The sequence below is a fragment of the Squalius cephalus genome (genome assembly GCF_949319135.1).
Source record: "Squalius cephalus genome assembly, chromosome: 17".
Classification (NCBI taxonomy): Eukaryota; Metazoa; Chordata; class Actinopteri; order Cypriniformes; family Leuciscidae; genus Squalius; species Squalius cephalus.
This window is the reverse complement of record NC_137138.1, coordinates 25,780,118-25,852,206: the sequence shown is the minus strand read 5'-3', so window position 1 is coordinate 25,852,206 and position 72,089 is coordinate 25,780,118. Positions and strand designations below refer to the sequence as shown.

The 72,089-nt window shown below is 38.2% G+C and overlaps 2 protein-coding genes across 2 annotated transcripts in view; one reads left to right on the top strand and one right to left on the bottom strand.

Moving 5' to 3' along the window:
- The first annotated feature begins 17,985 nt into the window (after positions 1-17,985).
- Positions 17,986-61,607, top strand: klf8 (Kruppel like factor 8). The gene is made up of 6 exons (XM_079846846.1): positions 17,986-18,430; positions 36,461-36,565; positions 50,284-50,740; positions 55,929-56,040; positions 58,109-58,251; positions 59,343-61,607. Exons 1-6 carry the CDS (start codon positions 18,404-18,406, stop codon positions 59,522-59,524), a joined length of 1,026 nt encoding a protein of 341 aa, XP_079702972.1. The 5' UTR covers positions 17,986-18,403; the 3' UTR covers positions 59,525-61,607.
- Positions 61,608-70,714: 9,107 nt separating this feature from the next.
- klf5l (Kruppel like factor 5 like) overlaps positions 70,715-72,089 on the bottom strand; it is a 20,520-nt gene continuing 19,145 nt past the window's right edge. Inside the window, exon 5 of the mRNA XM_079846844.1 lies at positions 70,715-71,095. The gene's annotated coding sequence lies outside the window, so the exon portion shown is untranslated. The remainder of the gene's footprint in view (positions 71,096-72,089) is intronic.

The following is a 72,089-nucleotide window of genomic DNA, read 5'->3' as shown; positions in this document are numbered from 1 at the left end:
ACTCACTCGTAGCCTAGCCTTGCCTTGATGTTTTTGTTTTCAACTGCGCAGGGCTGTCTTACCGGTAGGCGTGGCTTGGGAGTGGCCTTGTAGGGCAGCGAAGCAAGTGCATTCTGGGAGTTGTTGTCTTTCATCCACATAAGCCAAAAATACATTTTCTGGCTTTTCTCAGTCTAGAAAGCTCCAAATTCAAAAATAATTTCACATTTCTTCTACATAAATGACCCACTTTCAATACACATTCATGTCTCCACGGGTGAAATGACCCTTTAAATGTAACCCGAGAACAACGCGCGTATCCGAGGAACAGCCAGTCACAGGATTTTTGACTGTTTGTGAGGTAGAATGTTTTCAGTTGTGTTTGAATTCGTTTATATCACATCTGTGACCCCCACTGGAGCTACCGCTGGGCTGCGGATCTGACATATCATGGTACTGTTTGAATAGACTCTGCTGCACGCCGGAGTGTTTTTGTGTGTAACACAATGTAGCGTCAGGTTTGAAAGCGAATGCGAATGGTCATTTACTGTGTCTGTCAGATGTCTGCTTCACTTCTGAGTGGCTTGTTTTACGGTGCTGGGCGGAGCAGAGGGAGTGTATTCAGTTCATTCACGCTAGCTCGCTCTGTTCGCGTCAGTGGAAAAAAGCGCTAATGCACAGTCACAAACTGTTTTGAAATATATCGGCCAAACGGAAAGATTTATCGGCCGATGCCGATATCTAAAAAATTCCAAATATCGGTCGACCCAATATTTAAAAATGTATACGATGTTTAATAGGGAGCCAGTGCAGTGTTGACAGAACCGGGCTAATATGGTCATACTTCCTGGTTCTGGTAAGAACTCGAGCTGCTGCGTTTTGAACTAGCTGTAGTTTGTTTATTAACCCTCTGGTGTTCTTCGGACCAAATGGTCCCAAAATGTTTAAATAAAAAAATGTATAAAATCATAGCTTCATCGGAATGGTCAGAAATTTGGTGACTTTGTTGGTACTTGGTATATGAACACCCAAAAAAATTGGCGACAGGATTTGAATAGTCTAAGTGGTTTTAAAAAAAATAGTCACACTCAAGGTCTTCGGGACCAAATGGTCCGCCATAGGAAATGAATGGGAAATTGGCAAAAATGTGAAAATACAGAGTTTTTTTGTGCGTGCAATCTACAAATCAGCCACGATCCAGAAAAAAAGCACACAACAGTGAAGGGGTGAATCTCTAAAACATCAAGAGTGCAAAACAGACACATCCACACACACACACACACACACACACAAACACACTTTTATACACATACACACTAATAAATTCAGATTACATAAATCTATTTTGAATTTTTAAAAATCACAGCTTCTTCGGAATGTTACGAAACTAGGTGACTTTTATGGTATTAGGTATGTGAACACACAAAAAATATTGAGGTCATGATCCAAGCATGCTAAGTGGTCATCACACTTCTGCTCTTTGGTCAAAAATGTCCCCCATAGGAAATGAATGGGAAATTGTCAAAAATATGAAAACACAAGAGTTTTTTTGTGCATACAATCTACAAATCAGCCAGGATGCAGAAAAAAAGGACTCAACAGTGAAGGGGTGAATCTCTAAAACATCAAGAGTGCAAAACAGACAGACACACACACACACACACACACACACACACACACACACACACACACACACACACACACACACACACACAAATGAAAGCTAATTTTGGGAAATGTGTGAAATAAAAGCAATTATTCATCAATGTAAGACATAAAGTGCACAGCAATGAAAGCATGAGACTCAGACTGTAACCATCAAGGTTGTAAAATAGACACACTCACACACACACACACACACACACACACACACACACACACACACACACACACACACAACACACATAGGAAAATGTGAAACTGTAACAGAGAAATGTGAAAATATGTGAAATAAAATCAATGAATCAAATAAAGGAGAGACACTGGAGTAATTTCTAAGGATTGAGTTCATTGAATTCAAAATGTTTATTGTGTAAGATTAATAAAAAAAATTTATGACTGAAAGAATTGCATTTTTATTAAGTTAGAATTAAGTTAGAATTAAACATTGGGTAACAAAATGCTTTCCATTTGTTCTCTTTCTAATGCAATGTTCAGGTTTGACTGTATTATAAAGTAAAACTGGCACTTCAAATTACCATTTAAACCAACCAAACAAACAAAAAAAAAAGACAAAAATAGTCTTTGAGAATCTGTTATTATATTTTAAAATCAACAACCTGAAAAAAAATTGGCAAATATGTGCAAAAATCACTAGAATTCGCAAGCCTTTCTACAGAAAGCTGTAAATCCATCTAGTGGTAAAAATGTGCTATTGCGTGATAAAAATGCTCAGTGTATCCATCAGATGGCACCCATCTCATTTAAAAAATTGATTTCATGAGTCCTTCATAGGCCTAGGCTTGACTCTAAAATGAAATACAGCTTTAATAAAAAAAAAAAAAAGAAATCATATATGCATAAATATTAATTATAAATCATAAAATTATCTCAAAACACCAAAAAAGAAAAGAAAAAATATTATAAAAAACAAGTAAAAAAAAAGAAATGATTTTTTTTTATAAATATTATTCCCACCCTCCCGGACCATTTGGTCCCGAAGGTCTTGAGTGTGACTCTGAAATGAAGGACACAGAGGGTTAAGCGTGCAAGGCAACCACCCAGAGGCTTCGAATCAATCCGACACCCGTCTCAACGGTGACACCTAGTGGTCACTTGCAGGTGTTGATCTGAAACAACCTTGACGAGCCATTAAAAAAATGTGTTTTTTTTTTTATTATTGTATTTTTCTAATACTGAAGCTTGTAACCTATAGGCTCCTCACTGTGCATAATGTTATTTTGGTCCTGCAAAATTAATATTAATATAAGAAATCATCCACAATGTCTCACTTTTTTAGAGATTTTTATTCAAAAATATTAATTTCTCTGCTGTGGAAGGACTTAGCCTACTTCTTTTTTTACAGATAATTTCTCCAGCCTTTGAAAAAATCCTCTCACAAGGGACACTTGTTGCTGGCATGCAAATATATTTTTTAGCTAGGACATACAAATGAGGAAAGATTACTGCTCTCTCTTTCCAGTAAGTTAGTGGATCATGAGTTCTGGGCAAATACGCATCGTTGATGTATTTTTTCACTTCCACTGTGGCATCAGCCGTAGCATTGTGTGTCTCGATTATACATTTTATAGGTCTACATTCACACAATATTATATTATATTATATTCACATTGAAGCTATTTTTAACATGATTGGCAGTTGTGATTGGGACATTAGATTGTAGGGCATAGGGCTATGGACTTTCTAAACAGTGTCCCAAAAGTTTGTAATTATATTTCAATTATAATTATATTTCAAACAATGTATCCCTTGCTTAGATGGCCCAGCAGTGTCAGTAGCAGGCCTAGGTACAGGGGTAATGATACCATCCTGTGCACCCTGCAAAATGGCAGGATGAGTGCTCCTCAAATGGCGCATCATGTATGATTGTTGCAGTAGGCTAGCTGCCGATCACAATACACACATCTCACTTTATTTGGGGTTTCTAAACGGAAATGCTCCCACACCACAGATGTACGGCAGCTCTTCTGAGGACTCGGAGCCTCCATTTTATCTATCTATCCAAATCTATCTATCTATGTATCTATCTATATGAATCTATCTATGTATCTAGATATGTATCTATAGATAGGCCTACTGTATGTATCTAGATATGTACCTAGATATAATCTATCTATCTATATATCTATCTATAATCTATATGTATTTATATTTATATATGCATCTATAATCTATCTATCTATATATTTATCTATCTATCTATTAATCAAGCTGTCTATATATATTTATATCTATGTATCTATTAATGTTTCACTATATGTATACTCTTACTGTCTCTAGCCTATCTGTCAATGTGTTGTGTAAATTTAAATGTAAGCCTAAATAGCCTATAACTCATCAAATCGCACTATGTCACTATATAATCAAAAATCCGCTAATATAATCAAAATCAAACTCCCAAACAAAAACCCACGAGGTCAATATGCGTTGATTTAACTTTTATACAGATGTGCGATTGTGTGGTCTGTTCCCGACCGTGTCAATCAAACGCTGATTCGGCGGACCACACCTGATGAAACACTTAGTGAAACACTTCGAGGCTTCGTTTGGCCATAGTCACGTGACATGGGTGTTTTGAATCACGCTTCGGATCAGTGTTTCGAAACATCTGCGCTTCGGGATCTCGCAAAGCTTCGGAACGACTGTTTCGCGTCAGCCATCCCTACCACCCAGTAGAGCACAGGTGTCAAACTCAGTTCCTGGAGGGCCACAGCCCTTCACAGTTTTGTTCCAACCCTGCTTCAACACACACACACCTGCAGTTTTCAAATAAGCCTGAAGGACTTGATCAACTGATCAGGTGTGTTTAATTAGGGTTGAAGCTAAACTCTGCAGGGCTGTGGCCCTCCAGGAACTGAGTTTGACAGCCCTGCAGTAGAGCATTACAATAATCTAGCCTTGATGTCATTAACGCATTAACTAATTGTTCCGCATTTGTCATTGAGAGCATATGACGTAATTTAGATATATTTTTAAGATAGAAAAATGCGGTTTTACAGATACTAAAAAATCTGTAGACTTGAGGTAGAATCTGTAGAGTGTACACCAAAGACTTGACAGAGCAGCCATCAAGTGTTAGACAGTATTCTAGGTTATTACGTGAGGACGTTTTTTGTCCAATAATTAGAATTTCTGTTATTTCAGATTTAAGTAGGGAATTACTAGTCATCCAATTTTTTATATCAGCTATGCATTCCGTTAATTTTGGCCTTTATGTATAAATTAAATATTGGTGCCATAGAATGGAAAACGGTATTTACCTTGGCATAGTTAAATAATAAGAGCTCTGTACATGGAACTGACGTACCGTGAGCCTCAAACACCATTGTTTCCTCCTTCATATGTAAATCTCGTGTTTGCAAAAGACCACTGAAAAAAGCTGAAAAATCCAAACATAACAGCAACTGTGACATTGCAGTCAGGATCATTAATATTTACGCCCCCAAAATTTGCATATACCAGCCCATGTTCTAGGCCAGGCAGTATTAACATGGACCTGCACAACCGAATCATCAGAAGTTGTGCAGGTATTGTGAAGAAGCAAGCAAGGACAATAGAGAAAATAGCAGATCATGGATATAAATGTTATGTTCCAGGCTGTGCAGGGGATGTGAGCACTTTTCACACCCTTCCCACAGAACAGAACTGTGAGCAGGCATGGTTGATGTTTATCTACAACAGGATACCGCAACATTTAAATTCAAAGTTGTTAGTTTGCTCTGCCCATTTCACCACTGACAGTTTTTCTAACCTGGGACAATATCAAGCAGGCTTCGCTCAGCGTTTGATACTGAAGAAGGGGGCAATTCCAACTATATCGCCATTACAACCCCTACCGCAAGCAGTAAGTAACGTTAGTGATTTTATCCACTTCTTGACTGTTTAAGCCAGGGTTCACCAATCTCGGTCCTGGAGGGCCGCTGTCCTGCAGAGTTTAGCTCCAACCAGCTCCAACACACCTGTTTGAAAATTTCTAGTATGCCTAGTGAGACCTTGATTAGCTGGTTCAGGTGTGTTTAATTGGGGTTGGAGCTAAACTCTGCAGGACAGCGGCCCTCCAGGACCGAGATTGGTGAACCCTGGTTTAACCCATTTCTGTTTAAATCGAAAGTTTCTTGGTTAGCTAACGATAATTTTCCCATTGTTGTCGAGATCGAACGTAAGATGGTAGTAACGTTAACCTTAGCTAACTAGCAAGCTCCAAGTAACGAGCATAGATAACTAAATAGTATGATGACCTATTTACACAGAGGTTAATATTATTTCCGGCCTGTGCTGTCATATAAATCAACAAAATACAACTCTAGATACATCTATGTCAATCCCTTTTGTCGGGTAGTATTATAATTTAGCCTATATTTCATCAACAACACATAACTCAGGAGCTAACTAGGTTAGTTGCTCCTAGCTAACGTGACCTTCTTCACCACTTAATTTGAAACGATTGTCATTTGACAGTGCATCTAGTCAATTTGTCAAAATATTTTTTTGTTTAAGAATTGAAGTATGATTATTTTGCACATTTGTATTTCATAGTACATCACAGCTTCTGCGTAAACCCCAGTGTCGCCCTGCCCACAACCAATTTCATTAGTTCATAATACAGCAATCTTATTGGCGTAGATGCTTGAGGCATGAGCATGCGCACCTTTATGTACGCTTTTTGGCCGTACCGTACTACAGAAATTTTAAAGGAGTCATTGGATGCAAAATTCACTTTTATATGGTGTTTGCATATAAATGTGTCTTTGCAGTGTGTGGGCACAACCACCATATACTGAAAAAAATCCATTAACTCCTTTATTTTTTGTCCTCAAAAAGCCTAAACACCCTCAATAATCAAGCCTTTTGGATTTTCTGAGCAATATGATGTCACATTGCTCATGCTCCGCCCACAACCGTTGAGGACTGTCCCGTATTAGCATATTTCTCATATTAGCATATTTCCTCCCTCAGCCATTTGTATACTTTCTGCCAAGGCAGCACTTTTCTTGTCTTGTGTCGACACACGCCCCACGGAAGAGAGGAGTGGGGTGAGCAGTTGCTCATTATCATTTAAAGAGACATGCACCGAAATGGGTCGCTGTGAACAGAGTTTTGAGGAGGTAAAAAGGGTGTTGTTTTACAGCACAATTGAGGAATTTTAACCAAAGTATGTTACAAACTTTACATGAAGACCCTAAAGAATCATACCAACTTGTGGAAAATGGGCATCCGATGACCCCTTTAAGTGATCCATAGCGATTTCAGTAACGATCAATATGCTCTTTGCACGAACGCTGTTGACGTATTTCCGGTAGAATCTCAGCCAGCGTCTTTACTTCCGTATAGCGGAAAATGCGGAAGCGATCGTGCATAGAGCCTATTGGATAATATTTTGACGAACTTAATACGAATCAAGTTAGATTAAGTTTCTGTACAAACAATCGCTTCAGGCAGAACGGCGTGTGATATACGTGCTGCTAAATCTGCAGAACGAATTCTTAATTTGTGGCCACGATAGGCTAGCCTATATAAACCTAGGTCTATATCAAGTGAAGTCAAGTCAAATTAATTCTTATAGCGCTCAATTCACATCGTTTCAAAGCAGCTTCACAAAAAGTAATATTGCATAAGATTTAATATTTATTAAATTAAATGATATCACAAAATAGGTTGCTGATATAGGCTAAATGATACACTGTTTGAAATTTAGCTGTATTGTATTTATTATTTAGTGCCACTTTTAGTGAGCAATGAGAATGACTGCATGAAATTACTGGCATTGCAAAGGAGAGATATTTACTATTGGCTGATAGTAGACGATATTTTCCGCATGTCATGCAGGGCTCCGTAATTTCACATCATTCATTTAGGCTTCTTCATTTTTCCTTTAGGATCGGTGGATGAACACAAACTCTGGATTTTACACAAATGATGATAATTCACTAAGACATTGGATAAATCCGAAAGTGTGTTTGATTTTACAATTTAAAGGGGTCATGACATGAGAAAACTAACATTAACTAACAGATGACAGCAGGAATATTAGGATGCTGTCACTTTAAGGCCGGCTGCACGGATCCAATACTAATACATATGCGACTTATGTCTTAAATGTTTATGTTCATTTAAGACATAACCAACGGTGTTTAAGCGAATATCACCAAGCGGGAGATTTTGACATGTTTTTCTTTATAACCGTTTTAGTCTAGATGGAAATAGGGGTCCACGCGCACCCCCCGGCTTTTTTTATGCCACCTGATTTTTTCAAATCTTTAAAGTGTCTATTTTCAGAATCTGCCAGGTGCCAAGCTGAAATAATGTCCCAAAGGCTTCATTTTTAACCCGTTGCTGCACCCGACCGGAACCCGAAAAATCAAAAAATTATATAGAAAGTGGCATAACATTTGAAGTAAACAACATACAGACACAAATTAACATATTTTTCATACAATTCTGACCCCAGGAATTGAATGGAATGGTTATTTTTGACATTTGAAAACATATTGACCCTATTTCTGGACAAAAATAGCAAAAAATGGCCAAAAATGTGTAGAGGATCAACTATAATTTCATTTTCTCAAGCGCATAGGGTGATTTTTTTTTTTTTCACAAACTGTTATTTCTTTATCATTCAAGTGTCTATTTTAAAATTAAATTGGGTACCAAGCTGAAATAATGTCCAAAATGCTTTATTTTTAACCCTTTGCTGCACCCGACCGGAACCCGAAAAATCAAAAAATTATATAGAAAGTGGCATAACATTTGAAGTAAACAACATACAGAGACAAATTAACATATTTTCCCAATACAATTCTGACCCCAGGAATTGAATGAAATGGTTATTTTTGACATTTGAAAACATATTGACCCTATTTCTGGACAAAAATAGCAAAAAATGGCCAAAAATGTGTAGAGGATCAACTATATTTTCGTTTTCTCAAGCGCATAGGGTGATTTTTTTTTTCACAAACTGTTATTTCTTTATCATTCAGGTGTCTATTTTAAAATTAAATTGGGTACCAAGCTGAAATAATGTCCAAAATGCTTTATTTTTAAACCTTTGCACCAAACCCGAAAAATCTAATGTGATATAAAGTGCCATAACTTTTGATGTAAACAACTCACAGAGACAAATGGACACATTTTTCCATACAATTCTGACCCGGGGAAATTGTTATTTGTTATATTTTACAACATCTTGATCATCTATGGTCAAAAACAGCAAAAAAAAAGCTAATTTGACACCATTTTTATTATACTAATAGCAGCCTGAAATGGGGTTTATTTTAACCTTTTACTGCACCTATCCTGAACCTGAAGAAATTGAAAATAGCTTTACTTTTGAAGTAAACAAAACAAAGCAAATTAACTTAAAAAGTTTGGGAATGTTGGGGCTTTGCAGTTGGCAGTTGGTGGCTGTCGGTTGGTACCTGCAGATCGCCATTTCCCACTGCTTTCTCTTTTGATAATTTATTTCTAATAATTTAAAACGAACACAGCAGAGCGTCTAGCTCGCCCATTGGCTGTGCTGCAGCAACTGCACAAACTATGGCCAAGCGCCTAAAGAGTGCGCCTAAATGGGCGTGGCCTTAGTCTAATAAAGGAAGCCAATTCTGGCCAAATAGCAGATTTTATCTCCTTCAGCGACTCTTCACGACTCTGACCTCCTCTGAAGCTTTCGCCGTCGAAACAAGCAATAACAGCTAGAGCAAGCCTTGCATACAGCAGACAGCGCCTTCAACTCACCTCGAAGCCGCTTCTCTTCTGTCGCTGCTCTCCTGAGGCCATCCGGCGAGAAAAATGCTATATCCTTTTACTGCTACTGTTGTGTTCGCTGCTGCGACACTCAGTTCTAAAAGAGTCAAATTTAGCGAACGTTGTTTCAAATGCCTCGCCCCTCGTGCACCTCATGCGGAGCATGCATACACAAGGAAGATGGGCACTCGGAGTGCGCCACGTGCCTGGGACCCACCCACACTGAAGCTGCACTCTCTGCCGCAGGCTGCTCTCACTGCAAGAGCCTGCCCATCTCAACACTGCGGACGCGGCTAGCTCTCTTTCGAGACGGCGACACTGTCGCTTTCTCACTTTCTCACTCACTTTCTACTTCGCCGGTCCTGTTCACTCAGGCAGACCAATGCCTCCCTTCAAGTGACAGGTCTTGTCTCCTTCGGCAGATCGCACGAAAAACACGACGACAGCCTCTCCATTGCTGCGTTTGAGGAAGAGTGGACAGGCCTAGCTGACCCCGCCTTCTCACAGTCTGGTGCTAGCGCTGCTGCTACCGGAACTAGGCTAATTCGGACACTGAGATTCTGCGTATCCTCACTGCGGCCGTTTTAGACCTCGGTCTCGAATGGGCCTCGTCCTGAGGAGCCACTTAGAAGCAGGCTGGATGGATGGTTTCTGCCTGGGCGCCTTTTTTCCCTGAGGTCCACGACGAACTCACGAAATCATGGCGTGCGCCGTACTCAGCACACACGAGCGCTTTTACTTCCGCCACGCTCTCCTCTGTTGACGGCGCAGCAGAAAAAGGTTATGAGAAGCTGCCTCTGCTCGAAGAAGCAGTTGCCGCCCATCTATGCCCGCCCACTGCTGTTGGCTGGAGATCCAGAGCGGTTCACAAGACATCCCTGGAGTGTCAAAATGGGTTTTGTACATTATAAAGAGAGGTTACTCGCTCCAATTCCCTCGCAGACCCCCATGGTTTCAGGCGGTCATCGAGACCTCGGTGAGAAGCGGCGTGGCTCACGTGCTTCTCACCTAAGTGCAAAATCTGCTAGAAAAAAGGGCGATAGAATTAGTCCTCCCGCGTTGAGCCGGTCAGGCTTTTACAGCCGTTACTTCCTTGTACCAAAAAAGGACGGTGGCACTCGCCCCATTCTAGATCTGAGACATCTGAACAAAGCTCTCATGAGATGGCCGTTCAGAATGATAACTACCAAACAAATCCTCGCGCAGGTTCGCCCAGGGGATTGTTTTTTTTTACGGTGGATCTGAAAGACGCTTACTTTCACATTAAGATAACGCCCCATCACAGGCCATTCTTGAGATTCGCCTTCGAGGGGTAGGCTTATCAATACACGGTCATACCGTTCGGTCTGTCTCTAGCAGCCGGTACTTTGACAAAGTGCATGGACGCAGCACTTTCTCCCCTGAGGCAACGGAGTGCGCGTGGTGAACTATCTCCACGATTGGCTCATTATGTGTCAGTCGAAGACCGAATTATTGACAGACAGATCTATGCTCCTCAGCTATTTGGAATGCCTGGGGCTCAGGGTCAATTTTTCCAAGAGCAAACTGTTACCCAGCCAGAACGTAATCTTTATGGGCACAGTTATCGACTCTACAATGATGAGAGAGAGCGACTCACACCAGAGTGCGCTCTCTCTATAAGGGGTCCTTCAGGGTAGGTGCGTGCATGCCCCTCAGGAAGTTTCAGAGGCTTCTCGGTCTCATGGCCACTGCATTGTCAGTACTCCAGCTAGGGTCCAATCTTATTAGTCTACCTATTACTGTCCATTAGCACAATTGTCCTGGGACTTATGTTCGGAGCGACCCTTATACTCCAGCCCCTTATTCATGAAACCCGACTCACGTCTGGTTACTGTCACTATGTTGGGGTTTGTTATGGCTTGTTTCTGTGAACCTCGGGGTGCTTCCCTAGGATCCAGTTGTATGCAGCCACTTGCTAATAGTGCGGCATTTTACATTGCGTCCCTACTGCGTATTAGCTACGTAATACGAAGTGACCGTTCTCGAAAGGGAACGTACTCGGTTACTAACGTAACCTCGGTTCCCTGAGAGTACATCACGTCAGAGGCGCTTGGCCATAGGTTGTGCAGTTGCTGCAGCACAGCCAATGGGCGAGCTAGACGCTCTGATGTGTTCGCTGTGCAGCTGCACTGCGTTTTAAATTATTAGCTTTAATATTCTCGAGGAAAGGAGTTTGCCACTGCGTATTAGCTATGCAATATGAAGTGACCGTTCTCGAAAGAGAACCTTGATTTTCCAATGTCTTCATGTACAAGTTGGGTCTTAGCTGGACAACCTCTTTGCATTCAATCACATTCCTAAGAATGTAATCCTTTACCACACAATACGACTTATGTGCTGCTATCTTCTAGGCCTGCAGGCTGTCAATGTTGTCTGCTGCCTTTTCTGCCCTCTCCCTTCCATGCTCATGGGTTTGGAACTCTGTGTTGAAGTTGTTTCTGCATGATAGATGATACTTAGCTTCCATTGCAAAAAGGTCCTTGTCCTACACCTTGCGATAAAGAGCCTATTTCTTTAATTCCTGTGCCCTAGGTTCAATAACTTTCCAGGCTGGTTCCTTGTGTTTCCAACTCTGAAACTTTGTAAGCTCTTCAGTCTTGCCCTTGAACTTGGATTTTGCTTTGTCACAGAAAATGCAATGATTGGGAAACAAGAAGGAACACCTTCTTGGAGCTCCTTCAGATACCCTGGTAATCCAGAGTTCTCACGAGAGCACAAGTTGAATTTGCTCAGCGAGATACTCTGGTGTTGAGTAATGATGCTCATTAAATATGCCCCTCGATCGGAGCTGCACCAATCACATCGGGTTATCTGATATAGGCGGGCCAGAGGCGAGCTAAACAGATGACGACAGCGCTGTGACGTCGAAGTCATTAGTAAACATTGCAAGATGGCTATGGATGAATACCAGTTGTTTGAAACAGCTTTGGCCGCTACAATGAACGAGTTAGACTTGGCTTTTTATCTAAAAGAGGAACAGAAGACGGCGCTTGAATCGTTCCTTTGCAAGAAGGACGTTTTTGCTGTTTTGCCGACCGGATACGGTAAGAGTATAATCTACCAGTTAGCTCCGCTGGTAGCTGGGGTTTATTGTTGTGATTGGTCGTAGTGTTATCCAATTGCGTGCAGTGAGATTTTCAAATGCACGCTTGGTGCCGCCCCTCGAGCTGGGCGATTTGCATTAGTCGACACCAGACCATTAATCTTTTAGATTTAGGTCTGGATTTCCAGGCTATCCTTCAGATTGAATTGACAGAGATTTGACATGGCGCAAAGAGTCCTTTTTCAATGATGATTCTTCAGATGTAGAAGCCTTTGGCACTTGTAAAACAATCTATTTTCCCTGTAAAGCTTTTATAGCAGTATTGGTGATAGCCAATTGTATTCAAAGGTAAGTCCTCTAATGTTAATGGAATCTGTTCACAAATATCCATCATGCGGTATGGTGAACTGGCTCCTTAACAGTCTCATATCTCGGATACTGTGTAGATATGACAGCTTCTCGCTTTCCGAAAGCCTGTGATTATAGTAAAAACTGTTGAAAAATGACTTAGTTATGACTACAAAGGTATATCTTAATTATAGTTTCAAATACGTACTGAAATTGTTCCAAAAGAGAAAGCAGTGGGAGATGGCGATCTGCAGGTACCAACCGACAGCCGCCAACTGCAAAGCCCCAACATTCCCAAACTTTTTATGTTAATTTGCTTTGTTTTGTTTACTTCAAAAGTAAAGCTATTTTTAATTTCTTCAGGTTCAGGATAGGTGCAGTAAAAGGTTAAAATAAACCCCATTTCAGGCTGCTATTAGTATAATAAAAATGGTGTCAAATTAGCTTTTTCTTTGCTGTTTTTGACCATAGATGGTCAAGATGTTGTAAAATATAACAAATTACAATTTCCCCGGGTCAGAATTGTATGGAAAAATGTGTCCATTTGTCTCTGTGAGTTGTTTACATCAAAAGTTATGGCACTTTATATCACATTAGATTTTTCGGGTTTGGTGCAAAGGTTTAAAAATAAAGCATTTTGGACATTATTTCAGCTTGGTACCCAATTTAATTTTAAAATAGACACCTGAATGATAAAGAAATAACAGTTTGTGAAAAAAAAAAAATCACCCTATGCGCTTGAGAAAATGAAAATATAGTTGATCCTCTACACATTTTTTGCTATTTTTGTCCAGAAATAGGGTCAATATGTTTTCAAATGTCAAAAATAACCATTCCATTCAATTCCTGGGGTCAGAATTGTATGAAAAAATATGTTAATTTGTGTCTGTATGTTGTTTACTTCAAATGTTATGCCACTTTCTATATAATTTTTTGATTTTTCGGGTTCCGGTCGGGTGCAGCAAAGGGTTAAAAATAAAGCATTTTTGGACATTATTTCAGCTTGGTACCCAATTAAATTTTAAAATAGACACTTGAATGATAAAGAAATAACAGTTTGTGAAAAAAAAAATCACCCTATGCGCTTGAGAAAATGAAAATATAGTTGATCCTCTACACATTTTTTGCTATTTTTGTCCAGAAATAGGGTCAATATGTTTTCAAATGTCAAAAATAACCATTCCATTCAATTCCTGGGGTCAGAATTGTATGAAAAAATATGTTAATTTGTGTCTGTATGTTGTTTACTTCAAATGTTATGCCACTTTCTATATAATTTTTTGATTTTTCGGGTTCCGGTCGGGTGCAGCAAAGGGTTAAAAATAAAGCATTTTTGGACATTATTTCAGCTTGGTACCCAATTAAATTTTAAAATAGACACTTGAATGATAAAGAAATAACAGTTTGTGAAAAAAAAAATCACCCTATGCGCTTGAGAAAATGAAAATATAGTTGATCCTCTACACATTTTTTGCTATTTTTGTCCAGAAATAGGGTCAATATGTTTTCAAATGTCAAAAATAACCATTCCATTCAATTCCTGGGGTCAGAATTGTATGAAAAAATATGTTAATTTGTGTCTGTATGTTGTTTACTTCAAATGTTATGCCACTTTCTATATAATTTTTTGATTTTTCGGGTTCCGGTCGGGTGCAGCAAAGGGTTAAAAATGAAGCCTTTGGGACATTATTTCAGCTTGGCACCTGGCAGATTCTGAAAATAGACACTTTAAAGATTTGAAAAAATCAGGTGGCATAAAAAAAGCCGTGGGGTGCGCGTGGACCCCTATTTCCATCTAGACTATTTAGCTAGTGTGTGGAGCTATGAAAATACATACGTCGACAGGCAGGTAGGACATTGTATCGTTGCATTCGGACCGAATGGAATGATTCGACAAACATTTTATGGTCCTACGCCTTCCACAGACAATATATATATATATATATATATTAGGGCTGTCAAACGATTAATCGCATCCAAAATTTTATTTATTTATTTTACCTTTATTTTACCAGGAAGTCTCATTGAGATCAAAAATCTCTTTTACAAGAGAGACCTGGCCAAGATAGCAGCCATACATAAACAACATATACAAGTGCTACATACAAGGTAGCAGCCATACATAAACACAACATAATAATTTTTTTTTTTTTTTAAATACAAGGACCTCTCAAGAAAAACAACTACATGTCTCCTTGACCACATTTTTTATGATGGTCTTAAATGTATTAATTGATATACACGTTTCTAGTTTAAGATCTTTCTGCAAATTATTCCATGCCCATGGTGCATAGTATGAAAATGCAGTTTTCTCCAAATCTGTCCAAACCCTGGGAACATTAAAAAGCAACCACTTGGAAGAGCGTAGCTGATAACTTGCAGAGTTCAGACAGAGGAGAGTACAGAGGTAAGCTGGAAGTTTACCTAGCATGGCTTTATATATAAAAATATACCAATGCTGTTTTCTGCGGGTGGTCAGTGCTGTCCAACCCACCAGATCATAAAGAATGCAATGGTGAGTAAGGGACTTTGCATTTGTTATAAATAAAAGTTTGTTTTTACATAATATATGTGTGTGTACGGTGTATAATTATTTTCTATATATAAATACACACACATGCATGTATATATTTAAGAAATATTTATACTGTGTATATATATTTATATTATATATAATTTATATTATATATAAATATTTTATATATAAATAACACATTTTTCTTAAATATATATGCATGTGTGTGTATTTATATATATAGAAAATAATTATACTCCATACACACACATATATTATGTAAACACAAACTTTTATTTTGGATGCGATTAATCGCGATTAATCGTTTGACAGCCCTAATATATATATATATATATATATATATATATATATATATATATATATATATATATATATATATATATATATATATATATATATATATATGTGTGTGTGTGTGTGTGTGTATACATGGGTAAATACATTTAGACTCAACATGTGAAGAAACTTTCAACCAGGATAACAAAAAAAGTTAGAGCAAATCACCTACCCTGCCTTTAACACTGAGAATTAAAATAATTGTAATATGACGGTTGGGTGCAGATGATTTATTTTTAACCGCAGTCAGATGACGTTAGAGCTCATCCAAGCATCTCTATGAAGTGGGTTTTCATGAAGAAGAAAAAACCTAAATAAAATCAGACCTGCAAACAAACACTGGATGACAAAAAAAAAAAAAAAAAAAAAAAAAAAAAAAACACACTCCCAATAAATGTACAGTGATTCTAGCAGAGCATTTATTGTGTTATGGTATAAGCCTATTGTACATCACTTACTTTATCTTCTATTGCATTTCATGTTGATTCGATAGGAAACAAAATTGCATTATTGCCATTGTTCCATTTGAAATGTTTTTAAATGAAGCTTAAGTATTTGACATATGACATATTAACATTGAACTTGTATGCACTGCAGTCAGAGCCATATAGACTAATGTGTTGTTTTTAGATAAATCGTTCAGATGGGTTTGAACTGCATTATGCATTTAGACAGACTTGCTTATTTATATTCATATTAATTTTAAATTGTAAAGAAATAAATATCCGTCTTTGTTTACTCTCAGCCAACAAGATTTCATGTAGCATTTTCATTGGCCAGTCGTGGAAGTCTATTCGGATTGGTGCAGGAGCTTTCTACTGTGCAAAAGCACGGAGAGATTCGCGCTCGCCCATTACATGGACCTGTCATTAAAATAACGCCTTGCCCCCCCGCCCCCGGTCTGATTTGTGAACCGCTCACAATTCGATACAGGCTTCGCTAAGAAGCTGATATTAAAGGATGGGGCAGTGCCGACAATATTTGACCCTACACCAACCCTGCAACTTGCGAGTAATTTATTTAAAAACTCTTTGAACTGTCACTTTTAGATTTGTCCCTTACCGCTTCATGTTTCCTGTTGTAAGGAGACTTCCGGTTATCACAGGAAGTGTAGGTTGAAAGGATTATGGGAAACGTAGTTGATAACCAATAAACTAGACTCCTCAATCCTCTGCAAATAAATTTTGTGAGAATAAAATATAAAATAAACAAATACATTTCCTAAAAATAAATACTATTTAATAAATAGTAAATAAACAATATTTTCATTTAAAGCCAAAAGTTTTCTTATCTGAAACATATTTAGACATTATTAGGTTAATAACTAATGATCTTTGCAATGGAAGTGAATCAATCAAAACTAACATTAGCTGGACAATAACTTTATTCTAGAGCTGCTGTAAAGCCAAAACAATCTCTGATACTTTAATTTGTAAGTAAAGCTGCTTTGAAACAATATTGTTAAAAGCGCTGTATAAATGAAGGTGACTTGACTTGAAAATGGTGGTTGCTAACAAGTGGCTAAATGTGAATACAGAGGCTACCAGAAAAGGTCAACTCAGTCAGCTTTTACAGCCTCTTGTGCTTATAATTGTGCTCTTACAAACTATTCTTACTCAAACGGTTTAGACAAATGTTTTTTAGGTAAAAACAAAGAGTTGTTGGAAGCTTAGTGGTGGTGAGGTTGAAACAGTGGGACTGTGGTGTAGTTCGTTTATAGCCTAGCTTTTTACTTCAGGTGACCGCGTCTAGGCCTCAAAATTCACAAGTTATGTTCATCTGTGAAAATTATCTTGATGGACAAAATGTGCAAGTTTGATATCATAAACTTTTGTTGGTCACAGAGCTTTTTTTTTTTTTTTTTTGGCGATAATTTAAAAGCCTATGGAAAAATCCTATTGGGATTTTGTTGAGGAAACCAGTGTGATGCTAACTGCCAATTGGCCAACAAAGTGATGTCAGTCCTGTACCGCTCTATAGAATTTGATTATTTTATATACAGCTAATTATATTTAAAGTCCTAATCCTACCACTATTCTGCATTTTAGAAAGAAAAGGGGAAAAAACACTGATTCATTTTAATTGAGGACAAAATTGTCCCTAAAGTAAGCTAAATCAGATCAAATTTAAATTAAAATTCATTCAGTGGCCCTAAATGTCTGATTTTTCTTACTTTAGGGGCAATTTTGTCTCCAAACCTCCACACAGCAATGAATGCACATGAGGCATCATCTTTAGCAAAAAGACCACAAGTAGCTCCAAACATCCGGTGCAACTCGACGTCAATAGGTGAGGTGACACGGGTTGTGTGATGATGATGATGATTCTGAAGTCCTATTATCGCAGTGGCGCGTTGAGCGCCGCTGCTGGTTCTGGCTACACACACACACACACACAGCGGCTGTGATTGACACAACGAAGGGGTGGGGACGCAGGGTGGGGTCAGCAGCAGGGAGAGGCGGAGGAGAGACTCGCAGCTCGAGCCCAACCCTGAAACACGGCAACAAACACACACTGAAAGACGACCGGGGCGACGGAAAGAGGGTTTATTTCTCGACGCCGGGGATATGATTTATGTGATCCACCGAGGCAAAGAGAGCACCCTTCTCCTCAAATACTGAGGTGGAAAAACTGACATCGACTGTAATTCAAATATCACCCCGCCCGATCCGATCGACCCCCCCTCCACTCCACCCCTCCGCCGCCGCTTAGATACCGAGATGCACACGGAGACTCGGAACAAAAAAGTAAGTCCGTTTATCGTTCGCTATAGACTCATTTGCAACGTAGCCGATAGCTTTAGACGGCAGTCGCTGTCCTATTTCCATTCTGCGGGAGTTCCTCATCTATGAGCAGTTACCCGGTTTCGGTTTGCTCGCCGTTAACCGTAACGAGCCTTTAATAGCTGAGCTGCTGGGTGATTACTTCACTCCTGTGCATGCGCCTGAGCCAGCCCGTTATCCGAAAGCCTCCTAACGATAATGCTGGTGCATTTGAAATACTTGTGCAACTTGTGAGAAAGTCAGGGTGTCACATCCGTCAGGGTCGTCTTATCTGCAGTGCTGTTTTAAAGCTGTGAACGCAGGAAGGAAGCGCGCCGAGTGCCGCTTGCTGGAGAGACACCATCTTAGCTGATTTCTTAAAGGGACAGCAGCCTTGAATTTGCATGAGATGAAGAAAGTGTTGTTGCTGCTGGCTAATTCTATGTTTTATCGTCTTTTGTCATCCGCTCTCTGTTATTAAAGGGCTAAATATTAATGTGTTGCCGGCAATGCATTGCCTAATAAGAGACTGTAGCTTGTACTCAACTAGGACTGTCTGTAGGCTACTGAAAACTGTCATGAACATCCCATGACAAGGAAGGGGTCACATTTGTTGTGTGCATTTGTAACTGTCTGTTTATTTGTTATTGTTGCACGAAAGTATGTTCTGGAACTTTTGAAGGGTAATATTGATATCTAGAGCTGCTATAATGCCTGTCACTATCACAAAATAACAGCCTAACAGGATGTTTAGCACCCCAGCACACAGCAAAGAGGTTATTTTGGAAAATGGTTTACCAAATAAACATTTATATGTGATGGCCCGGACAACAGTCGTTATTTAATAATTTTTGTTAGTTTATTAATTATTTTAACGGTCAGTATTTTAGAGAGCTGTGAAATTATATATATTAGACTTATTGCAAGATATTTGGACACTTTTAAATGCTATTTATATATATATATATATATATATATATATATATATATATATATATATATATATATATATATATATATATGCATCTAAAAGTGTCCAAATATCTTGCAATAATTAGCCTGACCAATATATGCATCCATCACAAAGATGCATTGTTAAGATAATTAATGGTAATAGTGGTTTCCCAAATTAATGGTCAGTTATATAGCAATGCCTTGGACAACAGTCATTATTCCAAATGATTTGACTGCAAATTGCAGTGATTGGCCAATCAGAATCAAGTAGAGAGTCTCATTTATTAAAAGAAAAAACAAAAACCATCTAGCTTATTGGATGTGATCATCTCAATTTGCCTAAATGTCTTGCCGATATATTGATCCATCTCTACAAAGACACATTGTTAAGGTATCGCACATTTGAATCTACTCTGTAGAGCAACCCGTAAGTTTAAAAGACATTAATGTAATTGTTCACCACTTTTTGCCTTTAATATCTTCTGTTGATGTGTTCTGCACTTGAGCTCATTTCTTTGGAGCAGCGTCTCCTGCAGGAGCAGTTACTGAAGGAGTCAGGGAGGTGAGTGGACTGAGGCGTTATCATTGGAGGAACAGAGAGTGCTCTGGGCGTGCCAGACAGCTGGTAATCATTAACATCTGTGGACAAACTTTGGTCAAAGTGGTTTAACACTCATCTAACCCTCTGTAGGTCTCAGCCTTTGGGTTTTGTCTGGGTGACATCGTTTCAGGAGGGTGTTCTAGGTTGAGGCATCCATTGGCAGCCTAATCAAGCCAGTGTATCTGTTTTTAGGAGTTGAGACAGTTAGGGACTGTCTCGGTCCAAGAGCACAGTTATTTTTAGGAGAAGGGTGCAGTCGGCCCTGGGTGTGACTGAGGTTGTGTTTTTGCAGGGCGGCTATGGTGCACGCCTAGCAGTTCCTCTCACTCCCTGTCTTAAATCGCCTCTCGTGTTTTTGACTGCAATTCGGTCACACCCTTAACCTGGCCTAAAGCTTAGCTCTAAAAGTGCAACACCAATTAGTCAGTGTTCAGTTTTGTATAAACTTGATTCGGTATTTCAGGTAAGTCAACAATATGGTGTAGTGCCTCAACATCACATGCTTTGTTGATCATTGCCTCCTCTTAAAAAGCCCATTGTCCGCTCTATTGTCAAGAATGTTACCCATATGAAGTTGAAGCTTCTGACACCTTCAGTTTAGGCCTTATTCTGAGTACAGTACAGTGTGTGTGAATACAGATACAGGTGGGATAAGTCCAGCATGTATTTTATGATCCACTAATACAAGGTCATAAAAGACTCTCACACTCATTCAGGTGTAAAATCCCTTTATATTCTTACACCCTGCAGACTAGGGTCAACATTACACCTGCAGATCTGAAGTTCTTCCTGTTGTTCACACTGGTTTGCTGTTGTGGATACATGGACGAGTAGTTAATCATTGATATAATATAAATAGACTTTTTGCAGTTTTAATTAGTCATAAGTGAAAAACTTTTTATTGTAAAGCTTGTATTTCAGTAAATATTCAACATTTCAAGAAAGGTTGAACATAAACATTAAAGTCCCCCTAGTCATTAATTCTATCCCTTAAAACTCATATTTGATCACCAAAATGACATTTCAAGGTTTTTTTCCTGTGAAAAAAAAATTCTTCATGCCTTAAAATAGCTTGAATGTAACTACACCCTTGTTTCATTTATTATATGTGAATCCACAAATATGCAAATTAGCCCCGCCTCCACTTACTCACCCAGATCAGAGATCCACTCGCTCAACTTTTACTCAAGTTACTGTAGTAAACTCTGCTCAAAGGTATCGCTCTATACAACGTCGGACACATAACGGTAATATAATTAGTCCTAGCCTTTTGCTTTGACTATGTTATCAAATGGCTAATAATGTGTTGCTAATGTTACACAAACCATGTTCCCGTTCGCCGTCTCAGAGTTTCAGTCTGCCTTCTAAAAATCAGCATCCTTAGAAACACTTTGAACATCATAGAATGTCAGTGGAGAAAGGCATATAGTTCATCATAACATCATAATATACATCATATACATAATAATATACATCATATACATAATTCACCTGCTATATTGTTAAATGTACATGATTTTTCATATCAGCAGAAAGATATACCGGTATGGCTTCTTTTGAGATTCCCGTGCTTCACAGAAAAGTAATGATGATATGCAAAACCCGCCGGCACGTTGACATGATTGGTTACAAGGTAGTTTGTGATGTAAGAAACACCAGCGATTTCAAACCGTGTTTTTGAGACTGTCTTTGGTTCACTGCAGTTTTAAGGATAAAATACTCAGCAATGGTGTTGACTTATGAATTTGCACATGGTTTGTCTGAAAGCATATTAAATACAACAGACATATAAACAACAATAAAAACTTGATTTTCACCACAGGGGGTCTTTAAAGGGGTGGTTCAGGATTTTGGACATCGGACCTCATTTCCAAATTAGCCTGGGTGTTATTTATCAGTGGAGACAGTTTTCAAAAATTTTCACCCAGTCCTCCCAGTTGCATAGTTCGCCGGTGCTAGGCTAGCGCGAGTCAACGGTAACTGCTAGCCTGCCATTAAAACAGTTTAACCACTCCACAGTACACCAAAAGCAAATAAATTATAATGCCAGACTAATTAGTTTTAACCCAAAAGGTGGCACAACTGGCCCAGACCACTGGCACAGTCGGAAAAGAAACAGAGAATACAGATTACTGGAGACGGCAACCGGCAATAGAAGTTGAAGAGCACTTGTGTTGTGTGAGAGGGTTAAAAGACACTGGCAGCTCTAGTTTAAACGAGTACAAAGACATTTTTCATCACTCAGAACTTTTGGAGAAAAAGACATTAACATTATTTCTAACATTATTCTCTCAACAGACATTTACATCGATAGTCTGGCGTTATAATTTATTTGTTTTTGGTGTACTGTGGAGTGGGTAAAACTGTTTTAATGGCAGGCTAGAAGTTACCGTTGACTCGCGCTAGCCTAGCACCGGCGAACTATGCAACTGGGAGGACTGGGTGAACATTTTTGAAAACTGTCTCCACTGATAAATAACACCCAGGCTAACTTGGAAATGAGGTCCGATGTCCAAAATCCTGAACCACCCCTTTAAGTTGAATGAATGTAGTACCATTTAAGCCCAAAGTACTCAGTTTAATGCACAGCCTTTCAAAGTATACTTTTTTGTATGCTATTTGATTGGACGTCAACACATGCACACTTAGAAAGTTTCATCCTTGTCCAGTGTCTTTTTCTCCAAAAGTTCTGAGTGATGAAAAATGTCTTTGTACTCATTTAAACTAGAGCTGCCAGTGTCTTTTAACCCTCTCACACAACACAAGTGCTCTTCAACTTCTACTGCCGGTTGCCGTCTCCAGTAATCCGTATTCTCTGTTTCTTTTCCGACTGTGCCAGTGGTCTGGGCCAGTTTTGCCACCTTTTTGGTTAAAACTAATTAGTGCATTAAAAATTCAAGGTTCATGTGCTGATGACTAAATGTGTTTCTCGCACACTGTACATATACCATAGCGTGCGTGTAAAAACCAAAGTATGCTTTGGGCTTTAATTAATAAGCTTCGAACAGATACATTAACATTTATGTAGAGGTCGACCGATTGAGCGGTTTTGCCGATTAATTGTCACGATAAATCTGTTTTTTGGCAAAAATCTATAGCGATAGTTTTTCCATGTTGCGTCCGTTACTGGAGCGGTTGAGAAGTGTCCGCTGTCGTCATACAGTACGAGAGCGACCTCTAAAGGCAAATCACTGATGCCTTATGGAGTTTGTTTTGACACATGAGATTTCGCTGCACAGAGTGGTACACTCAGATGTAGATTTAAAACAGTCAATGAAACGGTATACAGTACACTACAGTATATGTTGTCATACCATTATGAAGCAATTCATTTGTTGACTAGATGTAGCAAAAGTAGAGAAAGAACAGCAGTATGTTTGTCATCGAGACGAAGAGGACACTAACATTAGTAGTTACTTCAAGCGGTTAAAGCGGTGTGACAAAAACACATGGAAGTCTAACCCAAATGTTTAATGTCACGATTGTTACCATCTATTTGCATTAGTGTATGTCCAGCTGTAGACTGGGTAAACCCAGCCTGATCTGCCAGGCGATTTGATTTCGCCCTGCAGCTCAGGCTGGAATTGAAACCTGTGCATTTATTTATCCTGCTTTGGTTACAAATTTGCGGGAACCAGTCACAAACTGGCTTATCCACCTGGCGCGCTATTGGCGGGTTTAACCCAATGACGATAGAGAAGCGCACACTCTGATTTATCTGTCTCTCGCACGACCATCAATCCAATTCCGTTTAACCTCTCGACGATGCTCAATGGCTTATTTAGTTTAGCAAACAAATTACTCGAGTGGGTGTAAATACCACTCACTTTCATGTTTTGTTTTTTGTTTTTTTGCACAACCTGCAAAAATTGCTCGATGCCATTGCTGCTTCTGCAAACCGCTGATCAATGCTACAAACCAACACATTTGTCGACACGTTTCCTGCCTGGAGTTACGCTGATTGGTTGAAGGATTATCCAATTGCATACAGAGTCATTTGAACTATGCCTGTTGATCACACCTCTTGTGCAGTAGAAAATACAGAGCTGACTCCCCAGACTAATGTTCAGTCTTAAAAGATTGAGCATGGTCTGGTGATAGCCAGACTAGTCCAGCTGGTGACTTTTATGCATTTGTTAGCCAGCGAAGTTGTATATTTAATTATATCTAATATAGTTAAGCTATTAATGTGTGAAAGTAAATTGACAGAAACATAAACAAATCAGAAATATGTACGATTTCAGTTCTTTAAAATTGTAACACATTGTTTTTAATGTACACACACCGACGACGGCCAGCTATGACTCAGTAGGTGGTTCAAAATCCTGCCGCGCCAGTCATATAGTTTTCCATATTCAAAATATGACCAGAAACATGAATTAATAAATCAGGCCTATATAAGGATGAACTGGTACAGATACTAGTATTACAGATAGTTGTATTAGTACATCTGTTAAAGTCCCCGTGAACCGGAAGTTGCAAACGACTTTTCTCCAGTGTTGTGACGTATTTCCCAGTGAAAAGGAATATTGAACAGAGGGCAGGGTTTTACTCTAGCGCTCCTCCTCTCCATCTCTGCTCACAACAGACTAACGGTTTGAGGGGAGTGGTTAAGCGTTTCCCAACCCAAGCCGTCAAACCTACATCATCAGAGAGGGAACGCCATTACAGACCGGAAGTAACTTTTCAGACTTTGATTAAAGATTACGATGGCAAACTATTTTTTTCTGTGTATTAACTTGCACGGATTAATTTTTCACCACAAGACTAGTAATATGCGCTAACAAAGTAAATAGGGTCAATTATGATTTCAGTTGGACTTTAACTAAACGAATTAAGTCATCTAATATAATACTTATTCTTTTGGTCTCTCAACCCAATATTTGTAAAAATTACAAATGCAATGAAAATACAAGTTTCTATATTGCAAAGTACCAAAAATTAAAGTACTGGTACTCGTTCTGGAAAAAGTAATCCCTAAAAGTAAATAAGATACATTTTAATTTTATTTCTTTTTTAAATAAAAACAAGATCAAGTTCAGCTAAAGCCTTGAGATTGTGCTGGACTTCTTTTTTAGAGGTTGTGTAGGCTATATTGCTGGTGGCGGAAGAAACGAACGTTTTTCGGTTGAGGATTCGGTTGTCCGAGAGAGCAGAGGAAGTGAGACACCAGCATACTGACTGGAAGGAAAAATAAGACTTGTAAGAAAGAGGTTAAAGGGAACTTGCAGCATTATGCAGTTTAGCTCCCAGACCTAAAAGAAGTAAACCAAGTTCGAGGTGAGGTTTTGGATGAGTGGGGGCTCTGGGGTGTGTTTGTGTGTATGGTACGGGAATGTAAGGATATTGTCCATGTCTCCCCAGATTAGAGCCGATGTGACAGAATGACCCCCTACCATTGCAGCACAATCATTAACCAGGGAAAGAATCCCGTCCCCATAGCAACCCCTGCAGTTCTGCCAAACTGTCTGCAGTGAAAAAGAGGGAGCGGGGGTGGGGTGCTCAGGGTGGGGAGGGTGTGTCTCAATATATGTATGTGTGTGTGTGTGACTATTGATGCAAGCCATTGCTCAGAATGTGAAAATTAGGTGATTTTGAAAAACTAGCTGCGAACCTTTGTTTGTGTAACCCCCTCTAAACAAATGCAAATGCTGGACATTTGCATTAGCCTTTTACTGTAGCATAATTATAAGGAGCGAGGTGAAAATGTGTCTTTCCCGACCACGTTCTTCCAGGGAAGTGAAGGCTATCTGCTCAGGTATGTGCTTTGGGAATTGCGGCTTGCCCCTATACCTTTAAAGTTGACATCACCATCTCCTTTCTTGCTTTGTTTTTCTATCTCGGTGCAGCTCTGCAGCAGAGATGAGCTGCCTTACTAGCTGCCTGAAAGATAGAAACTTCTTCCTTCCTGTCTTCGGTGCCTGTCTGCTTCACAGACATTTAATGGCTTGAGACGATGTGAAACATTGAGGTATACACACTGACACACTGGCTCATCATGTGAAGAAACTTTATTTCTGCTGGTATGCAGGACAGACCTTTCTTTTTTGAGGAAATGAACTGGAGGTAGAGAAATGAGCAGGTTTGGACTATTGTGCGTGTGTGTGTTTTTGGGTGGGGAGGGCTATGGAGAAGTAGCAGCAGAGTTTGCGTCAGAAGGGTGTGGTGAGATAAGGGCAAGTTCACTGCTATGGTGACTCTGCCAACCATGAAGAGAAAGTCCTACTTGTGCGCTTGTTTGAATTTACTTGCAGCTAATATATACACCCAGCCATCACTGGTATTCTTAAAGAAACAGTAGACCCCAAAATTACAATTTTGTCATTATTTACTCTTCATCATGTTGTTCCGAATCCAAACCCTTATGATGTTAGTTTTTCAGAAGAACTCAAAGAAGAATTCTGAAAAACGTTCAGTTTAACCACTCTGTCAAGCTCCAAATAGGACCAAAAAGATCTTATGGTCCTGTTTACACCTGGTATTAAGATGCGTTTTGGCTGATCGGATCCCAAGTGGATGATGCTAAATACAGGTGTAAATGGGGTGTAATATTTGTCCACTTTCAGGGGTATTCAAAAATGCATTAGACTTGATTGCTTTCATAGTGTAAACGCTAAAGCACTGTTAAAAAATATCCTGTTTAATTTACGGTAAAAATGCTTATAATTATTTATTATTACCAAAATCTGCCTTTGCTAGCTTGACGGGATTTAAACTATGTTGGCTGGAGACACTAGTTTGGTTTGAAGATGGAAAACGAACCAAGCGCAATGTTCTCTCACCATTCCTGATTTCTAACACGCACTCACAGCGCTCTGCAAGATTTTGCAGCTATCAGAGCTAGGGTTGGGAATCAAAAATCTATTCCAATTCTGGAATCGGATACTTAAGGTCAGGAATCGGATACTTGTTATAAAATAAAAATTTCGATTCTGTTTGTCGATTCCTGTGTGCGCATTTTAATGTGGTTTTAAACCATTCAAGCACAAGACACAGTTTTCTGTGCTGGGAACATCCTGAGCATGCGCACAGAAAGCCGCCTCTTGTATAGTGCACAAATACTAAATTGATTCCTCTTTTATGTCTCCTTGCACTTGAATGGACAAATACACACAAAATTATGTCAAAATATCCTCGTAAACGGTCGGTTAGGTCTTAAGTGATTTTTAACAGTTGAGAAAGAAATTGCTTGTGTAATAGTATATTGGATCCATGCATTCGGTCTTAAAGTGACAGCAGCCAAATATTCCTGCTGCCATCTGTGTCATTACAGATAATCAAAGAACAAAAGAAAATCGCTCACGGATCTTGACTGAATAACTTTTGGAACTAAGTATTAATCTATATTTTATTTTATATAAAAAAAACTATGCAGTGTTATTTTACATTTGATTTCAATTTCTGAACTTTGTTTGCTTTTCCTTGCTTTTCCTTCGCCCATACATTTACCTGCCCAAAGACACTCCCCTTGAAGAAATCAGGACAGAAGTGGTTGAAAGTGGACAAAAAATACATTAAAACACCAGGTGTAAACGGGAATGTATACTATAGACCAAAACGCATCTTAATACCAGGTGTAAACCAGGCCTAAAAGTAGCACTATGTTCCAAGTCTTCTGAAGCCATATAATAGTTGATAAACGCACTGAAATTCACTTATCTTTCCCTTCCGCCAAATTAACTGCAAAAGTCTTTTAGATTGCAAAATGGAGTGCTAATGCTATTTAACACCCTTTGGAATTATTTTTTAACATGTTTTGTGGCCAAACCTCATTAACATCAATGGCACCGTGTTTGATTTGAGAACTGTGGAGATACTCAGTAAATAATGGCTTTAAAATTTTGGTCTGTTCATTACAAATATCTATCATATGGCTTCAAAACACGTTAGTGTACAAGTCATGTGAGCTTTCAAAATAGTAAATAATGACAGAATACATTTTTTTGCGTGAACTATTTCTTGAAATTCTTTTTGCAATTAGCATTTTCTGAAATGCATTGTTTTAGGGTAATATGTGTTGAAATGGAGTCGGTTGCCCCTCTTTTAGACCTTTTGTAGCCCAGATGTTCCTACTTTAGTCATCCAGTTGGCCTTGACTTAATCAGGTGATTAACTATTGGTCTCAACTCTCACCTTAAAAACTCCTTAGTTTCTCTTTTCGGTACTCACTTCCTCTCATGTCATCCCTCAGTAGACTCCTCTGAGGGAGGGCCTCAGTTGCACACAGCCCTTTTGTTCCAGCACGACTTCTGTGCGTGAGGGTGACATGACTCTGTCTCACACATCTTGCAGTATTTCTGCTTACAAAATCCAGTAATTTCAATAAGAATCCACACAATAAAGAGTCCTGATTGTGTCAGGGCAAAACATTTCCCCACGCATATTTTGCCAAAATGTAACAGCGCCTTTAGTGGGAAGTGTTGTCTAAAATAAGCTGCAAAGTGGACCAGACTTTGTGACAATTTTCAAAAGTCTGGCTTTGTGAGACTAATTTCAAAGTACTGTCTGAAACCATCACTGGTACCACAACTGTACTTTGTAAGGGCATAGTGCTGTAAAGGAGATAAGCCCGACACACAGGGTGGTCTTTGGCCAAAGGGAGGCATTGTACCTTTAAGAGGGTAAAGGAAAGAACCAGAGGGTAGGACATAGTCCTTGCAGCACAGTGTGTGTCACAGAACCCTCTGCCTGACTATCCCCCTTACACACCCTACGCAGATGTGACCTTACATGTGTATCCTCCCTTTCTGCCTCTTTTCTCTTTCCCTGTCTCTCTCACTCTTTTTCTTTCTCTTCTTTCGCTCTTGGACCGATGAGTTGATTACATAGAGGGACGTAGTGACAGCACTGGCTGGTACACAGAACAAGATGTGCCCCAGGCCCCAACAGACTGCATTAAAATTACACTGTTCTGACATATTTAAACAGCAGCTGAAAACATGTACACGTACACACAGATCTGCACATGCATATACAACCATAGATCTTGTTTTCTTGACAAAAAGAGTAGTATCCCCCCCAAGTGATGTACAGGCTATCTTCTCCAATGAACACTAAAGGAACATCTCATTTGTTTTTCGTAGTTGATCCTCGAGCACCTTATTTGGCAGTGCATGGAGTTAGTGGAGCGACTCTGAGAAAAGCAATGACAAAGTAAGTTTACTTGTCAGTCAGTTACTCTCTTAGAGGTTGGTTCACTTCACACTCACGCCACAATTTATTTTACAGCATTCAAGAATTACAGCATATAGGAAGGGCAATTTAAAATTTTGCTTTACATCAAATGTCAAAAATGACAACTGCTCAAAGTTCTTACATGTAAGAAGAGCTTGCATCCTAGCAAATAAAGCAAGTATGGAGACTTAGATACCGTTACTTTACATGAAGATGACAGTGGAGAAAGGTATAACGATGCAAGACCGAGAGTGAGCACATAAAACAGTTCAAAGAAGCTTTTTATAGAAACGAGAGACATTTACACCTGATGAAATTGCTTATAAGCTAAGTTTACTATGCTGACATTTCCAATTGAAACAAATAATCAGGGTGGAACATTGGAGGGTGAGTTTTTATATAAGAAAATAGCCTTTAGTCTATGTAACAGCTGTGAACCACAGTTTGCTACTTGCTATTGCTAATTTTACTTGACAGAAATTTGTATACTCCACTGAGTGCAAGATGAGTCATCATTATTTTTGGTCTAGAAGAGAAAGACATGCATTTTAGATGTAAAAATATCTGATAAAAGTTTTTAAAAAATCAAGATATATTTAATATATATATTTATATATATATATATATCTGTTAAATGTTCATTTACATTAGCTTATAGATGCATCAAAGCAAAGAAAAAAAGAAAGTCTGATGTTTTTGCATTGCAACATTCTTTGGCCGATTTAACATAACCTGTTGGTAAATTTACACATCGGTCAAACAATCTTGTCCTGTTGTATGGTGTAAGTAACAGTTTGTAGGGAAAGATCTTGCTGAATGGAAACTAAGTAGATTTAGAATTTATCTTGATTTTCATATTTTTCAAATATGAATATTTGAGAACATTCTTTGTTCAAACCAGATTCATACACCACCAGCTTGCTCCCTAAACACTAAAGTGTGTCAAATCAATCAACCAAGCATTTTACCTGACTTCCTTTAGAAGAGCTAAGATCAAAAAAGCACTGTCAGTGGAACTGTGCAAACTAATAATTGGAAAGAAACATGCTAGTGCAAATGTATTCCAAAATGTATAATATTCAAAAACAAAAGAGCTTTAACAAGCAAACGAGATTTTTTTCGTCCTACTTATTCTGATTAGGTAAAAGGTTAGGGAAACTTTCTTCACAATAAGGTAATTAGTGTATAACAATCCATGAGCAGGATATTTGTAGACATAATCTCAACTCACTACCTATCCTCAAGCTTTGCTATGCACCATGTCAAAATCTGATCTCAAATCAGTTTCCTCTGTCGTATTTTCTGTGTTCACTCTGTAGAAGAAAGCTGGTCTTTTTTCCCCTCTCTGGGCTTATGGGCCATTGTGCTAGATTGTAGACCAATGTGTGTGAATGTCAATGTTTATGCGCTGAATGCTCTCTAGACTAACACAGCCAAGTACCCCCCCCCCCCCCCCCCAACCTCATTTTATTTATTCTGTGAGCTTACATATGACACTCAGGGCTCGCAAAATTTCAAAATCGCTGGTAGCACTCTTCAGATTTTGGTAGCCCGAAATGAATTTTACTAGCCCAAATAAAAAGAACATTTTTAATGTAGAAAATTGGTTAGGAGTCAAAACATGAATCAAAAACTTTTTCAAAACACAAATATCAACAATTGGATATTAAATAATCAAATTAGAATCATCAATACAAATATGCATCTGGTAATAACTGAACTGAAATTTGTGTGACCAGTATGGAACATGAATCAATCTGTGTTTGTGGCTCAGCCCCCAATGAGGATATGATAAAAAAAAAAAAAAAAAGGTAACACTTTAGTTTAGGGTCTAATGCTCACTATTAACTAGTTTCATTATGCAGATGACAGGGTTTTATCATCACTGAGGTCCCGAATGTGAGGTAGGCTAGTTAGGGGGGTTCGGGGGCTCCCCCGAGAATATTTTTATTTCTCTGATCTACATATGTGCATTTTAAGATGTTTTGAAGGCCAAAAAAATTTGGATAACAATAGCTTTAAAACCATGTCAGCGGACAGTAGATTATTTGTCAATACCTGCTCTCACTTCTTATCCATCACTCTTTCTTTTTCTCTCATCTTTCCCTGTCTCTTCCCCTCCTAAAGCTGAACTTTTTTAATTTACTGAAGGCTACAAATTGTATTATATTAATTCTCAACATGTACACATTCATTATTAAAGGGGTGGTATAATGCCCTTTTCAAAAGATGTAAAATAAGTCTCTGATGTCCCCAGAGTGTGTATGTGAAGTTTTAGCTCAAAATACCCCACAGATATTTTTATATAGCATGTTAAAATTTTCACTTTTTGAGGTTGAGCAAAAACGCACCGTTTTTGTGTCTGTCCCTTTAAATGCAAATGAGCTGCTGCTCCAGGCACAGAGGGTGGAGCTTTAACAGTTTGCACTCATACAGACATGCACTGAAAATTTCAAAAACTTTTAGCCTTTTATGTTCAAACCGGAGTCAGACAAAGATGGAGAGACTCAAGAAGAAGTGACAGCATGTAGACAACATTTCTGAATGGTTAGTTGATGAATTTATGTAACTGATGTGTAGTTATCTTCTAGTCATTGATTTGCATAATCTGTCTTGATAATCTATAAATCGCGTTCCGGGGGCGGGATTTATGTAAATTTTAGGGTTAGTGATGTCACTAACCCGGGAGAAAGCTTGTGTAGTCCCTACCAGCCATTTGTTGTAGTCCTTAAAAAGCAATTTCTTTAAAAGAAAATAACTCCCTTTGCTTTGAACTTTGAGCGTTGTAACTTTGCAGATGTTGTTTATGCTCAGACAGCAACATTACACACTAACTAAAGTTAGAAAAGTGAAATCATGATCAACCACCCCTTTAATTTTATGCCTAACATGATGAAAACGGCTTTGTTAATGTTTCTTGTCCCCTCAGTGACAGTAAACTAATTATTACATTACATGAGTCACGTTACATAGGCCTATTTTCAGTTCAAAATGGCGAAATTCGACAAAAGTATATTTGTTTCAAACGAAATCGTTTGCCTGATTATTTTTGTCATTCGTTTCACTTTTATGACCTAAAAAACTGTCAAATGTGAAATGTTTAGTTTAGCTACTTACATCTTATCTCGCACTTGACTGTAAACTGAAGCGTCAGTCGCTCTGCTCAAATTCGCGCTCAGCAGCTTCTGTGAACATAAATCCCGCCTACTTTGTTTTGATTGGTCATCTCAAATATTCTGATATTGACGAGCAGTGACGGACCAATGAGACTCAGATGAATGAACACACACACCCTGTCCTCTCTTTCTGACGTGCGCTCTGCTCGACGCTGCTGCGGATTAAAGATGAAGAACGCGCTGAATCTGATTATAACAAGACTGACGCGAACACTATTTCAGATAGCCCGTCGGGCAGGCCGGTTATGCATTTTGGTAGCCCGACTGGAAAACACAATAGCCCCGGGATGTCGGGCAGGCGATTTTGCGAGCCCTGATACTTAATGTAACAAGAGTTACATTAACAAGTACCTCAATTAACAAGAGTTAATGTAGTTGTGTAAAGTATAAATTGGGAATTTAAGTTTAGTTTCTTGAATTCTCAATGTGCAATGTGCATAGTTGGGTGAATATCAACAATAACACTAGTTAGACCAGTGATATGTCCTGGTACAATGTTGGGAGATGGTGGTTATGCCATATCCTGTTTTATTTAGATACCCATTCATCAAAACTGAAAAGGAGTCTTGGATTGAATTCAATTTTGGACATGGACTTAACAAATCTCTTCTTAAACTCGGAATGGGTTCACTCTTTAATTCACTCTTAAACTCCACCTCCACTTGCCTCCATTATCCAGAGAAAGAGTGGGGCAGCTCTTGCACTTTGGAATTTGGGCAAAGGTTTTGCTTGTGTACAGTGGTCAGAGGAACTTGTAACACAACAGCAGGGTAGATGGAGAGGCCCTGCCTTCCCTCCCCCGCTGTTAGGAAAACTGTCCAGCACCACTCAGAGAACAACACTCACCTCCCTACCCCCTCTGCATGTACTTCTTCTGCACCCTCTCAACCACTCCTCACAGGGGGGTCCAGTCGGGCCTAGTCGTGGTGCATGGAGCATGAGTCAGCGTCCAATCTCTGGTTACACGATTGTGCAACATGCGGCTTTGAACACCCTTTCGGCCCTTCAGAGCTGAAGTCCTTTAACTTCCTTCTCAGGGCCTCATGCTAGGACCAGCCCCCTTTGGTCCTAGTAAGTCTCATGGTTTTCTGTTATCAGATTCTTCATTCTCAACAAGAAATAGGGTTTATAAATAAGGTTCTGCTGACCTTAGATCCTTTGACATGCCTCAGTTGATGGTCAAGTTTGGAGAACTGGGATTCAAGATTTGGAAGCTCCTGATATTTTTCTGGAAGTGCCCAAGAGATATAATGTTCCATGGCACTCGGGCTGGGGATGTGCTGCTAACTGTTTCTTCAACAACAACTGGTTTATACCATGTAGATTATAGGTTACCTCTTCACCCAACCAAGTTTCAGCGCTTCCTTTCAAAATGCTTAAAGTCCCCCTGAGTCAATAATTGTATCCCTTAAAACTCGTTTTTGATCACCAAAATTACATACTTAAACGTTTTTTCCTTGAATTTTTTTTTTCATGCCTTAAATTAGCTTGAATGTTACTCTGCACCCTTGCCTCATTTAGTATATGAATATGCAAATTAGCTCCACCTCCACTCACTCGCACCAGCTCAGAGATCCACTTGTTGACGATCACACGTTGACTTGATTGGTTACAAGGTAGTTTGTGACGTCAGAAACACCAGCTGTTTCAAACCGCAATTTTGAGACTCTTTGGTTCACTGCAGGTTTAAGGAGAAAATACTCAGCAATGGTGCTGACTTATGAATTTGCACATGGTTTGTCTTAAAGAATGTTAAAAACACCACATAGACATATAAACAACAGTAAAAGCTTGATTTGTTTTTTTTTTTTTGTTTTTTACCACAGGGGGACTTTAAGATGATAAGGATTGTTTAAGTTAGAATTTCTAAAGTTGTTCAAGAAAGCCAGTAAATCCTAAATATGAGTACTAAAGAATGACTTTCTTTGGAGAAGGAGGGGTGGACAAAAGGGTGTGTGTGGTGAGCAATGCAGTCCCAGACGGCCACTCTACCCACGCTGCACTGAGGCGGGGACTGGTTTGCCACGGGGGCTTGGGAGCAACTGAGTGAGAGAGAACGCCATGACCCAGATTGTGATGGTTCTCTCTTCCTCTCCCCCTCCACCCCCATTCATTCTCTCGCTTCTTCACATCTTTTTCGTTCTTTCATTTTTTTAACTTGATGCTCTGCCTCTGCTATCCTCTCTACTTTGTGCTTTCCTCTCTCTAATCCTTGATGTTCCCTCTCTCGGTAATGAGAGCCCCCTCCTCTCTCCATAACTTCCTGCTGGGGTATAGAGGGACTGGGGTCACACCCACCCCACCCTCTTTTATTCCTGGAACTACCCTCAGCACAAGCTCCCTGGGGAGGATTTACACACATGTATACGCACACATACTCTGGTAATGCTTCCTCACAGATATACATCATCATCTCTCCAAAGGGTTTGCCAGTGGACGAGTACTACTCTCAATCATTGAAGTGCTCACATACTTTTATATTGCCGGAGCCAGTCTTCTGTGTATAACATGCAGACAGTTTCCAAAAGCTACTTTTTGCCAATAGAATAGCATTGAGAAAAAAAAACTTACTGGCCATGAAATTGATTTTACATTATTTTTTTATGAATAATTTTTTACAAATATTTTTATCCTTTGGGATTGTTGACATTGGATTTATTTACCTTGCATATTTCTGACAGTGCAGCTCATTGTGACTCTTGAGATGAGCCATTCTCCGTCATCTAGTCTAGCTGCAACTAAAACAAATACATATGTGAGGAATATTTCTTGTGTTCAAAAGGAGTTTGAAAAAAGAAAACCTTGATAAATTGATAATTTGATAAATTGACAAATAAATTGATGATAAAATCTCTAAGAAAAGGGTCTTTAACTTTCTTCAGACCAAATACTCCTTGATGGATGGAAAAATGTGTTGTGCAAGATCCTATCCCCTGCAGAGACCCATTCCCCTTGGACACCAAACCGATTTCATTGGCTAAGACAACTTTTTATGGGTACATTATTCAGTGCCTAATTAGAAATAATAGAAAATTTACTGTGTATGTAGGTTTAATCTTAAAAACAATTTCCCCATTTCGTTGTGGTTCTAGTTTACTTCAGCAAATGACAGCCTATCATTCATAACATTTGTCTTAAATGTGGCAATTAAAGTCACTGGCCATATGCGAGTACCACAATTTTATTTACTCACCAAAGCCACTTAGTGAGTACGTTTTGGACCCTGTTTACAGACATTCTACTCTCATTCAGTTTGAATGAAGCATTTGTTTTCCAGCTATCTCAGACAGTATTAGCCATCAGAAGACATTTTGTTCACCGTGCACGGGTTTGCTGTGTGTCAGTGCCAGGTTGAGAGGAGGGGCACATTGAGGACGGCCACACCCCAGCTTATGGGGGGCCACACCCCTTTGTGGAATCCACTGCAGCTGGGTCACATGACCCCCAGTCCCACCCCCATGCCTAAGCATTACCACATTTCTCCCTCTCTCCACTAATACTGCTGCTCTAGTCTGTGAGACAGGCCTCTTTCCCTTGCTATTCGGTCTTAAAGAACTGGGTGTGACTGCTCTGCTTGAAGAGGGAGGCGACACAGGATTGCTGACTACTCCTCCCTGCTTGTTCAGTTGTTCTTTCTCTCATCTTGTCTTTCTCCAGCTGGTCAGTCTTTAGAACCATCTCTTGAACCATTAGAACTATTTTTTTTTTTTTTGCCTTTCTCTTCCTTGAGGTCTTCTGTGATTCTCACTCCATTTTCAGACATCCCCCACATCTGATTGACCTGTACTTGATTTCCAATCATCTCTTTTGTTCCTTGATGTCTCTGTGTCCTCCTCCCCCAACTAACTTTAGCTTAAGAGAGAGTAACTAACTTCTAACTCTTCTCACATCAGTCTATTGAGGCTAATGGATTCTCTCTCTATAGCCTCTGTGACCTCCTGTTAACTTTTCTTTCTTTTTGGATAACTCAGGTCATTTTGTTCAAGCAAATTGTAGGTTTTTACAAATCTGTTCAGAGGTTAGCATTCTGCTAACTTCTCGGAACTGTTGGTAAAACTACATCTCAATGCTCTGATTAGCCCTTAAGTGTTCTCTGTTTTTCCTTTGCAGTGTCAGACGAGTCCGAAGAAATCCACTGCAGCCACTTCTGAGCCTGTTGAGGAGATGCCATCCATACAAATCAAGTCTGAGCCAGAGGAGGTGGAGTGTATGGTGGTGAGTGAGCTTTTGTAATTTGGTGTATGTATGTGTGCAGGGTTTGAACTTCATAGTGGGAGAGTCCTGGGAGAGTATGAAGCCTAGAGTTATTGGAAAGGGGTGTGGTTGCAGTGTCGTGAGAATGAAGTCAGTGGTCCTCAGGGTTCCTCTAGACTGGGAGAACTTGGATCTCCTCTCTCAAGATAAGGCCAGGGCATAATCTAAATGTTAGGCCAATGTTTACTTTATACTACAAATGCATTTAATATTAGTTTTACATAATGATTGTCTGAATTATGTGATTTGTACATTCAGTAGTTGAAGTCACAATGAAATGGAAGATTTCTGAAATATGAAACGGATCATAAAAAAAGAAAAAAAAATTAGGGTGGGGTTCTATCTATCGGTTGTTGGTTGGATGGAATCTAGGGATGCACACAATTAACTGGTTAACTGTTAATCGACAGACTGATTAATGTTAATCGACAGACTGATCAATGCTATCAGTTAAAGGAATTGTTCATCCAAAAATTTAAATGATCATAATGATCTGCATCATATAATGATGACATTATAAAAATAAAATGCAGTTCATGATCCATTTAAGTGAAATATATTTGTATAAAAATATATATATGTGTGTGTGTGTGTGTGTGTGTGTATATATATATATATATATATATATATATATATATATATATATATATATATATATATATATATATATATATATATATATATATAATATATATTCACGTATTTATTCCTTTTATATAAATATGAATTCACAGAAGTGCTCCAGGTGCATGATGTGACAATGTTTAAATCCTCATGCTCTGAAAAACTAATTTTGGTATTTTTAATGGGTCACAGACTCTTATTCATACTTATTTAATTTAATTCTAATTTAACAAAATCTTGTCGGTTAACAGTTAATAATTGGTTAAGGAGCATTGGTATAAAAAGCGAAATAAAAATCCCTTTTGAGACTGATCTGAATGCAAGCATGGAATCAATTGTTGGAAAGGAGGTTCGGAGGATAAAAGGTTTTATGCGGACTAAATGATTGGAGAAGTCTGCTATACGTCAAGAGAGGGAAGTTGTTTCACCATATTTTTTAAATGAAAAATTATGTGGTAAAATAAAAAGATAAAAACATTAAACATGCATAAATTAATCATTCACAATAAATCAGTGATATGCGTTTAGACAATATATATATATATATATATATATATATATATATATATATATATATATATATATATATATATATATATATATAGGGCAATTTTTATATATAAAAAAAAAAAAATATATATATATATAGCTTTTAGGCATCTTTTGCATATATGCTTTGAAAAATAGCATTTTCTCTTCTGGGAAAACAGACCAAAAATGTGTTGTCCAGTCAAAAAATTAAAAGAAATCGCACAATGCTCCTGGTGAAGAACCACTAAATTAGACAGGAAGGTGCTGTCTGAGTGAAATGCAAGATGACCAGCCATAGATTTTTGTGTGATGTTTACTTTTTACCATGAACCTTGCAAACTTTAACTCTTGACTTTCTTGGAAAAGCTCATACTAGCTGCCTTGCAACATAACACAACTTTGTTTTCCCTGTAGACCAATACAGACCCATGCACCCTGACTCCCGGAAATTGTGCGAAGTCAGCGAATCAAATTGAATTTGTGTTTTTGTTAAGCACTTCCTGTTTTGTGTTGAAAATGCAGCAGAAATGCATACCATAGACTAGCAAGAGAGTAGGAAAGACATAAATACAGCTCCACCTATCAGTATCCCTTAGAACAATGTTTGGGAACTTGGAAAGTCTTCCATTACTAAATATCTGAGAGAGCAATAGGAAATGAAAGAGTGATCATTAACTGGCATTCCCTCTGCTGTGTGGTATCTTATAGACCAAAGTTCCACATAAGGAAGCATTACCTAATATTTTTACATGCCAGTTCTCTTATCCTCCACTTTTTGGTGGTTTCTTTCTGTACCTTTCCATTTCTGTCCTTCTATCTTTTCTTCCAAGTCTCGCCAAATCCCTAATAGGATATATCGAGGGAGGCTTCCGTTCTACTGTAGTCATGGCAACGAGGCTCTGGCGAGAGTTGGAACGACTGTGATGTAGCCTCCCCAATACCCCTTCGCCTGAACACACACACTGACACACTACCCCACCCCCTCACAACACTCCCACTCCTTAAGCCGTAAGACACACATGGAACACCACATACCTGCAGGGGTACAGACATGCTCACATCCACATACGCCATACATGCCCGACATGCACATGCTCACTCTGGAACTAACGGGAGCACTCATGCAAAAAGATGTGCTCCACACCCTTTTATCCTCATCCTCTTTACACACACATATACACACACAGCCTTCTCTGTGTCTAATGCGCTTTTACCCAGCCAGCACTTCATAAAGACTAGACTCACTACTAGTGTTTATTATAGAACAGCTTTGCCACTGGTGAAAAATCTGTGAACAAAATCCAATGGGGAAAAGTCCAAGTCAGCTGCTGATCTTGATTGAGTTTTTCAGTTTGGGCAAAAAGTACCTTGTAGCTTCCATTAAGATCTGTTGTCATTTCACATGCGCTATCTGATACGCCATGCGGTTGTGAAAGAGAAGTTAGGGGCTTGCAGTCGGTTGCCAGGTATTTCAGGTAGTCTTGTGCTCAAACACATAACCGTTTGTCTATCAAATAAATCTCCGTAAACAGTATAATATTGTAAACCGGTAGGCTGGTGAGGCCCTGGGTGGGTAGTATTGTTTGTGGGAGTTAGGGATGTCAATTTACATAAATTCCCATAATTGATTGTTCTTTAAATTAAAGGGTTAGTTCACCCAAAAATGTCATTCCAAATCCCGGAAGACCTTCGTTCATCTTCAGAACACAAATGAAGATATTTTTGCTTTCTGATCCCTCCATAGACAGCAACAGCACTGCAACTTTCAAGGCCCAGAAAGGTAGTAAATACATCGTTAAAATAGTCCATGTGATAGTCCATAGTCCAAATAGTCCATAGTGGTTCAAATGTAATGAAGCAACGAGAATACTTTTTGTGCGCAAAAAACAAACAAAAATAACAACTTTATTCAACAATTTCTTCTTTTCTGTGTCAGATCTCCTACGCTATTTGCATAGTAAACAAAGTGCAGCGCTTCCGGGTTCTACGCAAGAACGCCACCTCACTATTGGCCGAAGCTGGTCACGTGAGCACCAAGACACATGCGTGTGATGCTGAAGTGGGAGCTAGCCAATAACGAGCCGGCTTTCTGACGTAGAACTCGGAAGCGCTGCACTGTTTACACAACGTCAACACAATAGAAAAATGACGCGGAAGAGAAGAGATTGTTGAGTAAAGTTGTATTTTGGGGTTTTTTGCACACAAAAAGTATTCTCGTCGCTTCATAACATTACATTTGAACCACTGTAGTCACATAGACTATTTAATGATGTCTTTTACTACCTTTCTGGGCCTTGAAAGTTGCAATGATGTTGCTGCTTATCGAGGGGTCAACAGATTTCATCAAAAATATCTTCATTTGTTTTCTGAAGATGAACGAATGTCTTATGGGTTTGGAATGACATGAGGGTGAGTAATTAATGACAGAATTTTCATTTTTGGGTGAACTAACCCTTTAATGATCAATTAATTGATTAAACGTTAACCGTAACCTCTTAAATTCCTCTTAAATTCGAAGCAGGAGGCACTTCTAAGTTATCATGTTACTTAACAACTACTTGCTTAACCAACACAAAATGTGTTGTTTCAAAGCTTAGAAGCTTATAGTGATAATAGGGAACATGATCAACACTGAACATTTTCTGTATTTTAGAAGTGCTAAAAATAATTGCTTTACATGAAAATTTGTTTTGTAAAATCCTAGTACATAACAGATAGACTTGTCATATTGTTGAAAAGGTCTCAACTAGCCAAATAGAATGACATATTTGTTTCAGTTAGACTACTGAGATTAATGACTCTATTTGGTGGTGCATCTTTGTTTTTATGCCTAAAATTTTCACTTCATTTTGATAGTCCCTTTAACACATTCTGTTGACTTTAAGTAACTTTGCAACTACATGTCTATTAACTCTCATTATAGTGTTAGTAGAGTATAGACTGGTAGGGTTAGGGTTAGAATAAGTTGACATGTAGTTGCAATGTTACTTGTAGTCAGTAGAATGTCTGTTGGGGATATTAGGTAGACAGTCTACTAATACTCTAATGAGAGTTAGTTGACATGTTGTTGCAAAGTTACTTATAGTCAACGGAATGTTCAAGGGGGACCATCAAAATAAAGTGTAACCGCATAGTGCAGCACCAACTGTCATATGTTTGCCTTTGTTTTGGTTTCGTTTCATATTGGACTTTTAGTTTGCTTGTCTTTGTTCCCATGTTCTCGCTCATCATTAGTTACTATGGTTTTTGATTAAGTTCTCACACCTGTTTGATATTGAGTTTATCTTGTGTATACAGTATATGCCCTCAGTTTCAGTTCCTCCATTATCTGATGTTGGTTGGTTTCAGTACACTGTTACTTTGATTCTCTCTTTTGTGTTGTTGTATTAAAGCTACTCTACTATTTGAATGGATACCTTTCTTTTCGTCATCCTTTGTGGACCTAATTTTGACACCATCATCCTGTCTTTTATTATTAATCACAAAAGACAAGGTATATTGCAGGCCTAATTAGGAAAGGTGTTTACTATGGATGCGTTCTCAGTAAAGTTTTGGGGTTTACAGCTGTAACTGCTTATAAGTGTAAATCCTGAAATGTTTTGCTCATTCAGGAGATTAAAATAGCTGCTTTAATATATATTTATTCAGCTGTATGATCCAACAGCTGAAGTCACAACCACATTCTAATTTACCATTGCGTTAACATAGCAACAGTGTCGAACATGGCGGCGGTGTCCATAAAACCGCGAAGATTTCCAATGATCGACAGTGCGTAATTAAATAAATTAGTCCAATCGATGCACGTTCTTTAGATATTTTCAATAACCAGCAACAGCGTTTAATGCTTTGTATCCAGTTGCAGAGGGTACGTTTGAGCCGCGCGCCTCACAGCCACTGCAGCTCGTAAAAAAAAAAAAAAAAACAGTGCTGTATGTAAAAAAAATATCACACTTTAGATGGGGCTCGATATTTTTATAATAACGGCTGATTTTCAGCATGCCCTGGAGCCGCCATCATTGGGGAACATAATTATCTCAACGAATCGACGCATTCCATGCAAACCGACTAATTTACTTAATCGACATAATTAATTACGTTGACGCGTCGTTCCAGCCCTACATACATCTTTATTTTCCGAGGCAGGAATGCAAATAGTTGCTTTAATATGCTAGATAATTGATAATTGATTAGTAACCGAAACAGCTTTTTACTCTCTAATTTCTGCGGTGGAATGTAAATTTGGTGCACTCCCTTGGGAATATAATTAATGGCCAATTTCCCCATTAATGGTCATCAGTAAGGTCAGCAAAGGGTCATACTGCCATCAGTACATCATTCATAACAATATTAAACGGAAGCATTTTTCACCAGAAACTCATGTTTACAGTTTTAGCCTCTCTTTTGCTCTACCAGTTTGTTCTGCTTTTCTACACTGTGAGAAACATGGATCAATGTTCTCTGCGCTGCCAGCCTTTACCATAATTAGTTCCTCTTCTGTCCTCGTTCATATGCTTTCAATACTTTCTCACTGGACTACTCGGTTCACTTTGGATCTTTGTGCGTCCTTGATATTGTTTTTTGATTTGTTTATACTGCAGTATATCCACGGCGAGATTTAAAAAATCTGACACCCAGCAGAAAATTATAGCATACACTTGAAAGTGTGTAACTTATGGACACTTCCATTGTAGTTAGCTTTGTTGATTATAATGGTAACAATTTTGTTTTGACACGTCATGCCATACTGCGCCATAGTGTAACCAGTTGTTTACTGTTGCCAGTTATGTTGCGACTTGGCACGTTAATATGGAGTGTGTGACTAACTATGCTTGTATCAGGTGTTTTATAATGGCCTCAAACATGGCTTATCTGCTCTGTCTGATATTCAGAATATGTTGCTGTTTTTAAGTCGCTAGATTAAAAAATTAAAACAATAACTGTGGTTATGTTTGTTATATATGAAAAATTTCCAGCAAAAATAATGGTTTGTGTACGGTTAACATGATACCAAACAATCCTGGTATAAATCATTTTAGATTTTGGTCATATACATACCATAATTATTATTACACTTGGGACCTTAACCTAATGTCTCTGTGAAGTTGTCTGTTTAATATATATATATATATATATATATACAGTGGTGGTCAAAATTGATGGCACCCCTGATAAATATGATAAAAAATGGCTGTAAAAAATAAATCTGCATTGTTTATCCTTTTGATCTTTCATTCAAAAAATTCACAAAAATCTAACCTTTCATTGAAGTAAAAGAATTGAAAGTGGGGGTAAATCACATTATAAAATAAATGTTTTTCTCCAAAACACGCTGGCCATAATTGTTGGCACCCTGTTATTAAATACTTTTTGCAACCTCCTTTTGCCAAGATAACAGATCTGAGTCTTCTCCTATAATGCCTGATGAGTTTGGAGAATAACTGACAAGAGATCAGAGACCATTCCTCCATACAGAATCTCTCCAGATCCTTCAGATTCACAAGTTCATGTTGGTGCTTTTTCTCTTCAGTTCACTCCACTCATCAGGTCAGGGAACTGGGATGGTCACGGCAGAAGCTTCATTTTGTGCTCAGTTACCCATTTTTATGTTGATTTTGATGTTTGTTTTGGACCGTTGTCCTGAAGGAAGATCCAACCATGGCCCATTATAAGATTTCTAGCAGAGGCCGTCAGGTTTTGATTTTTTATCTGTTTGTATTTGCTAGAGTACATAATATGTATCTGAACAAGATGTCCAAGACCTCCAGCAAATAAATAGGCCCACAACATATAAGATCCAGCAGTATATTTAACCGTAGGCATGGGGTACTCTTCATCCCTGTTTGCACCAAACACATCTGCTGGGTTTGCTGCCAAAAAGCCCTTTTTTTTTGTTTCATCTGACCACAGAATCCGGTCCCTTTTGAAGATCCAGTCGTGTCTGACAACTGAATATGCTGGAGTTTATTTTTGGAGGAGCGAGGAGGATTTTTCTTGAAACCCTCCCAAACAACATGTGGGGATGTAGGGGTTGTTTGATAATTTTTTTTAGGCTTTCTGACCCCCAAGACTCAACTAATCTCTGCAATTCTCCATCTGTGATCCTTGAAGAGTCTTTGGCCTCTCAAACTTTCCTCCTCACCGTCCATTAAGACAATATAGACACACGTCCTCTTCCTGGCAGATTCGTAACATCTTTAGTTGATTATAACTTCTTAATTATTGCCCTGATGGTCAAAATGGGGATTTTCAATTCTTTAGATATTTTCTTACAGCCACTTTCTATTTTGTGATGCTCAACAATCTTTTGCTGCACATCAGAACTATATTCTTTGGTTTTACTCATTGTGATGGATGATTAAGGGAATTTGGCCTTTGTGTTTCCTCATATATAAACTCCTGTGAAAGAAGTCATAGCTGGATAGTTTCATGTTCCTAGTCACCCTGGTGTGCTAAAAAAAGGTAAATATTAATGGGAATATACTTCAGAGATATTTTTCTCATAAAAAATTCTAGGGGTGCCAACAATTATGGCCAGCGTGTTTTGGAGAAAAACATTTATTTCATAATGTGATTTACCCCCCAATTTAAATTATTTTACTTCAATGAAAGGTTAGATTTTTGCGAATTTTTTGAAGGAAAGATCAAAAGGATAAACAATGCAGATTTATTTTTTACAGCCATTTTTTATCATTTTTATCAGGGGTGCCATCAATTTTGACCACCACTGTATATATTAAATATACCTCAAATGTTTTGTAAGCAGTTTGTTAGAAATGTTGATTTGTGAAGAACCCGTATGATGTGTTGTTTGTTTCTCACAATTAGTTTAAATTTTTGTCTGCTTCCGGTTAACGCAATCCAGACATAACTAATATGAAATAGTAAAAACATCACACAGATCAAACACAATTGGTTTTGATAATGACAGCCACAAGGCTCGTCTTTATCACAACACTCACTCACCGCCTCAGGCCGAGACCGTTTCCTACAACTGCTAATAGATATTGAACACACTCAATTATCATCCCACACAGCGCTAGTGATAATTGGGTCACTTATGGATGTCGTTCTGACTCCTGACTCCATCGACACATCTTTATGGGATTTCTTTAGGTTTGAGCAATGGAAAACAACAAGAAAGGTGGAGTGGATGAAGGGTGGGGATGCAGCGAGGTAGCAGGGTGGAGAACCATAGAGAGACTGAGAGAAAGGTGGGCGGGATTGGGAGAGGGAAAATGAGTCAGCTGATATACCTCCCAGTTTCCATGACAACCGGAGGCCTTTCCCACCCACTCTCCCCTTATTCTCTGCTTCGCTCCCACCCCGGCCCACTCGCTCTCGTTTTCTCTCACTCGTTTCCTCCTAACACCTCCAGTTACACAACTCAGCTGTACAACCTCTGTCTGTACCTGGGTAGATGACATGACATGCAATTCTACTTGTCCATGATGTCATATACTAATAAAAATATACCTTTATGTTGTTCCTCTGACAAGATATTATTACAGCATACCATAGCTGTAGTTGGTGTAGACCTCTACTTCAAATTTTTATCTAAACATCAAAATTGTCACATGGTGTAACTGTCCGGGTATGTGTGACCTTACTAATATGACAATATATCTCAGCAAAGTATAAATAATTGGTAGATTTACAGTTTAAGTAACCGAATTAGGCATTTTTAATGGACACAGAAAGTGTTGATGTCTGTGCATGATTTTAAAGCAAGTTCTGGCCAAATACATTTTGTCCGAAAAATGAGTGTCATATGGTGTGACACTGCAATCTATATTTTGAACGGGCAATAATTTGGACATCATTATGATGAAGAGGTCCACACACAACCAGAAAGTTGCAGTGTCATCTCTCGAGTGGTTTGGAAGGTCAAGAGGTGAGTTCTGAATTTTACATTTTTAATTAAAAAGTTCTTAAAAATTAAAAATTAAACACTTTTTTACAAATTAATTCTTAAAAAGCATTGCTGCCATGTGGCAATTTACATGCTAAGTGTAAGCTAGATGTTTTTAGTTAACCAAGAGATTAGCTTAACTGAACAAAACATCATATGATGTGACATTGTATCATATGGTCTGACCGTTTTTAACACCATATGATATATTTGTCACACAATATTACATACACCTTTTTAAATGATAAATAAATAAATATTCAAAACATATTGAATGAATTCAATGGTGAACATTAAATTACCCATACAATTGATGCATTCCCTTTTCAATTTTATACATAATTTAACCATGTTTCACCATGTTTGCCATGCTTTGCATATTAAAAAATGCGATTTTTCTGTGTCAGGCAGAAATGTCAAGTAAAAAGAGGACACAAAAATACAGGGAAAGACTCCGCTGACCATACAAGGAGAGAGGAGGTCCTGAGGGAAAGGAGGAAAAAGTAAAGAGATCATGCCAGTTCACACAGAACAGACACCTTCTATAGGGTTTGGAATCTGACCCATACTGAGTATCACAACTGTTCATATCCAGATTTGTGTCAGATTTGATATCCGATTGGAGCAAAGATCTTTTACAGTGAAGATTGGAAATAGTTTTTCTTATCCAGCACCTATCACCAGTGGGGTTCCACAAGGGTCCATTGTGGGCCCTATCTTGTTTTCATTATATGGGCTTATGCTTCCCTTGGGAATGATATTTTTTTAAAATATGGTATTTCTTACCATCTATTTGCCTTTAAGACATAATTGTAATGTTTCTTGTGCAACACTCCGTAGGTTTCTGTTTTTTCATAGGTTGTTTTTGTTTGTTTTTATTTTTTATTATTGCTTTATGTTCTTGGGATGTACAGCACTTTGGAGTTACTGTGTTACCTGTAAAGTGCTCTATAAATAAATAAATAAATACAATAGAATGTGTGACCTGTGTCGTCTTCTGTAATATCTGCAGTGGTTTCTATGGGTATATGCCAAAAACAACAACAGCAATGTAGAGGGGTTTGCAATAGTTTGCAAATTGTTTTTTTGTCTTATATACAACATGAAAATAGCTGTGTTTCCATTACTCTTCAAATTGAGCTAATTGGAATTGCGAATTGAAAATACGCCCAAAAACTCTTATTGCAAAAAAGAAGTATATTCATAGCCTCATAAATTTCATACGGTCAAAAACACTTATGTTCACACTGTCAGTCCAAACCGATCACCTCGGTATTGTCTTAATTTACATCTCATTCCATTCACCCCTTTTCCCCGATCTCTTCTCTCCACATGTTGAAACGAACTGAAATTCACCCAAAAATCTATATGGTTTTTAATGTGAACAATTATCATAACACTATACAACTAATTGTAGACCAACATTTGACTTATTGTAGATTGATAATATTTTTACTGTTTAACAAATATAATTGTTGTTACAACACACACTCTCTTTTAATTTTAAATGTTCATGTTAAAGGTTCTTGACGTGAGATGGTTGATTTACTCATATTTCTGAGTTTCTTAAATAACGTTTTAAAAGTTTTAAAACTATGTTAGTATGTTTGATGATTTTTATTCTTATTAATGTCAACTGGATTGAAGTAATTGCATGTTGAATGCATATAAAATATACTTTTTTGAATTAACAAATGTGATATGCTTCGGATCATCATATAGTGTGACACTAAATCATTTGGTGTGACATTCAGAATTGTCACAATAAAAAAACTTTTTTTTTGTTTTAAATCATAAAAAAAGTAAATGGAACTCAAGAGAAACAGTATCAGCAAGAGTCACAAGCATTTTGATAGATTTATAACAGGGTATAACATAATTCATCTAAAATGTCTGGAAAGGCTGAGGAGAGATGTATTACTTTGCATGATGATTTAGAAGAATAATACAAAATCTAACGAATCTGCATAAAAAAAAAGTTAAATCTTAAGACAGTAATGTTAGTTACTTAGGGAGAGTATATCCCATTTTCATTTTATATAGAATGACTTTTATGTCACAACATATGACAATTTAGGCACGAATGCAACAAATTGATGAATAAATCCAATTTGCAATACAAAATCTAAAAGACCACATATATTTTTGGAAATTCAAGAGTCAGTACAACACAACTCAATATTTTTTATGCCTAATATTTGAATTAAAAAAAATATATATGTTTTTTTGTCAACCACCCACCTGTCTTTTTTATTCCTTTTTATTGTTGGACGTCTTGACAATTTGCCATGCAGCTTATTTGAAAAGCCAGGCATCTTTATCACTTTGTGTGGATGCCACAGGTCGAAAGACCTTATTAAAGGCGAATAATGTAGTTTCTGTGGCATATTTTCAAACAACCTTGCAAGCGCTCCTTTCGCACAGGTAAAAAAGTAGGCTACTTTCAATAAATGTCCAACATATTCCGAATACTTTTAGCTGTGTTGCTATATGTCATAAGTAAACAATTGAGAAGGTTAAGGCTAACACTATAAACTGGTACATTGGTCTTTCTGAATGAGTACATGATGATACTGTATGGTACTGAAGCGTCCATTGAAGTGCGTTGGATTGCAATGCCCCATTTGCTTTGACATTTTCAAGATCTGTTTAATTTTAGCTTGCACTTCTGTAACCAAAGTTGAATGTCTTTTCCCATGTAATGCGTCAGCTTTGGTCCCACACCAGCTAAACACCCTCTGGCTCTTCCTGCTACAGTAGCCAAGCCTTAAACTCTATTGGTTGAGCTGGAAAGAGATTGGCAGATCTGAGCAGACCGCTCTCATTGTTTTTGAGAAGCTCAATGTTTACACTTTTGGGAGAGATAAGCCCATTTAAAAGTAGTCAATGAACAATAAACTGGGTTAAGAGAATGTGTTTTGACATAAAACTTACATGTGTCATACAATCTTACATGCGTCACCTTTAAATTACAACAAATTGACAAAAACTTTATTATTAAGTATGGATGCACGATATATCGGCCACCATATCTGTATCGGCTGATATATGTTCATTTTTGATGTTATCGTTAACTGCCCGATAAGAAAATTTGGAGGAGAAAAAAAAGAAGAAAAAAGAAAAGAAATAATGGATTATTTCCTTCGGTTAGTCATGATGGATTTGGAATCACTTGAATATAAGATGCAGCATGTGCAGCGCAAGTCTATCATATAGGCTATATACAATTAAAAATTATAATATTATTATTGTGTGCTTTGGACATGGCTTTTAATGGTGAGACTTTTGTTTTTGTAATCAGGCTCTCAAGGATTATATAAAAATTTGTATTTAGATTTGTCTGATACACAATGATGAAGTGACGTTTCACTCATAGTTACCACAGGCAGAAAACAAAAGAATAGAGTATCATCAGCAAAACTTGAAATGGCTCAGTGATTTACTGCAGAGAAGTACTGAAGCAATCAAATATTAGTGTCACTGTCACTAGATGGTGGATCTGGTGAAGAAGCTGTCCGCGATCAAAATATTGATTTTGAAGATGTTGAAAATGGTGGTTTTGAGAATATGTTTGAGATCGTGAATATGAGCTAGATGCTGAATACGGGAATGAGCTCTGACGAGGACAGTGATGATAGTATAAAACATCTGCTCAAACTGAACCCTTCCGAGCTCCAAAAGGTAGCAAAATATGCTTTATTTTATTCTTCTTTAATTGTTACTCTAATATCAGGAGAGTTTTATATTATTGCATCAGGTAGAGATGCATCCATGTTAGATATAGATCCAGGTCGCTAAAGACCCAAATATTAATAATGATTGGCGAAACATTCATGCATTTAAGGGTTAAAAAGTAGTCTGCTGCCATTAGGGAAAATATTTGGCTGAGAAATGTTTAATTAATGCCTATGAAAATAAAAACTATTTTGAATAGTCTGAATAGTAGTTTTTGCCTATTTACATCCCTAGAATTGCCATAGACAAACATTTGAAGAAGGGAACTGAGCCATGTCTAGAGACCAGAATATCATATAGACCCAGAAACTGCAAAACAATGTGCTAAAAGCCACTCAGAACACCTTAGCAACCACATAGCAATGCCCTGACAACCACTTATGAATTCCTAGCATCATGGCAGCAAGTTTTGCACAAATAAGCACCACAAGTTTAGCGTTTAGCATTGACTGTCACTGTTCCCTTGCTGGCGCTAAAAACACACTAACATCTCTGTTTGCATGAGGCATCATTCAAGAATTGCCTTTTTTATTGCCTTTACCAAAAGAGGTTTGTTATGAGTCTTACTGCAGAGGGAGTTTAGTGGGTGGAGCTTGTGCACATACACACACAGATCTTTGCTTCGACTATGTGTGTATAAATGGGAGTGTCGACGTTTGGCCGTGTTGAGCTGGACTCGTGCCAGTTTCAGGCCTTCTCCTCTGCCCAATGTGGCCAGCCATTGTCCCTGTGTTTTGTGGAGCTTCTGCTCTGTACCCTCCCTTTCCTTTCCGTCCCTCCTAATCTCCTTCCTCACCTCGTTTGCTCTTCCATATTCCTTTCTTATCTCCCTTATACCCTCGTTTTCTTTAAATCTTCTTCTATTTTTCTGCCTCTACAGAAAGAAGAGCCATTAGATGATTGTCCTGAGCCCACAGACCTCAAAATCAAATCCTCCCCCCCTCCGCTCTGTGATATCAGCGCCCGACACAACGATGACGACCAGACGGAACCCGTGGACCTGTCTCTCAACAAGCCCCGCCCCTCCCTCCCGGTAGCCACGACGACCTCCACCCCTGCAAACCCAACTCTCCAGAACATAAGCGCCACCATCCCGGCGGTGCTGTCTGCGGGCTCCATACTGGCGTCCACACAAGGGGTCGGAGGTCAGCAGATCCTCCATGTCATCCACACCATACCCTCTGTGAGCATGCCCAGTAAGATGGGGCAGCTGCAGACCATCCCCGTGGTGGTGCAATCCTTACCGGTGGTCTATACAACCGTACCCACGGATGGAGTGGCCACCGCCGCCATCACTGTACCTCTCATCGGGAGCGACGGCCGGTCGGAGGGATCAGGTGAGATGGCCGTGCGCTCTGACCTTTGAACTGAAAGATATAGAATGAGCATAAAACCTCATACATCTATACAATAGCTACAGTAGTAGTACAGTGTAGTAGCTTTTAAGTAAGAGTCATCAATGGTAAAAGTCAGTGTAAAAACCTTTTCATGTGTGCAACGATTAATCGCAATTAATCGCATCCAAAATAAAAGTTTGTGTTTACATAATATATGTGTGTGTACTGTGTATAATTATTTTGTATTTATGAATACACAAACATGCATGTGTATATATAAAAAAAGTTATTTCTATATAAAATATTTATATTTCTATATATATATATGTGTGTGTGTGTATATATATATATATATATACAGTATATAAATGCAAATATTTCTCAAAAATGCGTGTGTATTTATATATACAAAATAATTATATACAGTACACAAATACATTTGTATTATGTAAACACAAACATTTATTTTGAATGCGATTAATCACGATTAATTGTTGCACAGCCCTAGCTGCTTTGCTGATGACATGCCTTGAAATCCGAGCAGTTTAATAATAGTTTTGAGTCAGTAATATTCTTTTTTTTTTTTACTTGTTTGTTACCAGAACTGTGAATCGATCAAATATTTAATTAAATTGAAATATAAAATATTAATTAATAATATACAAAGTATAATATTATTAAATATTTTCATTTGATTTATCATAATATTTTCATAGTTTAAATATTTGAGTTTATTTTTTAAGGAAAAACAATATGTACTCTACCATATAAAAATAAAAGTATTAATTGTAATAATATTTCACAATATTACTGTTAAGAAAACAAAACAAAAAAAACATAAAAGGACCAGACTTTTTAACAGCTGTGTATACTGTAATTAAATCTGCATTAATTCAATTATAAAACTTTCCCTACACTTTATAGATGTAATCTTACATCAGTTCCAATCATCTCTGAAGGTTCAGATCAGTTTTTTAGAAACTACAGAGAACAGAATCCAGAAGTTATAATGTCAAATTTAATGAATCTGTTAATGCTGGTAAAAAATAGTGTTAAAGGAGTAGTAGTTCACCCAAAAATAAAAATCTGTCATCATTTACTCACCCTCATGTTGTTCCAAACCTGCAGGAAAGATTTTCATTTTTGGGTGAACTATCCCTTTAATTACCTTTTTAACTGCATCATTAACTTTATCAGCTCTCGTTCTTACTGTTTTGTTGACATCTTAAATTAAAAATCTAATCATTTGTCATTTGACAGGCTCCTATAATTCTAATTTTCCAATCATTATATATATTTTTTTAATCCTCAAAACTATTTAAGGACCAGTTAACGAATCCAAATCACATTCATTCCTATTCAGTAGAGTGACATGTTCTCGCAAGTACAAATGTTTTTTGTTGTCATGCGTTAAGTGGCATTTTGAAGTTGGTCAAAAGTAAGAATGCAAATATGAGCCTGGGACGAATGTTGTCTCCTCTATTTGAAGATCAGTTACTGCTGATCTTCTCTCCTTTAGCTCTACCCGTTTCCTTTAGGTGGTCACACCCTTGGTCTCGCCCTCTTACAGTTTCGTGCCATTGCCGTTTAGTTATCTGTATTCAGGCGCAGCTTCTTCCCACACATATGGATGTGCGTATAAAAGACACAAAAGAGGATTTCAGGGTGAGGCAGAAACAAGCTTAAACTTTTAATTAAAGGAGTTAAAGAAAAAAAAAATTGGCTTTTATTTAAAAGGAATACAGGTTGCTAAGTAACAAGTACAGGCTGTATTACAGTTTCACTCACAAAAAGTTTTTTTTGAGGTTTCTGATTGAAAAAAGCTTTTTTGTTTAAAAGAAACATTGGAACATGGACTTATTTCATCATCTTTTGACATAGCATTTAACTTTTAAGCAGAACACATTATAAAACTTTACCACAGTTTCCCTTCAAATGCCATAGTTACAATGGTACAAAATTAAATTTCATTTTTGAAATCACCAATGAAATCTGACGATCTCATACATTTAGTTTCGAAATGCTCAAATCATGACCAAAAACTGGATTTTTTAGAATGGTCCAGTCAATGCACATGTGCGTCTCAGAACACTGACTGTTTTTATGGAACCAAAAGCAATAACTTTACCAAATGCCGACTGGTTCTTTTATTTAGAAGGCGGAATTTTCCCACCTTATTGCGCATTGCACGTTCTCCATTCATAGTGATATGAGTGCACTGTCTTTGTGTCAATAAAGTCTTTGGGGATTTCAAACAAATCCCTTAGACTAAGTATTAAACCGTAATATATTTTTTGAAAGAACCTATGCTTCACCCCTCTTTTTGAGGTGATGTAACCCAAGGCCAAGAATGGTAACCCATACTCTGAATTTGTCCTCTGAATTGAACCCATTCAAGTAAGTGAATAGTACTCACATTAGAAGCAGTGAGTAGGGAACACACACACACACATGTCTGGTTTACTATCTTTGTGGGGACTCTCCATAGACATAATGGTTTTTATACTGTACAAACTGTATATTCTATCTCCTTACACTAACCCTACCCCTAAACCTACCCATCACACAAAACTTTCTGCATTTTTACATTTCCAAATAAACTCATTCTGTATGATTTATAAGCTTGTTAACCCATGGGGACCTCAATTTAGGTCCCCACTGTGACACGAGTCCCCATGAGTCTGTGTGCATTAGGTTGAAGTCCCCACCAGGATAGAAAAACATGAACACACACACACACACACACTGAGCAGTGGGCAGCCATTTTGCTGTGGTGCCCGGGGAGGGATTGGGGTTTAGGTGCCTTGAGAATCAAGCCCGCAACCTTCGGATTACCAGTCTGACTCTTTATCCATTGGGCCACGACTACCCCATTTTCTGGTGGGAGAACCCCACCCAAACAACACTATGGAAAAATATGCTAATGCTTGTTTAACACACTGATTCAACCCCAAAGTTTAAACTCAGGGTGGAGTTGTGTTTGGCTCCTTTTGTTTTCGGGTTATTAACTTTGTATGTAGCTCTTTGAAACCAAGTAATGTAATGGAGAGATTATGAAGGTCAGTAAATTGTGTTATTTGGGTGGGGATCATCTTCAAAGAAACCATAATGTAGATCAGTTTCTTTTGGATTCAATCTATGGGAAAACTACCGAGGTGGAGGACTGAGCATGCTTTATTGAACAGGCCCATAGCACCCCATGTTGTCTCCAACGAGAGGCTGTAGATTAAGTATCTCTGTAGATGTTTTTTTCTTTCTTTCTTTCTTTTGAGTAACTTGGGACAATTGGGTTTAGGGAGAGTAGACAATTAATGAATGGGCAGCACCCTTCCCCCTTACATTTAGAAGATAATCTTTGCAAACTCCTGGGCAGCACCAAATCATCTCCTCTGTCTGTGGTTAAAGGTCACGTCAAGAGATATCAACCCAGTACTCAACTAGCCTCACCCTGTGTCAACATTGAACATGAATTTAACTTGTATTATTTATTTTTTTCTGTATTTCTTCATCCTGTGGACTCAAGAACTATCTGGTTGCCAAAAAACACAAAGAAGATGTTAGGTTCTGGAAGTGAAATTTTCGGCAGGAAAGCTTTTCTGTATTTGATTGAATTGCTTGTCCCAGTGCTTGACTCGCACCTCATTTCAGTGGGAGGCTTTTTAAACAACCCAAACATGTGAACAGAACCGAAAGATAAAGTTAAAGTTACAGCAGGAGCCTGCGCCAAGCCCATTGAGTTTTAACAGACGTGCGGTGCATTTGACGGGGGTAATTGGGAATGAATAAGGGAAAGTCACGTGAGAGGAGACAATGCCTCCATCGTGCTATAATTGGATGTGATTGGATATGATTGGTTCATGTAATAAATCCCGCCTCTTCGTTCGCGTTCGTGAATCAGTCTGAAGAACAAAATGATGATGTTAACTCAGCCCCATGTCATCCAAGATGTTTATGTCTTTCTTTCTTCAGTCGAAAAGAAGTTAAGGTTTAAGTGTATACAGAGCTTGATGACTGATGATTCGAAAGTTGACTATTGAACATCAGTTCACAAATATTGTTTAAAACACAAATATTGTTTAACAGGGTTTAGTTGTTTTGGAATAAATGTAAAAATGCTTAAAACATCAACTTGATGAGATTTATACTTGGTTTTAATAAATAGAATTAATTACATTGTTGATAGATAGATAGATAGATAGATAGATAGATAGATAGATAGATAGATAGATAGATAGATAGATAGATAGATAGATGGATGGATGGATGGATGGATGGATACAGTAAAAATGCTCATCGTTGTATTTTACAAAAATATGTATTTTACAAAAATAATAGTTAGTATGTAAAGGCCAAGGTTATTATAGTTAAATAAATCTTTTTTAAAAAAAGTCAATATATTAATAACTATAATTTCAATTAAACTAACTGGTTTAGTTTAAGGCCAGTTTATGCTACCTCTAAGAAAAGAGAGTGAAAAGTCATTGAAAGTCTGTGTAAACACATCTTTTGTATATAGGTTTACACAATGTCCGCCTATGGTCTTCATTGGCTGCCCGTGAAACACATCTACTTTGACCCGTCCTCAAACACTGCTGTTGTAGCTGAAGCCTGAAAGATTTTGGTTCATGTTGTTGACATGTCATTCAAGAAGACACTGTTTTTCGTGCTGTGAAAGCAAAAGAAATGCACTTCCAAAGGATGACTCGTGCTCGAATTGACACGGTAAAACTGACACCATTGTTACTGTTTGTATCACTGTGTAAACAAGTGTTGAGGAAGAGCTGAAATTCAGATATGGATAGAGATGCGTTGTTTCAGACACGTGCTGTAAGCGGTCGACCAATCACAACAGACTGGGCCATCTGACCAGTAAGAGCAGAGTAGGCTCTCGGAAAGGAGGGGTTTAGAGAGACCGAATCATTAATCATTATATTCAGAAAAGTGGTGATGCTGCAATGTATATTATGAGAAAATTAAACAGTTTTTTTACCTTGGATGCATGTAAACATATTGTAGGAGAAAACTAAATTAGGAACCTTTAAAATGGTATAATAGTGGCACTTAAATAATATACAATTATTGTCATTGAAAGGTTAAATAGTTAAAAAATGTTGAAATTCTTGTTGATTTTCCAATTCAGCATTTCACTCAAATTTCTTTTGTTTTCTTTTATATCATGCCATTTCAGTGCGTATAAAGCCAGGCTCAACCTCTCCAGTGGAGTTTCAGTCTGACAGTGATGCTGAAAGCGGAACAGAGTCTGGATCGGCCTCTTTCAGCACGCAAGGGATGGATCCCAGGTGAGAGAGATATCCCATATCCCATATACATCTGAATATCTCAATCCCGGGATATGTACAGTGTATGCTAGAGTATCTGACATCCTGGTCTAATAGCATCACTGCACCACTCCTCTGGATGATTATGTAACCTTCAACACACTGGAGGCCCATGGCTCTTCTTTGCGTTGATTTTAAGCTGGATGCATCCTCTTCTGTTGGGTGTGTGTGTGTGTGTGTGTGTGTGTGTGTGTGTGTGTGTGTGTGTGTGTGTGTGTGTGTGTGTGTGTGTGTGTGTGTGTGTGTGTGTGTGTGTGTGTGTGTGTGTGTGTGTGTGTGTGTGTGTGTGTGTGTGTGTGTCTGTGTGTGTGTGTGTGTGTGTGTGTGTTGCTGGGCAGGGTTCTCTCCAAACTGGGTGTAAACAATGTTACATAACTTGCAATGTCGTCACACCTTTGAAAGAGGGAGTAAAATGCAAAGAAGAACAAACAGAAGTGGCAGGGTGACAGGGCAGGATGGAGAACAAGAGGGTATTTTGCCAGTGTGTGTATAATTGTTCGGACATGCGGTCAGGTGATTGCTGGGAGAGAGAAATCCGATGGAAATGAGTTGGGGGGGGAGTGAACTGGTTTGCAGCCAGGGAGGGGAAAGGAAGAGGCTGAGAAAGAGAGAGGAAGGAAAGGAGGGGAGAAAGACATGGGCTGAAAAAAAAAAACCCATGGCAGGGGGAGGGGGATTGGAGCAGGAAGGGAAAGGGAGAGAGATCGGCATTGAACTGGAAGCTCTCCAGCTGTATGGAATTTAGATACACACACACACACACACACACACACACACACACACACACACACACACACACACACACACACACACACACACACACACACACACACACACACACACACACACACACACACACACACACACACACACACACACACTTGCTCTTTAGCTCTCCCTGCTGGCCAGTTAGGATTGTTGCACTAGGGGTCGTAATGGTGCTATTTACATATATAATTCTGTGATGCTAGAATCATTTTAGGTAGTGTTTTATACAGCTAGTTTTTTTATGCATGCATATAAATTAGAGGCACATATTTGATTACATCACTATTGGTTTTATCAAACCCCTTCTCAAGTTGTCAGATAAATGTGAACTCCCAAGCCAAACATGAAACTATTTAATGGCAAATAAAATACACAGTGCACTTCCTTATTTTTAGCATTTTTTTATGGGGCTTTGTTCCTTTGTTTTCTATTAGAGCTGAGTCTATACAGAAGTAGTAGAAGGGGAAAGCGCCACAGGTCTAAAACACTGCACCTTGAAATATTACTAAAAACTAGTGAGGTGTCAAGTTGATAAAAATTCCCTCAAGAAGGGGTGATTCATCTGGAGACTTGGTATTACCTTTCTGTGACACTCACCCTCCAGTTTCTTGTGACCAATACGTAATTAATTTCTGTAATTACAGCTATAATAACACCGTTGACCATTCCCTTGATTCGACTCACATTTTAACATAAAATATGTATTTATAATCAAGTAAACCTCAGGCATCTGTCCAGAAAATGTTCATCTTGGAATATTACTAACAATATCAAAGTTATACTTACATTTACTTTATAAAATCAGTAAAGGTTTTACAGCCAAAAAAAAAAAAAAAAAAAGGAACACGTGTACCATAACCTGAAGGAGGATGTATTTAGAAATATACTAAAAGGCCTTTTAACTTGCTAAAAAAGTATACAATTAGACAAAGGCATGTTGTAGATTGTGAACAGCAGGTTTTTGATCATGTTGATCATTTAGAGGCCTTAAAAAGTTGAGTATCGAATATCATACTATTGGCTTTATAGGGCTAAGAGTGTTGCAATAAAAGTTTTCATTGTATCACTGATCAAATTTGAAAACTGCAATCCAAGTGATGGATTAATCTGTTTTATTCATGAAGATCATGCAGAATGTTTGTACCTGCCTTCACATGCTCAAATGCGCTCTTAATCTTTAGATAATCCAGGGATAGGTTTGGTATGACTTGAATTGATCGCCACACCCTAATAGCGAAAACGTTTCACTTTTTGTTCCTAGTATGAATACAGATGTGGACATCCAAGTTGACCCCGACTCGCCGGACATGAAGAGAAGACGTGTGCACATGTGCGATTATGACGGCTGCAACAAAGTCTACACCAAGAGCTCGCATCTGAAAGCCCACCGGAGAATACACACAGGTATGCCTTTTTTCTGCTGTTTTTGGCACAATTGTAATTTATTTATAAAAATTATAGAAATGATTTTTATTTTATCTATCTATCTACCTATATATAAACATACATATATATATATCTATATCTATATATATATATATATATATATTTAATAAATGCTTTTATTCAGCAATGATGCATTAAATTGATCAAAAGTGACAGTAAAGACATTTATGAAGTAAAAAAAATCTATTTCACATAAATGCTGTTCTTTTAAACTCAAATAAAAAATTTGTATCACAGTTTCCACAAAAATGTTAAACAGCTATTACAATGTTTTCAGCATTGATAATATTAAAGTCCCCCTGTAGTCAATAATTGTATCTCTTAAAACTCATCTCTGATCTCCAAAATGACATATTTAAACTTTTTCCTCTTCATGCCTTAAAATAACTTGAATGTAACTCTACACCCTTGCCTCATTTATTATACTCGGTTCTATGAATATGCAAATGAGCCCCGCCTCCACTCACTCACAGCAGCTCAGAGATCTACTCGTTGATGATCACACGTTGACGTGATTGGTTACAAGGTAGTTTTGTGATGTCAGAAACAACAGCGATTTCAAACCGAGTTTTTGAGACTGTCTTTGTTTCACTGCAGTTTTAAGCAGAAAATACTCAATGGTGTTGATTTATGAATTTGCACACGGTTTGTCTTAAAGCATATTAAAAACACCACATAGACAAATAAACAACATTAAAAGCTTGATTTTCACCACAGGAGGACTTTAAGAAATGTTTCCTGATTACCAAATCAGCATATTAGAATCATTTCTGAAGGATCATATGACACTGAAGATGGCTTTGCCATCACAAAAATACATTATAAATTATATTAAAATAGAATTTAAAATGTAATATTTCACAATATTACTGTTTTTACTGTCTTTTTGAGTAAATAAAAGGAGCGTTGGTGAGCATTAGACATCGACCCAAACTTTTAAACAGAAGTGTGTGTATGTTTCTTTATATATATATACATGAGTGTATATTTTTAAGTTTGTATTTATGTATATATCAGGCATATTGATTGACGTGGTGATGCCTTTACAGGTGAAAAGCCGTACCAGTGCACATGGGAGGGCTGTACCTGGCGCTTTGCCCGATCGGACGAGCTGACGCGACACTTTCGCAAGCACACCGGCATCAAACCCTTTCGCTGCACCGACTGCGACCGCAGCTTCTCCCGCTCTGACCACCTGGCACTTCACCGACGGCGCCACGTCATGATGTGATACACTTTTCCCGCCACCCTCCCCAGCCCTCACCTCCCTGCCTGCTCCTCAGGAGACATGCGCGCCCATCCGGGGAGTCCAAACGCTGTTGACGTCACCTCCCCAGTCTCCGGATAAGAACATGAGTTGGATATGGAGAAAGGGTGGCGCAATCATATAGGTTACCCCTCCTGGTCAGAACATGACTGCAGTTTTCAGCTAAGCTTCTAAAAGCCACAAACCACCCGTCCACTGGTGACCTCCACCTTCATCTAGTACAGATGTCTAGATGCATGCCTGATCATTAGCCAATACTTGAAGGGACTACAAGAAAGGCAAACCGCACGCAGCACTGCTATAAGCAGAGAGTGAAGACTGGGGAAGGTACCCCTTATTGAGAGTTGTTGTAAGTTAGAAAAAGATGAAAGTAAAGGATTTTATGCAAGATGGTTTGGAAAAAGTAAAGTTATGTAATAAATGTAATCATTTTAATGAGATAGGAGGGTTTGAGATACATCTACAGCTGCCTTGTTGAATTCTTACGTTTTATCCAAACTTTTTCTTGTCCTAAATTTGTATACACAAGCTCTACATGCATCTTAGGGCCTGTACGTTTCTGTGCGGAAGGAAGTTAATGTAGAGCGCATTGTAAAGACAGCTGAAGATGTACCCTGTTTTACAGTTTTTTTTTTTGTTTTTTTATTTTTTATTTAATAAATCAGTTTTTATATCTACCCTAACCCAAATGAGAAGTAGAGGCAGGGGGCTGACAAGACTGTGAATTTTTGTAAAATATTTTTCTTGATTAGTATCTGTTGTCTAAGCATCTTCCCAAAATTGTTTGGCGCAAAAAAAAAAAACAGTATTTCTTTTTGTTTTTTAAAAGACATGTTTATTGCCAGTAATGGCATCTAACATAAAGAACACCTTTTGATGGGTGTTAATCTAACCTTCAGATATTATTTCCTAAGGCTGTGAAAAAAAAAAATGTTTTAAAAAAAGCAACATAGCTGGCAGGGAAAGGGGGGCGGGGCTTACTAAAATTGGTATGTATGTGTGTATGTCTGTGTATAAGCACACTTGTTTGCATATTTGTAAAAAACAAAAAAAAAAAACAAAAAAAAAGACATAATCAGAGATATAATAGTACAGATGTCTAGATGCATTGTTACTTCTAGCCCATCAGAGCCTTAATTGAAGTAAACGTGCAAATCTGATTTGCGCAACAGGGTTTCGGAGTTCCTCAGGGTTCGACACTGGGACCCCTATTTTTGTGAGGCACCCTGAAAATCCCTATTTGCACCTAGATCACAGTGACAAACATGTCTTAACAGCTCCTGCCCTGATATGCATGATATGCAAAAATACCCCCTCAACCCCCCCAAAATATGTTGAAGTTATTGGTCAGAGATATTATGAAAATGTTGGGCTGAGTCCATGTAAATCTGCGAGGAGAGGGTATCCTGGACACTTCTTCCCTCTAACTAGCAATTGCCATGGTCATAATTTCAATCGCTCGCAGCTGATTAAGTGCGCATTATGCCTTTTTTCAGAAGAAACGCTTGTTTGATTCCAGCCTTTGAGAGTTAAGTGCATGTCTGCAGCAGCTGCACGATATTTGGTTCAGAGAGCAATGTAGTCGTAAGATTTTGTATTGTTCTCTTGCTTCAACTCAAAGTTACTAAGCACATCTTTCTAGAAGAGTATATGCATTTGATTGCGATCCCTTTCTTTTTTTTAAAACTGTTCATAGACTTACAGACAATGAATAATTAAAGAGTTAATGTACATACTGTATATAATCTACAAAGTTCTTGAATAAATGTAACGGGTGGATTTCTATTTTTAACACTGACTAGATAATGTGAAATACTCGTTTTCTTTCTCTTTTTGTTGTTTCTTTGAATCTTCTTTTTTTTAATCCCTTGAAATGAGTCCCTAATGTGTTGTACACCCCTAAAGTGTTGCATGGAGAGTAGAGTTTTCTTTGTGAAGTCGGTGAGCATGTCAAAGCGTTGGTGCCCTGACAGATGTGGCCTATAAGCACTGATAATCCACATGAAATGTGTGCAACCATGGCCATTCGTAGCATATGCATGGCCTATTATAACTACTACAAGACATGCTGGTAAAACATGTACCTTCATACCATCCTAAATTGAAATAATTGTATTCCAAGATGGCGTAATGTTAGGAGTCAGCCTCTTTATCAATGTTGAAGTGCCCACGACTGAATTTTGTGACATGCTTGTCTATCTAAAAGTATGTTTGCTTTCATTACTTGCATATGATTTGTTTAAAATAGTGTGCTCAAATCATGAAAGAGTTTGGGTTTCGTGTGAGTGTATGTGTATGTGTGCAAGTGTGGTTATCATAAAAATTTTCAGAATCATAGGTATTTTATATTGAATGCAGTAACCTTATGGGCCAGTACTATATTACTCAGTGCAATGCAGTTATCATTATAACAAAACAAGTAATTAATGTTATTTCTTTTGTATTTGTACAGAACAAGTCTGTAAAGATCAGCGAGGAAAACACAAAGCTTTTTGATACTGTGAGAAATGGTGTTAAAAGTCAGTTTCCCTTGTACAGTTGTGATTACCCACTCCTTTTATAGAATAAAATGTTTTGGTGCAATACGGTGCGTTGTGTATTTATTTATTTTTTTCTTATAGTTTTATAACAGTATTTCAACAAAAATGGACCCCATGCCCATTTCATTATGAAAAATCACCCTAAAATGAAATTATGTCATCTTTTACTCAAGTTGTTCCAAACCTGTATGAGTTTCTTTCTTCTGTTAAACACATAAGTAGATATTTTGAAGAATGTTGGTAATCAGACAGTTGACGGTACTCATTGATTTTCATAGTATTTTTTTTTTTCCTATTAAAAACAAGCTCTGTGGTCAACAAAAGTTTATGATACTTGCACGTTTTGTCCATCAAGATAATTATCACAGATTAAACACAACTTTTATGAATTTTGAAGCCTAAATGCAGTCGCCAGAAGTAAAAAGCTAAAGGTAGTGTATAAACGAACTACACCACGGTCCCACGAATTCAACGTCACCACCACTAAGCTTCCGACAAACCTTTCAGTTTTTATCTACAAACATTTTCCCAGAACGTTTGAGTAAGAATAATTTGTATGAGCACAATTATAAGTATAACGATGCTGTAAAAGAGGATGAGGCCTTTTCAAAAAAATCACGAGTTGGGTAATATTGATGTATTTTATGTCGTAGAATAAAACGTGAAAGTGTCTTGAGTTTGTGTTCACCACAGACCTTATTTCAGCCATTTAACCAAAACCACATTCAAAAAAACCATTGACTTCTGAATGGAACCGGAAGTGCTAAAAAGTCCGCGTTTTGGCCTACAAAGTGATGTCATACCTGCGCCATGCACTCTATGGCTAATGTCAACTGTCTGGTTCCCATCATTTTTTAAATATCTTCTTTTGTGTTTAGCAAAAGAAAGAAACTCATACAGATTTGGAACAACATGAGGGTGAGTAAATGATGACAGAATATTCATTTTTGGGTGAACTGCCCCTTTAAAGGTGACTAATTTATTAAGACGAAAGTATGACGTGTTCCTGGATCAACATCCTTGATTTAGGATTATGACTGTTTGGCAAAATCAAGTCCCTCACTTTTGGTATCAATCTCATTCAAAATACTATACCTGAGGGTTTATATACTAATTTAGTTTGTTCTAATATGAGAATGGCCTTAATAAAACAATCCAGCTGTCAATATCTTCAAGAAATTTGCTGTGTAACCATGAGACGGTGCTGAGATGCTCTGCTGTTGTTTCGGGTTCAGCGACTGCAGCGGTTTGGGGTCCTCTAGTGGTGCAGATGTGTAACAGCTCATGTCAAAGCATTGTGCGGTGGCCTCTTTTAAAGTCTTATCGTTCCACTAGTATCAAATAGGTAAATATGTATTATGAAGAAATATTTTATAATTTTGTCAATAAAATTGCCTGGCATGGTCTAACTATTAAAGTCAAAGTCCAACACTAACTTGGTCAGGACTTTAGTTCATAAGAAGTGGTGCTCTTCCTTTGTTTGTTCCTAAGATTATATTACCCTAGTGTCTGGGAGGATAAATTATGGTCAAAACACAATCTTTATGACACTCACTTCTCAACTGGTGCAATAATGATTAACACATACCCTGAGATAGGCTACACAATAGTAAATTTCAATTTGTTAACTTTACTTGGAAAAAATCTTGAAAACATATTGCCTCAGAAAAATATAGTAAAGTTTATCAATATTTTCACGTTTTTATAACTTAGTAAATTAACACTTTCACGCATAGTGGTCACTACAGTGGACAGCTATTAAAAAAGCATTTTCTTGAATTTGCACGGGTTTTTATGGCAAAGTTGCACATCAGCCTCTTCATTGGACCCTGGTGCATCATCCTATAAATTGCAACCAAGTGGCAAGCCGTTGTGTTTCGATTTTTTACCCCTCCAAACCAAGATGGCCAAGGGTCAGTCAGACATGCCAAGTTGCTCCAGAATATCCACCCATTCCTTCTATCCTAGGAGACTCTTGTAGGTAAAAAAAAAATATTGCAGCATCAAGCAATATCTAATGAGTCATATCACAGTAAAATTTTCCAAGTTTTGATTTTAGATTGAGAGAAAACTCTGATTAATCACATGTCCACTGTAGTGGACGTCATGCATCAATTGCTATATTTCAGCTACAATTCATAATTATAATGTGAATATTGTTTTTGAAACTTAAAACTTAAAAACTTAATCTGCAGTGACTTTTTTTTACTGTAAATAAATGTATTTGTATTATTAGAATGTAATTTTCATTGACATCGAAAAAAGTCATGTGATTACATAATGTATGACACTTGTAATGCATTACTTTACTTGTTAGATCAAAAAGTAATCTGATTTCGTAATGCAAGTTATTGTAATGCGTTTTTTTACTCATAACATCAAAAAGTAATCTGATTACGTAATGCATGTTACTTGTAATGCGTTTCTTTACTCATAACATCAAAAAGTAATCTGATTACGTGATGCATGTTACTTGTAATGCGTTTCCTTACTCATAACATCAAAAAGTAATCTGATTATGTAATGCGTGTTATTGTAATGCGTTTCTTTACTCATAACATCAAAAAGTAATCTTATTACGTAATGCATGTTACTTGTAATGTGTTTCTTTACTCATAACATCAAAAAGTAATCTGATTATGTAATGCATGTTACTTGTAATGCGTTTCTTTACTCATAACATCAAAAAGTAATCTGATTATGTAATGCATGTTACTTGTAATGCGTTTCTTTACTCATAACATCAAAAAGTAATCTGATTACGTAATGCATGTTACTTGTAATGCGTTTCTTTACTTGTTACATCAAAAAGTAATCTGATTAGGTAATGCACATTACTTGTAGTTAATTACTTGTTAGATCAAAAAGTAATCTGATTAGGTAATGCATGTTACAATACATTACTCGTAACATAAAAAACAAATATGATTACGTAATGCATGTTACTTGTAACACATTACTTTACTTGTAACATCAAAAAAGTAATCTGAATGCGTTATGCATGTTACTTGTAATGCGTTACCCCCAACACTGATCATTTCAGATGAGATTGAAAAAACGTATCGCTAGGTTTTCTCAGAGGAGGGCTATGATAGAAATGTGCATGTCCATCTTGAACATAATCAGAATTATCAGCTAATAAGGGTAAATCTCCATACTCTGGTGCACTGGAGGGAGCATCTGAGTGGTTTCCACAGTTGTACCTTGACAGGCTGTAGAAAATTCTGATGGAATCACGTCCTCATGTTCTGATATCAAAGATACGCGAAGTGCAACTTGTATGAAGTTGTATGAAGCCTTTGCAATATTTCTCATTTATATTTTTTGTATATATTTTATAGTTTTCACATGATTTGATATAATTGTATTGATTAGTTTGTTAAATTCACATACTTTATCTGTTTGATTATTCTTATATTTAATACAGTATATCTTCAGTTTAAACCATAACCGCATGCTGTCCACTCAAGTGGACATCTGAAGAACTCTTTGAAAAATTTGTAAAAAAATAAAATAAAAATCAATTCTTGTTTTTCATGCCCTAAGAGCAATAAAAACACATAGGAAATAAATCCTGACTGAGGTTATCATAATGCATGCATGAAAGGGTTAAGTCAGTAAAACTTAGAATCCGAGTAACAGTAGCCTCTATTTAAAAAAACAATTGCTTTTTGATTTATTTGACCATTTTATTTGCTGTATTGTGTCAGTATACTAGCACAATAAAGACAGGAAATAAAATAGTTTTGGTCAGTGTTATTGTTTTGTGTTGAGTGACTCAAGTAAGATTGATTGTAAGAAACTGGCACAAACCTTGTTTTTGCATAAATTAAAAATAATTAGTCACATAAATTAAGTTTCAAGTGCCCAACCAAAGGGAACACAAATCCCCATAAGCGTTGGTGACAAAACCATTTTAGGAAATCAACATCAATTTATGAAGTGCTCTTCACACAAAATTTTCGGTTGTATTGACAATTCAACATTCAAGATGACTGGAAAATGAGCAAAGGCAACTAAGGAGAAAGATTAGTGCAGAAGTGGAGGAAAGAATATTCTATTAAGAATTGCCCCACTTCAACTATTTTGCTTGACAAAATAGAAGTCCTACACAAACCAGTCAAGTAGCCTAATCTCAACCTGGATTTTCTGAGTTACAAAGTCATAGTATGTGAATAGTAGGCTGGCTATATTACTAAATTTGTACAAAAAAAAAAAAAAAAAAAAAAAAAATTGGTTTAAGTAAACCTAACTAAAAAGGGTTAGTAGCCTATAAAGGTCTTGGTTTTTGAGCGATGCACATTCATTGATCCTTTAGCAATTTCAGCAAACAAAAGTAAAATTTGTTTTAGTAAACATTTAAATAATCTGAAATATCCTTTTTTTTTTTTTTTCTCAAGACATGTTAAAGTCTATCTCTGGTCTCTTCATTTCTATCAAGCGGTATAAGAAGTGGGGCAAGTTTTAACTGGATTTGCGCTGCCACAATAAGCACAGTTAACACCTCAGGAATGAGCGAGGCTTAAATAGGCCTATGTTTAAGAATACCTAGGTATTCTCAACAATAAAGACAGTTTTACTTTTACTCCGAGAAATAGCGCTCACTGTTTTGAAATGGTTTACATATTTTCATCTTTTCATCTCCACAGAATGCGCTGTAATGGGTGTTCCCCTCATCAGTCATCGTCTTTTGTTGTAGGCTGGGTTTCATTCTGTAAATTATCTTGTCAGACTGTAATTATGAGTTTTCTGTTTCAGCTAAAATCTGTTCCCCACCCAATTTTAGTCCTTCGTTAACTACAACTGTTGGTGCATTTTATTTTTACGGGCTGACTCATTGTTTTAACAATACAGCGTTTAACAATATACAAGTTAATACCTAGTGGAAGGCCTGGCTCCAGCTTTGAGATGTAAGGTGGGCCAAGTGACTCCTTTAACATTAATTATTTAACTTTTTTCCCCGTAAAAGATTTTGTAACTTTATTTTATAACAAAAGTCACTTTAAGAACAAATGCATGGAAATACACATCAGATTTTTTCCCAACCGTTTACGTTCATTAAGACTTTTTATTTTAACTTATTTAAGACTGTTGTTACGAGGATACTTGCCAAAACTGGCATTCTCAAACTCAAGATAACTTGAGTTTTTTGCTTCAGAGCCAAGAGTTTTCTTCACTCCCACAAGCCATTTTGAATTATCTTCACTCTACGAGACGAGCGGCTCTGGTGCAACGGCGTGTTCCAGCGAGATCACATTGCCTGCTGCTGGTCTGTGCAGTGATCTGCCAACAGTGTGTGCGCTTCTCCCTGGGTGCTTCAGCACTCTGCTGAGCTTTTTCCTCTCTCTAAAAGAGTCTGATTCATCTGCCTAACGGTCACGAGCGCTGTTTGGCGTGTTGGCTTAATCACGCTCGGCAACCCTCATGGATGAGTCATGTTTTCTTCGCGATGTTTAGATCGAGACTCAATGATCTCCGTGTGTATAGAGTCCCCTCTGCCACACCCCAATCTATCTCTTCCTCGAGAGGGGATACTTTTGGCGCCGCCCTGCCCCTAACGCTGTAGGCTGGACGATTGGTTTACCAGCACTCGCCCCCAGTGCCTTTCTTCCCGGACGTGCATCAGGACAGGTTTGCAAACACAGAGACCTTGTGCTCCGGCACCTAGCCTGTCTGGGCCTTTGGGTCAACTGGGAGAAGAGCAAACTTTGCCCCATGCAGAGGATCTCTTTTCTCGGTATGTAAATCGACTCGGTCGCCATGTGTGTGAAGCTTACTAGCGAGCGCGTGCAGTCACTGCTGACTTGTCTGAGACAGTTCGAAGTCCGATCAGACAATACCGCGACAGTAGCGTACATCAACTGACGAGGTGGTCTACACTCGCAACTCGCCCGCCACCTCCTCTTATGGAGTCAGAAGCATCTGAGGTCACTTCGAGCCATTTATATCCCGGGAGACCTGAACTGTGCAGCTGATGAGCTCTCACGGCTTCAGCCTCTTCCTGGAGAATGGAGACTCCATCCCCATCGGTTCAGCTGATTTGTGGGATGCACAGGTAGACCTGTTTGCCTCCCACGACTCTTCCCATTGCAGCCTGTTTTACTCCCTGACCGAGGGCACGCTCGGCACGGACGGACTGGCGCACAGCTGGCCGCGGGGCCTCTGCAAGTATGCGTTTCCCCCAGTGAGTCTTCTTGCACAGACCCTGTGCAAGATCAGGGAGGACCTGGTTCTCCGAACTAGTAATCCTCGCGACAGCACCTCCCTGGCCAATACCTCTGAGGAAGGACCTCCTTTCTCAGAGATGGGGCACCCTATGGCACCCTCGTCCCGATCTTTGGAACCTCCATGTGTGGCTCCTGGACGGGACGAGGCAAGTTTGAGTACCCTACCACCAGCGGTGGTGGCTACCATCACTTCCGCTAGAGCATCGTCCACGAGACATGCCTACGTGTTGAAGTGGAACCTCTTCGTCACTTGGTGCTCTTCTCGCTGAGAAGACCCCAGAAAACGTCTGATCAGTGTCGTGCTTTCCTTCCTGCAAGAAGGGTTGGAGTGAAGGCTGTCTCCCTCCACCCTGAAAGTGTATGTTGCCGCCATCGCCGCACATCACGACACAGTCGAAGGTAAGTCCGTGGGAAAGCACGACCTGGTCATCAGGTTCCTGAGAGGAGCAAGGAGACTGAATCCTCCTCGCCCTCCTCTCGTGCCCTCTTGGGTGGTTTTAACTGCCCTGCAGAGTGCTCCCTTTGAGCCTCTGCAATCAGTGGAGCTTAAGTTCCTGTCAATGAAGACAGCGCTCCTGGTTGCATTGGCCTCCATCAAGAGGGTAGGGGACCTGCAGGCATTTTCGGTTGACTAAGCATGCCTGGAATTCGGGCCGGCCTACTCTCACGTGATCCTGAGACCCCGGCCTGGATACGTGCCCAAGGTTCCCACCACTCCCTTTCGAGACCAGGTGGTGAACCTGCAAGCGCTGCCCTTGGAGGAGGCAGACCCAGCCTTGGCACTGCTCTGTCCAGTACGCGCCCTCCGTGCTTACGTAGACAGAACGCAGTGTTTCAGGACCTCATACTAGCTCTTTGTCTGTTATGGTGGGACGCTGAAGGGAAAGGCTCTCTCCAAGCAAAGGTTGTCTCACTGGATAGTGGACACCATTGCTTTGGCATACCAGCAGCAAGGTTGACCGTGCCCCCTTGGTGTGAAGACTCACTCCACTCGGAGTGTGGCTTCCTCTTGGGCTCTAGCGCATGGCGCCTCACTAACAGACATCTGCAGAGCTGCAGGCTGGGAGACACCCAACACATTATGCCACCGGCAGCTTTCGCGTTGGCTAGGTGCCTCCATGTGCATGGTTCCCCCTCTGGGCGACCCCCACATGTGTATTTCCACTGTAAGCCTCTGACGTCACGTCTCCCTGCCACTTCTGCTGTACCGCTGAAACGCCGGAGTTCAATCTCGGCTCCTCAGCGAGAAAACATAACTGCACGTTGCCAGCATAATTCCTTATATACCCACGAGGTGGGGCGGAGTTACGCTATGCAAATTCCGCAGACCCATGGCATTTTCTTGCCATTGGCTCGTTTTGTATTCTCAAAGGTGAGAGGCTTTCTAAGTGAAACCCCATTCGTCGTCACGAATTCGCCTACTCAGTGAACAGAGGGTTACCATACGTAATCGAGACGTTTCTTTTGCGTCTTCTTGCACGTGAACAGTTTATATTCGTTTGAATGTTTATGAAGACTGTGGTCACATTCTAACACTGCGTTCTAGTTTCTAAATACAAGCGGAATTTATGTTCAATTGAATGTTGTTCAATCTCGGGAGCTGAATTGAACATCACACCAATTTTGCAATCAGTTTAAAAAAATAAAAATTAATTTAAAAGCAGATTTCCACAATATGATATGCATAGATGCAAAATCCGGTTGTTTGACCCAGCACTATGAGTTAAATGTATAAAACCCAACAAGCTGGGTCAGAATTACCTAGCAATGGTTATTTTTAACCCAGCATTTCTTAGAGAGTAAGTAAAAGTCCATCTTCTTATAGTTCCAAGAATTATTGCCCCTCATAAATATAACATGGAAACGTCTGTCTCCATAGCTAAGTATTAACTAAGAACTATTCAAATGTCATTCCACTCATCAAATGTCAAGGAAGCATGTTAACATACAGAACACTTTGAAAAGACACTAGCTATGAAATGTGATTATTCTTTTATTTTCAAAATTCTGTATTCAAACTACTACATACAAAATGTTAAACTGATCACTTAGTATGCAAGACCTACACACTCAATTATCCCACATTCAAGACAAACGTAGCAAAATCCCATTTGTTCATAATAAAAACAATCAGCTTCAAAGAGAAAAGTATTTACATGTAGTTAAACTTTAACAACAGTATATGTACAGTACCTTTTGATCCATCAGAGTTCCCTTCATAAGAGTAGGACATGTACAAAGGGAACTAGAGAACTTTTAAGACCCGTCTTGGAGCCCATTACAAAAGCAAATGCTACGATGTCCACAACAAATACAAATTTGTTCTTGGGAAAAGAAAGGGATTGTTGTGAAGTTTCAAAACTTTCCACATATCGCACTCTCTTCACTTATTTTCTTTAAAGTTTCTTACCTTTATAAAACAATCAACTGTTGTGTGAAATACAAATTTGGCACACATGGTCAAATGGGGCTCTTGTGAGCTCATTTTTCACATTCATCACAGTCATACAAAGAGCCGAAATGTCAAACAGTTGACTGATCTGAGCGCTACTTTTTTACAATCTCATAAAGATTTGTATCCATGGATACACAACTGTGAGAACAGCAAACATTTCTTTTTTATCGCAGCATCTTACCCAAAAGCAAACAACTTTTTGTGAGTGGGAAATTCCATATAAATAGTATAGACTAGCATTGTCTAAAATGAACAATTAACTATCACCTTGGAATTAATAGATCAAACTTTACATTTCAAGTTATTAGGAACACTGTAAAAAAAAATATGCCTCTCCAACATAAAAATTTCTAGTGACCCGTTGCACCTAAAATTTTTAGTTGGCCCAATTTAAGTTGCAGAAACCAACTTCTTTGTGTTGTGCTGACTACCCCTGCATGTAGACTGAGCTTGAAATAGAATGTTGTGTCAATTAAATATTTTCTGTTGACTAAACATAGCTTGTTGGGCCAACAAGCAGACTCAAATTGAAATAAAATGTTGTATTAATTAAATATTTCATGTTGGCCAAAAAGTCTATTTTTCATTAATGTTGGTCAAAAAATCTATTTTTCGTTATTTCAAATAAATTACACACTATGCTCTGATAAAGTACATTTTATGTATTTATTTAAATCCATATGAACTTGTCTGTCATGCTAATAAAATAGCATGGCATATCACTCTTAGTCAATAGCTGTACTGGAAAAACAAATATCTGCTTTACAAAATGAAACTCAGTAACTTACACTTACAGTGTTAAAATGTATTCCGTTAGTAATGTGCATATTTCACACTTTCAAAAGTGTTATTTTAACTCCAAAATGGAGGGAGTCATATATACATTTCAGGAGTGTTAAATTTGACTCAAATTGAGTTTGTATTTATGAGATGTGCTTTTTGACAAAAGGAATCTTTTCAGAAATAAAAGCAAAGCATTTAACCTATTGATAACAATGAATGCACATCAAAACAATCCAGAAAGTTAAAATGTAACCTTAGTCTGGGATCATAGTAGAATTCTGTTCATTGTAAAGTTAAAAATAAAGGCAAAATGCAAACAGTTGTTTTAACAAACTAGTTTTTATTAACAAACAAGTCCCTTTACATCATAGGTTAACTTTTAAAATAAATGAAGGCAAAATATAGACATTTCTGCCATCAGAATTATGTGAAAGCTGCTCATCAAATGGTCTGTATCTCTGTAATACTTCAAGTCCTGTACATGTCAGTGAATGTAAGTCCTGTGTCAGTGAAGTTGAAAAAAT

What these genes read in the sequence shown, in the direction of transcription:
- klf8 (XM_079846846.1), top strand. Translation starts at nt 18,404, where the DNA reads ATGCACACGGAGACTCGGAACAAAAAA. An exon ending in AGGAGGTGGAGTGTATGGTG is followed by an intron (nt 36,566 to 50,283) that starts GTGAGTGAGCTT and finishes CTGCCTCTACAG; the next exon opens with AAAGAAGAGCCATTAGATGA. An exon ending in ACGCAAGGGATGGATCCCAG is followed by an intron (nt 56,041 to 58,108) that starts GTGAGAGAGATA and finishes TTTTGTTCCTAG; the next exon opens with TATGAATACAGATGTGGACA.